The sequence below is a fragment of the Ursus americanus genome, chromosome X (assembly GCF_024610735.1).
Source record: "Ursus americanus isolate L20-20 chromosome X, mUrsAme1.1.p, whole genome shotgun sequence".
NCBI lineage: Eukaryota > Metazoa > Chordata > Mammalia > Carnivora > Ursidae > Ursus > Ursus americanus.
In genome coordinates, this window is record NC_142164.1 from 113,324,162 (window position 1) to 113,385,109 (window position 60,948).

A 60,948-nucleotide genomic window follows, 5' to 3' on the forward strand; every position below is an offset into this window, starting at 1 on the left:
AGGTGATGTTTGTTTAAGGTTTGTTGAAACACGGACACGTGACCCAAAGTCAAACTCCCAAAGCCGATAGCCGCCTCTCCGTTCTCAGAGAAAGAGCAAGAGCCTTCAGTGGTGCGGTTGCCGAGGGCCCTGCGGATTATTCCAGTTGGGTTCCACTGTCCTTTATAATGCACACATCCATCGTCTATCAGGAACCTGCGAAGGATCTGCCCCCACCGTCCCTCACACCCCTGCTGCAGCCACGCAGAACTTCCAACCAGCACTTTCTCTGCCAGATCGTGAGGAATATTTTTAGTAGATCCGAGTTAACATTAAAGACCTGATTTGAACTGAATGGAAATGACCTACACATAGGCATCTATAGCCCTTTTTAAAATCACAGCCATGTCACGTGAGAATGCTGGTTCCATAAATAAAATCTTAAAAAAAAAAAAAAGGGACAGGTGGGTGGCTCAGTCGGTGAAGTGTCTGCCCTCGGCTCAGGTCACGATCCCAGGGTCCTGGGATCGAATCCCTCATCGGGCTCCTTGCTCAGTGGGGAGCTTGCTTCGCCCCCTGTCCGCCGCTACCCCTGCTTGTGCACACTAACAAATAAATAAAATCTTTAAAAAAAAAAGAGAGAGAGAGAGAATGTTGGTCGCAGACAAGCCCCAAGCGGACTCTTACAGATGGAATGACAGCACAGGCCCGCCTGCATCAGCCTTATCTTGAAAGGGCCAGTGGAAATATTCCTTAGGACATGGCACCTCCCTAATGCTGAGACAGGTCAAGCAGAACAAGCCCACAGGCCTACATGTATGAGCTGCTTTGATTTTTCATATTGTTAGCATGGAAATTTTGAAATTGCATTCATTGGTTTATGCGTAGAAGGTAGGACACAAATAAGAGAAGTCACATTAGAAGGAATCGATAGAGTTGGAAGCTCACTTTTGCTGACATCATAGAAATCATCGATCTGGGCAAGAATCCTCAATAAATGCCAAAGCAATTTGGCGACACTTTGATGAACAACAGGAGACCTGAGTCTCAAAGTGTCTCGCCACAGGTCACTTACTAATTACAGAGGGAAAAGGGACAGTTTGATAGCGCAGAAGTCTGGTGGCAACCGTGTGGACAAGCCGTCACCATCATCATCAATACACGGGACAAGCTGACATCACATGCCTCCTCTGTTAGGCAGCGAGAAGGACACAACGTCCCTGACAGGGGGTTCCTACCCCCAACTGATCTGATCGGAGTCGTGAAAAAAACATCAGGCAAACCCAAATGGAGAGAAATTCTACAAACCAGCCGGCCTGGATCCTTCAAAAATGTGTGAAGGTCTTGAAGGACAAAGCACAGCAGGAGGGTTGGTGCAGATTACAAAGACATGGTAACAGCCATGCGTGAGCCTGATTGGATCCCTGGTGAGGAAGGAAGCTGCTGTAAAAGACATGAAATAGAACAACCAGCAAAATCTAAGTAGGACTTTGTAGCAGATAAAACCAGCATGGATGCTAAATTTCCTGAACCTGATCCTTGCCCTAGGGTTATGGAAGAGAATGTGCTGATTCTAAAAGCGACCACCTACTGAGCACCTAGCATGTGCTAGGTGCACCTGTGGCTTTCAGGCCTCCCAGCAAGCCCCTTGGGTTAGGACCATCCCCTCCCCCACTTTGCAGATGAGAAAAAGCAGAGCTCAGAAAAGTAAGGAAGTGCAGACGAGGTTGTGCAGACGAGGTTGCACAGCGAAAAGGGAGCTGACGGGAGACCAGTGAGAAGTGTATCATTTTATTTCTTGTCACTTGGGAGCCTGGATGAAGGAACGGTAAACATGGGCTCGTGGAGTGATTCGGGACTGGGGTACGAAGCAGGGCGTGGGGAGAAGAGGGCTCAGAATCGACGTGAAGTGACTGATGCGGAGTGGAAGACACACGGAGAAAGGGAAGGAAGGGAAGGAGGCCATCACAAGTCAGGAGGTCGGGGAATGGATGTCTTCGTAAGTGTGACTCTGACTCAACGCTGAAAAAACCTTTTACATCACAGGCCAGTAAACACACACACAGACACACACTCTCCCACACGGATAACTGAAACAGAGCTTTGCTCAAACGACACCTACCCTTACCCCGCAGGAGAGTCTGGTCCTTCCTGTTCCGTTTCTCCTCAGAGATTTGTTTCAGCTTGTTGGCTTTTTTTGAATTTTTGTCTTGAATGTTGACAAGCATCAACTAAATGGACTGCCTGGAACCGTAAGGGGACACAGCGTGTGGTTTGAAAACACCGCTCTGAGGTGTGGCCCAAGTGGGGCACCGCCGGGGTCGCGGAGTCGGCGGTCGGGTGTGGAGCCGTCCCCTCCGGCCGGCCTTCCTTAGCGAAGCCCCGGCCCCTCCCGGGCTTGGTTCACCTGGTCCCGTGACCTAACGCCCTAGCTGCCCTCCCCGCCTCCTGAAGCCCTCATGGGGAACACCTGTGGCGGAAAGCCTGGCAGCAGGGGGCCACGGCCAAGCCCAGCGTGCAAGAAATTCTGAACACACATGGACGCCAACATGCTCAGGCGTCAGCTTGCAGGAGAGGAGGAGGGGGAAATAAATCACGGCGGTTTCAAAGGAATACGGTCAAGAGTGTGGAGTAGCCCGTAAGGCAGATAGATGGGTCTCGAGGTCTGAGTTAGATTCGATTGACCTCACCTCTTTCTAATCTGAAGAATTCGCTCTTTGAAACGTGGGGTGAGGACCTAAAGAAATTTATTTGTGGGTATCCATCTCTCCTGTTAGGAAACCTGATGACCTATTCCAGAAAAGCAGCCCTGTTTGGATGACGGTTCCCAACATCAGCTGCCAGAGCGTCTGTTCGTGCGTGTACGCATTCGTGCCTCTCTCTTACGACACAGAGCTTTCAAGGAGAAAGTGGAATCTTAGAGGAATACCTTAGTTATCTATGTGTGGTTTCGAGAATTTCTGTTGGCATATATGAATTCACCAGTGCTATCATCATCTTAGCTCAAACTCAACAATTGCTTTTGAAATGACGAGTTTGGGGTTATACATTACAATCCTTTCTTTAAATAATCCAGTTCATATTCTTTTAACTTGGTCATTTCCTTTTTAATTTTCCGGACTGGCCTCTCCAACTACTTATAACAGTATATATACTTATTTTCCCCAATGGTATTTTTCACTCACCTTGAAGACATTTCAAATTACCGTACCAGCCCAATTGTTTTCCTCTATGACCACCCATGTTACTCATCTCTGTAATCACAGTCAAAATATAAGTGATTCCCAAACCTTTGATGCTCTTTCCATTCTATGCCCCTTTGTCTCTACTCATTCACGGCTCCTGTAAGTTTTCCATATCAGTCCTCAGAGCGTGGAGTAACTCTCTGATTAATATGAAAAACCTGCAACTATCCTCTCTCCTCCCACAAACCCAGTTGTTCAGTAAAAGGTCCCTGCCCACAGTGCAGCTCACCACTTTATCACTCCAACCATCACGGGGGCATTGCCCCGTGATGTGACCATTGTGATTGGTCACGAGTCCTAGTGGGTCAGATGGCAGCCCCTCCAGTAAGCTCTGCCCACATCAAATCCCTGCAACTTGGGAATGCGAACTTATGCGGGAAAGGAGTCTTCTTTTTTTTTTAAGATTTTATTTTCAAGCCATCTCTACACCCAACGTGGGGCCCGAACTTACAAACCCAAGATCAAGAGTCGCATGCTCCACTGACCGAGCCAGCCAGGCGCCCCATGGAAAAAAAGTCTTTGCAGATGCAGTAAACGATCTTGAGATGAGGTCATCTTAAATTACCCCGGGGGGTGGGGGTGGGGAGGTTCTAAATCCGATGACAAGTATCCTTAGAAAACACAGAAGAGGGGCGCCTGGGTGGCTCAGCCATTAAGTGTCCCCTTTGGCTCAGGTCATGATCCCAGGTTCCTGGGATCGAGCCCCACATTGGGCTCCCTGCTCGGCGGGGGGCCTCCTTCTCCCCCTCCCATTCCCCTTGCTTGTGTTCCCTCTCTCGCTGTCTCTGTCAAATAAATAAATAAAATTAAAAAAAAAAAAAACACAGAAGACAAGACACAGAGCCGGAGAAGGCCATGTGACGTCGTAGGCCGCAGCCACAAGCCAAGGACTACCCGGAGCCGCCAGAGGCTGGAAGAGGCAAGGACGTACTTTCCCCTAGAGCCTTCGGAGGGGATATGGCCTGCCCACACGGTGATGCTGGACTTCTGGCTGGTGGAACTGTGAGAGAACGAACTTCTGTTTGAAGCCACTGGGTTTGTGGTAATTGGTTACCACAGGCAGCCTCAGGAAACCAATACATAATTGAACACGAGCTTCGAATGTGCAAACCCTAGTATGAGACCCTGCACACCTCGGCCACCCCATCAAAAACATGTCATCTTAGCCACTTCAAATATACTAACCTTCTGTCCATACCAGTATGAAACTCGGTAGCAAATGAACAGGAAGAGGGCTTATAATGTGGACGTGGTCCAGCTGGTCTTATTGAAATGTAGACTAAAGAATACCAGTACAAGTATGACTTGTTACCTTCCAATACTTGGTTAATGTCCCTCTGATAATCTGCTTTTTGGATAACAAGTATGGACAGCTGCTTCTTCGCTCTTCCCTGCATATGGCTCTGTTTCTGTGCAGAAAGTCTCCATGCGGTCTCCTGTGGGCCAAGTGGTTTTACTTCTAGTATCTTCCCATTGCCCGAGGGTAATTTTCAAGCCTCTCAGGCAGGCGTAGCAGGCCTTTACCTAGTTACAGTTTCTCCCTCAGCCCACTGTATCACCTGGCCAAAAAAGCAGCTCGGCAAATAGTTGCTGGGCCAATGAACAGGTGTATGGTTCCTGCTATAGCCGTATCTGGCTCTTCACTCACCGGGGCCGGCCTCTCCCATCAGGCCTGGGTCTGATTCATCTCTGTTCTCAGCAACTAGAAAAGGGCTGGGCGCGCAGGAGGTGCTCAATAAATGTTTGTTGAGTAAACAAAGAATGATTCTTTCCACCCTTTCCGCAAGCCATTACTTTAATTTTTTTTTTTTGCAAGCCATTACTTTAGATTGAAATAACTCGATGGCCCTCGAGATTCTATATAAATATGTTTTTTAATCTTCTGAACTATTTTGGTTTCTAGATGGGGAAAATACTATCATGAAGTCTCTGTGTAGCCCAAGGGTATCAGCCACTTACAGAGCTCTGTGTGGTATTGAGGAAAGGCCTAATTTCCTGTGGTTTGACAATAATGTGACAGGAATAGCTCCAACTGCTGTGAATAGATCATGAACAGAACTTGGTCCTCTCTGTTGAAAGCCATGGAATCCTACTAAAAAAAAAAAATGTGACCCAGCTATCGGTCAGAGAAGCGCTTTACTTATGGACATCCTGATGTGGTCGTGATTTTGCTATATTCTCTGGGGAGGGGGGTGGAATTTCAAAATTCAAGGGACTGTTTCTGCCCCCAACTATCTTACAGTCGAACTGGAGAAAGAAGGCTGACAAAAGAAGGGTAAGGATTTAGCAAGAAGAAGTGTTTCTCTGGAAATTCAGCATCTAAATCATACAATCCTAGAAAAAGATTTTAAAACAATATCCATTCAGTCCATTCATGAATCTTGGGCATCCCTCATAAAGGATTATCAAAAGGTAGCAGGCAAGGGGCAGCTGGCTGCCTCAGTCCGTGGAGCGCACAACTCTTGATTTCAGGGTCATGAGTTCAAGCCCCACATTGGGTGTAAAGATTACTTTAAGAAAATGAAATAAAAAGGTAATAGTCAAGAGTTATTATGCCCAATCTCCCTGTGCTGATAAAATATTTGATTGTGGTATGAAGAATCAATTGGTTTCCATCAAATTTCACACAGCATTGAGCTTTGGGAGAGGTTTGAATGGAATCATTATAGATACATTTGGGGGAAAAAGTCCACAGTAGAGCAAAGAATAGATTTTTGAAAGGTTTGTTTCTTTGATAGGGGGAGGGGCAGAGGGAGAGGGAGAGAATCTCCGGCAGACTCCCTGATAAGCGCAGAGCCCGATGTGGGGCTCACGACCCTGACCTGAGCCAAAGTCGAATAGGAGGCTTTGCAATCTGCGCCACCCAGGTACCCCAAAGATTAGATTTCAATACATATTTGAAAACTCAAAGCCCTGGGGTGCTCTGCTGGCTCAGTCCGTGGAGCCTGCAACCCTTGATCTCAAGGACGAGTTCAAGCCCCAGGTTGGGCATAGAGCTCACTTTAAAAAACATGTTTGTTTTTTTTTAACTACAAAAACCTCAAAGCTCTTAGGTTCATCATTCACCCTAAAAATGAAAGGGAATAATTTCCTAGCATTTTCTACTCAGATTTAGATGAAAAGGACATCTTTAGCCAAGGGAACACACGAGGGTAGGGACCGCGTCTTACAACTGTATCTCTGTGCCAAATAAAATAATAATAATAATAATAATAATAAAAAATACCCGGCATGGGGGCGCATGGGTGGGTTAACCGTCCGCCTTCGGCTCAGGTCATGATCCCGGAGTCCTGGCATAGAGCCCCGCATCGGGTTCCCTGCTCAGTGGCGAGCCTGCTTCTCCCTCCACCTGCTGTTCCCCCGGCTTGTGCTTGCTCTTTCACTCTCTGTCAAATAAATAAATAAAAATCTTAAAAAAAAAAAGAAAGAAAGAAAGAAACTTAAAAAATAATAATCGGCATGTACAGGACATTCAATAAATTTTGGTGGGGTGAACAAATAAGCCAGTGCTCTGGCTTAATAGTATGTAGTTGGCTATAAGTGTTGATTCAAAATCAGCACAAGCAAGGACAGTGGCAAATTAGCAGTCCAAGCTCTTTAAATACATTTGTAAGAAAATTCTTAGGTTTCACAAGTAGAGATTCCACATTATCTGTGAATTTCTTTGCATTACATTTAGGTGGGGATTAGCGATATGTACTGAGTAAAATGTCCCTGTACAGTCTCCTTGATTAAAAAATATTTAAAAATATATATATATATATATATGAGGCTAAACAGAAGTATAATGAGGCTTAATATATGGAATAAATGCCAATGTTCTTGGCTGACCATTCTAGTCTGAGACTGTCACAGAAAAAGGAAAAACATTCCATGGAATTTGGTATGACTACTTCTAAATTATGGCTTTCTTTGGCCAATGGCCACTGACAACCATTTGTTTAATTATCGGTAGCAATGATTACTGTTACCTGTGAAATGATTAAAACACCTCTTCAAAGTAAGTTTACAAATATATATACATATATTTAAAAGTGGGCTATTTAATATGACATTCGCATATTCAAAGGTACCCCAAAACAATCACGTTACCTGAACTCTCCACCCATTATGAGGAGAAGAGTGAAGCCCTAAGATGTGCCCATTCGCAGGCGAGGCCCTGTTGGACATAGAAGGGTAGGAATGTGGGATACACGTATATCCTGCCCACAGCAGTCTCAGAAGCCAAGAGGGACGGTCCTAGCACAATTGTATGACTAGAGACTAACAGGCTAGAGTACAAGTATCCAGGGAAAAAATAAGCCAGGTAAATATAAGCCTTAGAAACATTTTCTTCTTAGCTTACTTCATTGCACATCTGTCTTAAATTTGTAATATAGCCTCTTCCCATGACACTCAACCAAAATATAGTTGAACTTCAAATTGCTGTGTTTAATTCTTTTAGATTGCACTGTAAGGCCCTCTTAAAAGTGAGAGATACAGGGCGCTGGGAGGGTTTTTTTCTTATTCTCTTGCTAGGACAGTGAAGGCTACTACGGGAAATCAAGTGCTAAGTGCTTGCAACGTTATGAAATAATATTTTCAATTTACAATCTCAAACTAAGAAAGGCTCAAATTTTGGGTGTGGGTTTTTTTTGTTTTTGAGTTTTTTTTGCCAAAATGTTGTTTCCAAGATTTCCTGTTCTAAGTAAGCACAAAATTGGCCCCATACATTTAGAAAGGGTAGAAAATTATTTTAGTTTTGCATCTTGAGCAGTTAGATGCTTCTTTAGGAAAATAAATAGATCTTCCAAACACATTTGAAGGAGACAATATCTAACTCACAAAGGTGTGGGGAGGATGCGGTGATGGTCAGGCTCGGAAGAGGCCCGGTACAGAAGAGGGGGCTCCGTGCCTCAGACTTTGCCTGCCTCCCCACCACCCCCACCCCCTCAACGCACATTCAGTGGTTGCAGATAGCCCGAAAGCTGTGTTGTGCTCCTGAAAGAATAAAGTAGCTTTAAAAGTCCATGCATTGGAAGACTGAGCAACATGGCTGCGGTGGTTGAGGAATGTGTGAGGTTTGGAAATGAATGAGGCTCTGTCCCAAGAGTCCTCTGGTGAGCCTCTTTTCACTTCCTCTATTTTTGCTTGATTCAGCCTGATCAATTCAAAATTTGCGGAAGTCCCACACAGAACTGTGTGACCCTCGGCTCTTACATAAGCAACCTTGGCCTGTTTCCTTCTGGGGGAGGGGAGACGGTCAAAGATGCAGTGGCTAGGGTCTCCTTCAGTTGGAGCAGTCCCTCGTTCCAGTGGGGATCCTCTAGTCCCCTTGGTGTCTGTGAAGAAGACTGTCCACCCCAAGCTCCTAATAGCAGTATACATTCCCATATGGATTCATAAATACCCTAGGGCCTTCTGGGAAGTTCCTCTCTTGGGAAGAAAAAAGAATGCACTCATAAAATCTAAAAAAAACAAGTCTGTGCCCCCCCCACCACCACCACCTCCGACCCCGTGCAGCATTTAAGGGCACAGGGTGATGTGTGCTGAAGATTCTGCATTTCCCCATCCCACGCACAATGCAGCCCAAACTCAATCACCAGATTTTTCATTTTACATTTTACTTTCTTTTCTTCCCGCCCTGCTGTGTTTTAGCTTTGTTCTCTCAGCACAGGAAGGTCTTCTCCCCTCATCGTTTCCTGAATCATCCCTTTCCCCTTAATGCTCATTTTTAAACTGGAGAACGCTGGGTTAATTTCTTAAAATCCGACCTCATCTCTGCATTATCTGAAAAATGTGCACAGCAAAAACCCATGTGGCCTTGGTTTATCTTTGTGCCTCGAGCCTTTTCATTTTGCCCACACCCTTCCTTGCGGGAAGGAAAAGAAAAAGCAGGGTTGGAGGGCCGGCTCCATCTTGAGAAGGCTCGCAGACCTTCGTGCTCCCTGCTCAGCTCTCCAGCGAGCAGGCTGTGGCACTTCTGTGGCACTTCGGGCTTTGCAGCGGCGGGCACACAGCCCTTCCCTCGCGATGCAGATCCACCTCTAGCTGATGGTCTGGTTGATCGTCTAAACCACAGGTAAATGGTTTCCTGTGCATTTCTCAAAATAAATGTTGAGCAAAGGAAATGAAATCAACCGGCTTAATACTGATTAACAATTTGCCCTCCACCCTCTCCTTCCAAAAGGGCCTTTTCTTCAGTCTGGGGGGCGGGGGCAGTGTTTGACCTCCTGGACATTTGCTGAGATACTGGGTGAACAGTCATTTTTAAATGCTTCCATTTAAGAAAATGGATACAATTTTTGAAAAAAAATACTTGCACCCTTTCTGACAGAACAGAGGAATCCTTCAAGGACGTTTAGGAATGACATCCCTTTTACTTTGAAAAGCTTGATATTTCGTTTCTCTACATCACGTCCCAAAAGAAGGGCTTGGCTTTTGCCCACCAGTTAAAACAAGTACTTCATAAAGTTATCAGCCTCAAGAAAGGCAAACCCTTGAGATGTACCAATTAAATCCTAGGGAATTTGAACCTTAGGGCAAATTTCATCCTTGTCTAAATGTCCTTTAAATCCTAAGATAGTTCTCATTATCCAAGTTGAGGACTCAATAATTTTAAAATTCTATTAATCGTAAGTGCACGGATTTTATAAAAGCCAACTTTGAATATTTGAACCAGCCATTAAGCTAGAAAGTCTTGACTTTATAAAGCAGCTGTTAAAAATGTTTTTCCCTTTTGACAAACTGCTTAAATCCTAATTGTGTCAACGCTGGTAATTGGCTAAATAACCAAGTTCCATTTGACACCTGAAACAAATACTGTGCTGTGAACTACCACCCCCTTCATTTTCTCGATCAGATGCAATTAAGTCTGTGTTGGCTTAGCAAACCCTGTGAAAGGCAAGAACTGCAGTATGTTTTTGTCAGTTTTCAGACTCCTACTAGGCATTCAAGCAGCCTAAAAAAAAAAAAATCACCTTCCAATCACCTAGTACACAGGAGGTATTATTTCACATACCTGGATGAAACTCATTTCTACATCCTCTCTGATTTTACCCCCAGACCACCAGATGTTATCATTCCCCAGTGAGACCACTCTTGGCCCTTTTGCAAAGGTTTCATCTACCAGTAAGCCGCTCCTTCCAGACACCAAACAGTCACACCAGCGACGTTTTAAAACTTTTTATTGCATATTAAAAAAATTGTGCATTCCAATAATTAAAATCATTTGAACAAAAAAATGGCACTCTGATTAAACTGCATTTTACAGCCTGCAGGACACCTTGGACCAGCTTGGTTTTTACTCTAGATTTCACTGTCGTCCCACCCAGCTTCTTCCTTCACCAACATGCAAGTTCTTTTCCTTCCCTGCCAGCCAGACAGACAGATGGGAGAGGCAGGCGCCTTCGTTGTCAGTAGTTCTCCATTCTTTGATGTGAAAAGGGGCAGCACAGTCATTTAAACTTGATCCAACCTCTTTGCATCTTACGAAGTTAAACAGCTAAAAGAAGTAAAATAAGAAGGCAATGCTTGTGGAATGTACAGTGCATATTGGCGGCGCACGCCTCATTACGATTCGCCTGCTTGCTTCTCCTGTTCAATCGCTGTGACAGGAAAGAGAAAAGAAAAAAGATGGAGGGAGCTCATTAGGCAGACTCAGTACAGCACGTGTAAGATTATCGTACTTCTCGTTTACGGTATCTTCCCATATCATAGAAATCCACTAAGTATCAAGTCGGCCCATCGTGAAAATATGAACACTAAAAAACATTTTAACAGAAAAGATGGTATAATATTGCATATTAATATGTATACCAAACATCCCATCATCGTTGAATTATTAAAGCCCTGTTTGTTAGCTGCAAAAACAACTTTTAATTAACCTTTCCAGGCCACATTCATCATAAAAATTGTCAGCTCCTCCCCCGCACTCCCTCGCCCCCCCCGCCCCCCCTCCCCAGTCCAGGTCCTTCTCCTAGCCCCTCCCATCCTCCCTCCCGCCCAGCCTTTTTCAAGGGCGGGGGGGGGGGGGCTTACTTTCTTTCGAAGGCAGCGGATTTTTCTCTTGCGTTTCTGTCTTCTTCAATTTCGACTTATCGAATTTCTCAATCTCAGCCATATCGGGCTTGTCAGACATGGTTGCAGAGGAAGCTGCATATACAAAGCCAAGAAGGAGGGTGAGATCGAGCGAGCGACCCACCCTTGCCTCTCCCGGCTCAGAAATGCGCTTCTGCCCTCGCATCTCCGGCCTGAAACCCCACCTCTGCCTCCTTCCGCTTTCATTCAAGGCTAAAGCTCTTCCTCTTTCTACACAAAAAAAAGAACCCCCCCTTCATTATTTCCAAATGCGGGGGGCCAAACTGGGAAAATCGCCCTCCCATTAGGGGGCGAGTCTTTCGGAATAATGAAACTGACCACCGTAAGTTATCAGTTCACAACGTTTGAAAATTAAAATCTGGCTAGAAGTAAATAGTGAAGACATTTCAAGGTGGAGGCGGGTGGTGGGATCGAGTAAAAATTCTTAAAATGAAGCGGAGGCTGCACAGTGCTAACATTTTACATGAGTCTCCCCCCAAAGATGCGGGCCCGTGCTGCTTTTCTTCTCTGCTCACAAAGGCGGCAGCTGCAGCCGGCGCCCCCGACCACCGCCCTACTGCTTCCTCACTCGCGCTCAACAATGCAGCCGGCCGCGCACAAAGCTGCCCCAAACCAGCCCTGACCTGCATTTAGGGGCAATTCGGCAACCCCCGCAAGAAGGGTTGTTGTCCCCCCCTCTCCCTAACCCCCCGCATTTCGCAGTATAGCCCAGCCACCTGAAATCTGGACAGATAGAGCCTAAGAAGCCATCAGAGGCTACAGGAATAATGTTAATTGTTGAAGCTCCGGGCTTGGGTGGGTGTGAGCTGGAACAAAGGATTTTTCTGTTCCTGATTAATCACCGCCTAATAGGCAGTGCATAATGCCGGGGGTTGGGGGGGGAGAAAAAAAATGTTCCCTCAGAGCTGCATGGCCGAACGCCCGGCTTGGGGGGTTTGTCTTTAAACCACCAAGTTCCCGACCCTGTTCCCCAGCATCTGGAAGGGTTTGGCATCCCCAGGACCCCAAGAAAGGCTTCCCGGGGAGGACCCTTTGGGCTAGGCTATAGGGATGCCTCTATAGGGAGAGGGGCGCCGAGGCGCGAGCGCGGGCGGCGGGCGGGAAGGGACCGAGGGCAGGAAGCAGGGGCCCCGGGGCTCACCGGAGCGAGGTGCGCGAGAGAGCGAAATCGGACGTGCTCAGTGACCGCCGCCGAATGCCGGGCGGGGCGCGCCGCGCGCCGTTATATGCGCGCTCATATGTAAATGAGGTGACGTCACCCGCGGGCCCGCTTAACTCCTTCGCGCCCCGTCTCCGCCCCGGCGTCCGGGGGCCTGCCTGGCGTTTGGGGGACCCCCGCCCCGCATGCACCAGTGCACCCTTACCGCAACGACGGCGGAAAATTAAAGGGAGCCAAAGCCCCCTCCCCCCGGCACTTCCTGCATCATGCGTTTCCCCTCCTTATGTCTATTTTACCATAATGGATTTTTGCAACAGCCGCGCAAACCCGCTCTTGGGGACCGGGGGACATGATAACGAAGGGTCTGGGTGGTACCTAGGGGGACAGGCATTCCTTTACTGCGAAGCTGTCTTTGTCTGGTGCGGACATCCGCGAGCGAGGGTGCGGTGGCCGCGCTGGAGGGCCTCGCCCGCTGCAGGGGTGCGATTCCTGTGACTCAGCTTTAGGGCCAGCCGAGGCCCTTCGCCCCACCCCGGCCCTCTTTGTCTCTCACCCGGCTTCTCGTGAAATTGGGTGGGAGGTAAAGCACCCTTAAGTGATTCTTTTCAAATAAGTTTCCTCACTGTAACATGCGTATTTTTTCGTCGCTATAATTTTTTGTGAGCACCCGAATCAAATAACCGGAATATTTGCTGGTTGGAGGTTACTCTATCTGGATTTTATAGCGTACAACGCCTCCCCGCTTAGAAAAATAAGTCAAGTTCAAGCTCTGCTATTGACTTGCTGCCTGACAATAAGGAAGTTTTTTTACTTTCCTGTTCCTTATTTTCCTAAATATAAAAGCGATTGCTAAGGAGGCCCGTGTCCAGTGCCAAAGACTGCAATCCCATCATCTCTAAAATCGAAAGATTAAATTTAACAATCTCACTCTGTTTTGAAGAAAGCCTTTTCAGCACAAGACGTTTTTGAAGTGCACTCTAAGTTGCATCTGGAAATATGGGAGATTTCGGTAGAGAAGAGCAGTTTTCAAAATGGCACCTTGCCCGTGAGTACCAGTGACCCCCTTGCCGCTGAAATCCCTCGCGAATACTGTGCCCTGTGCCCGCAAATGGCACGTGAAAGCAAAACGACCCGCGGATTGGGAAAGACCTACTTGAGATTATTTTGAGACGCAAAGCAGTATGCACAATACTTCTTATCCCTTTCCGCATCCTGAGGAAATGTTTCCAGAAACCCTTTGCTAATCACGTTTATGGCAGAGGCTTTGTCCCATGGGGATTAAAGTCAAGTGTTATACAGACCCTCAAAAGCCACTGCAGGAGCAGCTCGGACTTCCCCATTTCTTTATCCACTTGACTTCCTTCTTGGGGGGGGGGGGGCAGGGGCAGGTGACTGGCTCCCCAGTTCATGCTCTGGTGGGTGGCCGCCATTCTGCTTTCCAAACAGGATGTCACCTCTCTGGTTACACCTCTCCCCTGACCCTACCCTAGTTGACTGGCCTGAGAGTCCCCTTCACTGTGGAAGCTCATTAAAGATCATGCCGGATGGATATTTGGCCCGTTTCAGCTGGCAGCTGCCTGATACACCATCTCTGGAGGTTCCGTGATTCCATGTTGCCTCACCCAGCTGCTGTCAAAAATCACTTCTTTCCTCCCCCGGTGTCTCTGGATACAAAGGAAGGCCACTACCAACCCAGTGCTGCTTTTCCCTGAGGTGCTTCCCTTAAAAAGGGTTAGGCCTTGCAGAGCCATGTCTCCAGAAGAGATGGAGGAGTGGAAATTTGGAAATGCCTGGAGAATTTTTCCAGGCTGGTAGCAAGCAGCCTTCCACTGTGTTCAGATACTGACAGAAAAGAAGGGGACTTGTTAAAAGGAAGAGAGTCTTCCGTATTGGGCTTGCCTTGCCCCTGGTCAGCCGACCTAGAGAGAGCCGAAAGAGAGTGGGAGGCAGATGAAAGGGAACGCAAACTAAAGGAATATTTTTAAGGCTTGTGTGACCCTGGCCCTGTGAATTAATTGTTCTGGGCCTGAGGGTTCTCATCTGTAAAATGGGATAAATGCAATAAGCTACCTCTTTGGGAGCCCTAAAGGCTCAGGACATTGCATAGCACTTAGTAAGTGCTTTGTATTATTGTTACTTAGGATGGAACGTTGAGGGGGAAAAAAATTAACGTTTAGTGTTTGAAATTGTAAATTTTAGAGATTTTTAGATTCGTCATTTCTCTTAAAAAGTACCAGTAAAAATGAGATCTTTTGTTAATTTTATAGCAAATAAAAACTAACAATCCCTGTTGGTCGATGCCTTGTAAGAGTCGGACACAGTCATGGGTGCTTTACATTTGCTCCTGCCTTTCCCCCCTGCTGCCCCCCTAACCATGAGGAGAGGTTTACATGCGGGGAAACTGAGCTTAGAGAGCCATCCTTGTGATAACTCAGCCAGTAGCCACTGTCTATTATTTGTGCTAAGGGGTTCCTAAAAGTCTTCGCACCCCCTGCCGCCCGGACCCCCAAGTCTGCGCCTGACAGCCATCAGGAAGCATGGGAGGGGGCAGGCTCTTTGTTTCCCACAGCACCTGGGAGAGGGCCCTTGCTGAATACACAGTCATGGCCTTGCCCTGAACTGACTTGCCAGGATGAGGAAGGTCCCTTAACCCGGCTAGGCCGTACTCTGAGCCTGTGGCTGCAGCCGCCTTGCTTCCCCCCCTCCCCAATCATTCAAACCTGTCGGTATTAATGCTTCACATGTCAGGGATAATTCCCGCCCCCCTGAAGCCACCGTTACAAGAGGGTTTGTGCGCTGGGTGCGACCCCCATGGAGGTGGGAGTTTTCAAACCCGAGGGGAAAGACAGAGGCTGAGAGCAGCAACAGCTCCCAGCTCAGGGCTCTCCAGGAGAAAATGGGTGAAGCACCCACCTGCTGCTGGCCCAGCCTTCCTGAGCGCATGGGCCCTGGCACCCATGTGCCAAGGGAGCCGGCCTTGGACGGTGGCCCACCTCCAAAGCCCCTGCCTGGTGGAACCAGGAAGAGGTGTCAGGGCACATTCTGCTTTATTTTCCTTTCCAGGGTAGGCCTGGGACAGCTTTGTAGCTATTTCCAAAGCCGGAGAAACAGCCACAGAGGTCTGGGTACCTGAAAATTCGTCCTAGTATTTTTTAACCTATTAAATTCTGTGCAGAGCACTGGCCATTAGAAGAGAAGGAACAGAAGAAAGTGGCCACAGCAAGACTCCCAGCCCTTTGCTTTCTCAATCCCAGGCCCCTTTGTCTCGGTTTCAGGGCCTCCTACCATCTGCCCTACCTGCCTGTACCCCACTATGCCTGTGACCCCGCAAACTCTATCCATTCAGGTAAATCCCCTTAGAGAAACAGCCCAAGTCCCCCCCCCCCCAACGACAGGGAAGGGATATTGAGTGGGCTGTCTGTATACAATATCTAATTCAATTTTCACCCTCTGCAGTGGGCACTAATACCCACATTTTACTACTGAAAACCCTGACACTCAGAGAATCTAAGCAAGCTTGCTTGAGAACAAACACACAGTTCTGTCTCCCGAGCCTATGCGGGCCCATCGGGGCCAGCTTTCCCCGACCTGAGTGTGTCTCCAGGACTCCCACCTGCGGCAGCTCCACCTCGCGCTCAGTGGGATGGAACAGAAGGCTCCCTCGGCTAGTGTGCTAAGAATGAATGCCGGAGACGGTGAAGCAGAGAGGAGTCCACGAACGCTCTTGAGAATGTGAAACGTGTCGCTAACTTTCCTGTTCACTTTGTCGGTCTGATGGAATCTTAGAGCCAAGAGCAACTTTGAGGGGGATCTCATTCAACCCAGTTCCCTCCTGTGGCTTGAATTCTCCTCTACAACATCCCCTCCAAGTGGTTGTTCAGTCTATGCACAGCAAGGGCAAGAAAAAGCAGGCGGAGAATCTTCAAGCATATACACGGGGTGGTGAGGAGCTTAGTTTGGCTAGGGCTTGCGCAGAATGAGAGAAAGTGACAGGAAATCATGTGGAGAGGCGGGTGGGGGCCAGATTCAATAACAACAACAACAACAAGAAATAAGAAGAACAACAACAGCAGCAGTCCTGTCTGTAATGATAACATTTTTTTGAGAGCTTACCATATAGAGGGGAGCTCTCTGTGTGTAATCTCCCCAAACCCTTACACAACCCTATGACAGAGGCACTGTTGTGTTCCTCATTCTGCCGATGAGGGAGTCCTGGGGAGATTAAATAATTTACCCAAAACCACACAGAAAAAGCCAGAGGCAGGTTTCGAACTCAGATGGGCTGGTTCAGAAGCCGCCTCAATTAAATACTCCCCTTTTCTAGAATCCTAAGATAAGGCCCTTAGATTTTGTTGTATAGGCCAGCTAAGGGTAAAGTTATATCCCATCACAATAAACCATCCGACTTTTCCATCACTAAAACTTTGAAACACAGATATAGTCATGGATCATATAAATTAGAAAGTTGCCTGCTTCAATTGTCAAAGGATTTCATTACAGAAATTCAGTCTGCTCTCTGCTTCATCCTACCGAGCCCAGCGCACTTGCAATAAAGGGAATTCTTATCTTGAACATTGGCAGTTTGACACAGCTTTTCGCTACTTTAATATTTTTCCCAGCAGTCATTCGTATTACACTGGTTACAGCAAATTAGCAGGTCAAATCACATCTTGAAAGGGGAGGCATTACATATTCCTGATGGCCTTCTGTGTTAAAAGTGATAAACTTTTTATTCTGTCGTGAAGCAGAATTATCATTAGCAAGTAGTAAGTGTTCATGTATTTTAATGTGCTTCTTCTGGGGACGTCAATGCTTTTTAAAATAGAATATAGCTCCCACAGCATCAGCAGAAGGCAGCTAATGGCTTCCGTGGTAAGGAAAATGGAGCTCAGGTGGGCACTAGATTTGATCACATAGTCCAAGATCAACCTCCTTGGCTGACCCGGACCCTCTACCCTCTGCAGGGCTGGCTCCAAGGGCGTGTGACCTATGCGGTGGCACAAGGCACCCACACTCACAGAGACCCTTTGCTCAGCCTCACGCTCTGTTGCCGCCATCTTGAAATTGTTAATAATTTTGGACAAAGGGCCCCAGGCTTTCATTTTGTACCAGTCATGAAGCCAGTCCAGCCCCTCTCATTCTCATTCTCATTCTCATTCTCATTCTCATTCTCATTCTCATTCTCTGTGCACCACCAGTGCCCTAGCTTTTCCGAGGACCCAGGAATGGGCCCATCTACTCATGTGCCCCTTCCTCTGCCTGCAGTGCCCTCTCTGATCCTTCCTGCGTGTGGTGCCCCCGTGTGAAGAGGTCTGAGTGTGTGCACGGGATGGTTCAGCCTCTGCACCCTCTGCTAAGCTTCTGTCTGAGCCTAGTCGCCCTTGGAGCAGGTGATCGCCACATGTTTCTAGGGCTTATGCCAGGTACGCACACCAGTTCTCTTCCCTTCCTCTCTGCCTGGCGGTTTCATCCTGTCCAAAGGATGCCTGCAGCTCTTAGCTTCCCTGCACATCAGAATTCCCCGGCATGTCCCAAGGCCAGGGAAGGAGCAGGCCTTTGCTGCCATCTCTGCCCACTTCTCCAATTCTCTCTGATGCCTTCACTCACAGGAGGCTTCCCTGAGGAGGAATTCCACAGACACAATTTGCACCGAAGCCAGAAGAGGAGGATGTCATTTTCTCACACAAAGGCCAAACGCGGGGCAAATGAAAGCACCAGGAAAGGATGCTTGAGTTCTAGGCTTTTACTGTGCCATTTATAGCCAGGACTCAATTGTCTGAATTGGTAAAGATGATATGGACAATAGAGATTACAGACCCTACAGTTACTAAATCTCACTTTAACAAATAGATTCGGTCAGAAGCATGTGTTCAAACAAATACTTGTCTTCCTGTTCACAGTAACATCAATCCAATAGCCAAAAGGTGGAAGGAGCTAACTGCCCATCGACGGATGAACGGGTAAATGAAATGTGGTGCAGTCATCCGATGGGACAGTATTCCGCCATAAAAGGAGTGAAGTCTGTGCACACCACAACATGGGTGAACCTGGAAAGCACGCTGAGTGAAAGAAGCCAGATCCCAAAGACCACATATGGTAGGATTCCATTTACGTGAAACATCCAGAAAGGACAAATCCATAGAGAGAGAAGGAGATTAGAACTAGGCCAAGGGGGGTGCCTGGGTAGCGCAGTCGTTAAAGCGTCTGCCTTCGGCTCAGGGCGTGATCCTGGCGCACCGGGATCGAGCCCCACATCAGGCTCCTCTGCTAGGAGCCTGCTTCTTCCTCTCCCACTCCCCCTGCTGTGTTCCCTCTCTCACTGGCTGTCTCTCTGTCACATAAATAAATAAAATCTTTAAAAAAAAAAAAAAAAAGAAGTGGCCAAGGGCTGAGAGGGGCGAGCCAAGGGGAGGAACTGCTGGCTGGGTACAAGGTTTCATTTTAGGCTGATGAAAATGTCTGGGAACTAGACAGAGGAGGGGGCTGGGCAACACTGTGAATGTATGAAATGCCACTGAACTGTCCGTTCTCGAAGTGTTAATTTCATGTTATGTGAATTTTACGTCGATTAAAAAAAAAGGAGGGATGTAAAAAGAGAGAGAGAAGAAGAAGAAAGAATAGTAAATCATAGTCCCATTTCCTCACACCCCAATGTCTGGTTCAGAGGAAATGGGAGGGGAGTCAGGGAGTGGAGTGAGAGTCTGGTTCTTAACTCTTTCTGTGCCACGCCAATTTGCTGAAGCCCGGAGACCCTCTCTCAGAGTTATGTAAATGCATAAAATTTAAAAAAAATGAATGAAAATGAATGAAAGCAATTAGATTTCCATACAGTTACCAAAAGAGTTTTAAACACTGTGATGGAGTCATCTACGTGCTTCTTTGTAGTGCTGAATAACACAATCCCATAGTCGGTCTCAGATCCAGCATAAGTTCAAAATAGCGGGGAGTGTGTAGATATCTGCAAAATGTTAACAGATATAAAAATATCTGCGGTGTCTGTTGTTGACACAGTCACAGGAACTGCTAATGCTAGAGAGCTTCCTTGCCGTTAGGGCTGAACGTTTGTCTGAAGGAAGGCAGCTGTCCGTAAGCCAAGCAAGAAACAGGTTCTCATTAGGAACTAAATGTGCCTGCACCTTGATCTTGGACTTCCCAGCCTCCGGAACGGTGAGAAACGCATGGGTGTCGTTGAAGCTGCTGGGTCCCCGGTATTTTGTTAAGGCTTAGAGACTTGCCTGCAGGCGTCCTTGAAGGAAATGCTAACGCTCAGTTAGAGGTGAATGAAAGGATGTAATTTTTTCCTTTCTAAGTTCATGGACTCCCTGGATTCTCTGCAAAGCTCTCTTGGATGTCTGTGGACCCTAGTCGATCGAAGGGAGGGGGCCTCTTGAACAAGAAAAAGTCACCAACAGAATTTCTGAGACATAGTGGGGCAGCAATCAATGAACCAGATAAACCACCAAATATCAGCTTTGGAAATGTAATTTACTATTGCCTCCTTCATCTTCTCGGCCCGGCCTCAATTCCACGGTCCATACTAGCAGCTTACTCAAAAGGGCTTAGCAACAGTCAGTTGGACAACGGTTGGAGCGGGGAGGAGGGGGGGGGGAAGACCAGCTTATAGGTGTCACCTTACATCTTGGGCTCCAATAAATCCTTGTGTAATATGAGTCACATTTATCTGGTGTTTGTGAACTTTGTCAATGCACTTTTTCATCTTTTGTGTCATTTTATCCTTAAAGCAGCCTTATGCAGATAAAGGGGCTGGGTATTGGTATCAGTTTTTTGCAGAGAATGAAACCCAGCACAGAGAGGTTAGGTGACCTGCCCAAGGGCATTCAGCTGGTTAGCAGAGCCAAGGCCAGAAACCAAAACTCCTCACTTGGAGCTGTGAGCCCATAGTCCCTTAAGCATGATTTTAGGTGCAGGAGCTGAAAGTCTTCAGGAAACAGCTTATAAGCCTCGGATGAGAAGGATCCCAGGCCAGTCGTTTACGAAAGTCAGTCATCTAAGAGCAGGATGATTTATTGGTACTGGAAGTATCCCCAGTGCTAAGTAAACAGCAGCATTCCTGGTTTTGTTGTGGTCGTGGCAGGGATGGTGATGGTAGTGTGTTTGGTTAGCTAGTTTTGTCATCCAAGAATCCATTGCTCAGATTTGAACCTGCATGCTTGGCTTCCAAAGACCTAAATTTACTCATTCATGAAAATGGCTTCCCCGACGTACCCCCCCCCCCTTTTTTTTTAACTACCAGTAGTCCTTGGCACAAAGAAAAGGCACACATTTGGACTTAAATCTTTCTATCTTTCTGTCTACTTACAGACTGGGGCACAATTTTAGTTTGGGCCAGAAGGAGGTATTTTAATGTTTGAATATCGAATTTTGTACCCTACAGCGATGTTTGTACAAATGCCTTACTTTTATAGCTAGAAGGCCGGATCTGGTTTTGCGTCATAACAAAGTGGCTGGCCTTGGTCCCTGGCTCCTGGGAGGTAGTCTCTGAACCCTTCCCATTTCCCAGGTGGTAGGAGTGTCTTTGGTATTCCTGGTGAGCCCCTTGGACTGTGCCTGATTGTTTATGACAATGAGGTGGCTTCCAGAAAAGTTGCAAAAATACAATGATGAATTCTATATACCCTGCCCCCAGATTCATCAGTTGTTACTATTTTGCCCCATTTGCTTTCTCATTCTCTATGTATCTTGTAAACCCCGACAGCAAGTTACAAATCTAACAAAAAACAAGACATTCTCTGACACAGGCCCAGCACACTTATCAGGACCCGGAAACTTCCCATTGCTACAATATTGCTTTCTAACCTACAAATCTGGTTCAGATTTTGCCTCTCAGCCTAATAACGTCCTTACAGCAACTTGTTCCTCTGGTCCAGATTCCAGTCCAGGAACGTGCAGCACATTTAGTCAGATCCCTTTAGTGTCTTTTCATCTAGAACTTCCTCAGCCTCTTTGGCTCTTCCACGACACTAATATTTTTGAAGACAACAGGCCAGTTGTTCTGTGGAATCCCCTTGATTTAAGCTTGTCTGATGTTTCCTGATGATGAGATTTGGGCTTTGCCATTGTGGCAGGGATCCTATACAAGGGACGCCGTGACCTTCCCAGTCCCTCGAATCGGGAGGCGCCTCATGTTGGCCTGACCCGTTATTGGGGGTGTTCACTTTGATCACCTGATGAAGGTGTTCCCTGCCAGGCTTCTCCACCGTGAAGCTGTTTGTTCTTTGAGACGTGCTCTTTCCCGCATCTCTATTCCCTACGTGGCGTAGCTGTGTCAGCTGTCTTCACAGACAGCTCCTCGCTCAGGGTCTTCGTTCATTCCGGCTGCCACAACGAAATCCCACACACTGGGGGGCTTACAAATCACAGAGGTTTATTTCTCACAGTTCTGGAGGCTGGCAGCCCAAGATCAGGGGGCCAGCGTGGTCGGGGTGGGAGGCCTCTTCCCAGTCACGGACTTCTTGCCCTGTCCTCCGTGGCGGGGGGTGGGGGGGGTCCTATGAGGCCTCTCGATCCCACTCAGGAAGGCTCTACCCTCCATGACCTAGTCACCTCCCCGAGGCCCGCCTCCTGCTATCTAGGCCATGGGGGTTCCGAGATCAACATAGGAATTTGGGGGACATACAAATACTTAGACCATAGCCCTTGGGACTGGTGGGATTAAGTGTAGCCTCAGGGGAGGCGAATTCCTCTCCCCAACACGCACAAACCCCGTGAGAGTCTGTGGCACGGAAGGAAGCCGTGTCAGTGCCGACCCCACTTACAAGTGACTGCGGTGTCACTGGGGAGCCACACCACAGGATTCAGAGTGCACCCCGCTTCCAAAGGAGAAAAGTAAAAAAATGAAACACGGCAAGTATCTTTTCACAAAGTAGGCCCCCAAAGGTCTTATCAACCGCTAGAGAACAGGAAATGCGCACTTGTCCCTCCACCAGCTTGCTGAGCGCTGCAAAATATAATTCTGTCTCCAAGGACAGGCCAGAAAGTTGGAGGTTGACCTTCCAACCAGCGCTCCTGCTGCAGTGTTTGTGGTCCCCAAAGGGCCTTCAACCAGGCCGGTATTTAGTAGGTGTTTCGAATCATCCAGAGTCGAGAGGACTTCGCCAGTCCTGCTGGGGGACGTGGGCTGAGCAGCTGGGGGGATCCATGGCTAGGAATAACCACACGGGTCATCCAGAGTGCTTGCCAGAGCCAGGCACTGCCCTGTGCCCTTTTTAGTTCCCCGAGCGAGCAGGGTGGGTAAAGTGAACAGCCTGACAGAAAAGAAACTGGGGCTCCAAGACGTAACACGCCCCAGGTCACTTGCTAGTCAGAAGGATGGACCGTGTGATGTGATCATTTCAGTTTTCTCTTTCAGCATTTTATTTGCATTTTCCTCCCTAAAGCAGGGGCAGCAAGTAAGAAGGGGAGATCTCAGACACCGCAGAAACTGTTCCCTGGCCTCGGACTGGGCTAGTCGAAATCCGGTTTTCTGGGTTTTGTTTTGCTTAGGTGGGAAGCACACTAACATTTGTCGTGCTGGCCCCTTGTACTGCTTTGTTGGAGCCTTTCCATCACCCCATGGTCTTGGTCTTGGGATGCTTATTTTATCTTATTTTTATTTTTTATTATTATTTTTTTAGATTTTATTTACTTACTTGTCAGAGAGAGAGCGAGCAGGAGAACACAAGCAGTGGGAGCGGCAGATGGGGAGGGAGAAGCAGACTCCCCGATGAGCAAGAACCCTGATGTGGGACTCGATCCCAGGATGCTGGGATCATGACCTGAGCCGAAGGCAGACGCTTAACCAACTGAGCCGCCCAGGCATCCCAGGATGCTTATTTTAGAGATGGAAAGACTGAGGCCCTGGCCATTACCATGGGCAAGTGCCTGAACTGGGATGGCATCCAGCTCTCTCTGGTTCCAAAGGCTGGCCTCTAAGCCCCTCCTCACTGAGTCAGGATTAATGCGGGAAGATACCCTGAGATAGCAAGCTTTCAAATGCAAATCAAGCAACCAGGCCCTTTCTGCCCCTTTCTGACTTCAAAAATGAAAAGGTTGAGTACTGTCTGAGGTTGGGCAGAAGGCAGGGAAAGGAGAGTGAGAACGCTCACGGGCCCTTGCTGGAAGTGTAAACTGGTAAAAACTTTGCAGGGGTACCAGCCGCTCTCACAATCAAAACAGCATTTGCAGCTTGGTCCAGAGGTTCCTCTGTTAGAAATGTTTTCTAGGGCCACAGTCGGACAGATACGCCAACATATGTCTCTATATATTTGTACATGTACACATACCTATATATCTTTTCCCCATAGTATTGTAGGTAAGAGGAAACGCTAGAATTAATCTAAGTGTATATTAATTAGGAGATTAAATACATGACAGAACACCCAAACAATGGAAAGTTATGCAGCCCTTAGAAAATGACTGAGCAGTGCCTGGGTGGCTCAGTCGGTTGAGCATCTGACTCCTGGTTTCCGCTCAGGTCATGATCTTGGGGTCACGGGATGAAGCCCTGCATCGGGTTTCCTGCTCAGTGTGGAATCTGCTTAGGATTCTCTCTCTCCCTCTCCCTCTGCCCCTGCCCCTGCTTGGTTTCTCTCACTCTCTCTAAATAAAATCTTAAAAAAAAACAAAAAACAAGGAAAAGATTGAGGCAGCTTTATTCATGATGCCATGAAAGCATAGCGAAAGTACACTTTTTTTCCAAGAGTTTTTTTTTTTTTTTAAGAAATCTCTCTACCCAACATGGGGCTCAAACCTACGACCTTGAGATCAAGAGTTGCCTGCTCCACCAACAGAGCCAGACAAGTGCCCCTCAAGTATACTCCTAAGTAGAAAAAAGAGAGCCTTCTAAAGATTGTACGATCTATCTCTGTGTAAATAAAGAAGTGAGCTTATAGAGACAATTTCCAGAAAGGAATTTTAAGAACTATTAACAGAAGCTACCTCTGGGGAAAGGGAATGGAGAATCTTCTACCACTTACATTTTTACCGGAAGCATGTATTACTATTATATTTTCCGATATTTAAAATACCATTTTATGTTTTACTTTCATCTTTTATATATTTAAAAATATTATTTGTGTCGTTAATGGGGGAGGCTGTGCATGTGTGCGGGCAGTGGGCATATGGGAAATCTCTGTACCTTCCACTCAGTTTTGCTGTGAGCATAAAACTGCTCTAAAAACCAAAGGCTATTTAAAAATAAAAAGTAAAAAAAAAAAAAAAATACTCGTATATTTTCCTGCCCCAGAAATTTCATGAAACCAACACAAAGGCAGTTGAGTTGGCCTTTGAAAGAAATAGATGTGACCTTGGACTTGGGGTTTCTTTAGTAAGAAAAAAAACCTCTGGAAGGAAGTGAAACACACAGCCAAGATAGAATAGCGGCACTTCCTGCTTATCTGCAATTGAAGGAACTTCTGTTCTTAAAGGGGCAGGAGGACAGTTACTAAGTATCACCCTTATAATCCTAAATCGAAGGGACTGTACTGCAATATCCCTCCTTTCTAGAATGCTTTGAATCATGCAACGATGTGTGTATGTGTCTGAACATTCACGTATTGGATTTGTCTAAGTAGAAGCACCTCTAGCCAGGTCGAACCACCATAAAAATGTACATTTGTACAGACGCTTCATTTTTAAATGTTACCAGTATTTTGCATCTGCCAGCTCATTCTTGCCTCCTGGCAGCCCCGGAAGGGTGCGGCAGGGCAGCTGGCATCCCATCTACAAATGAAGAAACGGGGCACGTGGTAAGTGACTCGTCCAAGGTCTCTGGGCATGTAGTGGGGCCAGAAGTGGGTCCCAAGCCTAGCAGGTCGGCCTCTGGCCTGGTGCCCTGGCAGGGGAGGAGCTGTGGTTTCCTGGAGTTTCATCATCCGTCCGTCCGTTTATGTGCAAGTAACTTTCCACTGACTTCTCCTAGGCCGACCTAGAGAGTTCAGCGCCAGCGCAGCCGTGAGGTGAAGGATTTGAAGAGGGAGGGTGCCACGTGAGTGGCGGATGGGGTAAGCCTGGGAAAGCAGGTGAGGCGGGTGGCGCAGGAGGGGCGTTTGCCTCCCTCTGGGCTGCTCAGCCAGGCCCCCCGCCCTGCCCGGCTACCCCAGCTGGCTTCTCGAAGGGAGGGAGGAGCCACACAGCGGAGGTGGCTGTGGGGAGGAAATGGAGCACATCACAGCCCGTTCCCTTCTCCTGTCTGCCAACTGCTGCTCCCCCATATGAATTATGGGATAATCAGATAATTGCTTTCGTGGAAGTTGAGCAGAGCAGCCTCACCCCACCCTGTGATCCCCACAATTCCTGCCATTAGGGACATAGATTCCGATGCCTGGGGAAGAACCGTGAAGGCTTTGGCCCCCCTTGCTCCCCTGAGAGTGCTGTGTGCGGGCTTAGCAAAATCTGCTCTTCTCCCCTTCCCCACTGCTGCCCGCATTGCCCCAGGAGGGTTGTTAGATGTAGCCAATCAAAATGCAAAACACCCAGTTCCACTGGAATTTCAGGTGAATAACAAAGACTTTTGAGGGTAAGTTATCCCCTGCAATATTTGAGACATAGCAAAACATTATTATTTCTCTGAAATTCCAGTTTAACTGGGAGTCCCGTATTTTATCTGGCAACCTGACCTTGAGGGGGTCCCTGAGACCCTTCAGCTGTCTGTCCATCCAGATCCGCCCAAACACAGACACACAGACACACAGGCCTTGGTAAGTCTCAGGCCTCACAGTTCTGGCTTAGGGGCTCCTGCCAGCCCTGCCCCAGCTGGGTCTGCCGCCTGGGGGAGGGGGGAGGGAAGGAGGGGAAAGAGAAAGGGAGAGAGGCTCCGAAGAGAAGGGCATTGGGGAGGGGGCTGAGAGCTCGGCCCTGCAGAGTCTGCGGGCAACGCACTCCAAGGGCCGACGTGATAAATGGGCCTTCAGTGCTTGGAGCTGGTCCACCAATAGGGCCCTGCATTGAGCCCAGAAGAGCCCCCTGCCCAGACGAGTAAGCAGAAAGCCTTCCCTGAACTCGCTGAGGCCTTCAGCCAGGCTCCTCCCCCGGCCCTCGGCTCCTTGTGGCCGCACAAAGGCGGGATTCAGACCCAGGAGCAATGGGGAGCCGGCTCCCGGGGACACACAAAGCTTCAGCACGCTCAGCCCTTCAGGGTGTCATTCAGCAGAGAAGCCACCGAGTGCCAGGCAGTGTGCCGAGGCGACAACATGATGCCTGTGCGTGCGGACCCTGTGTACAATCGGCTTGATTGAGGGTTCATTTACAGAACACAAAATGCATTCAGTTTCTGGGTGCTTTCGATGGGTACTGACGGCCACAAGTGCCTGTGTAACCACCATCCCAAAGGAGATACAGAATTTTTCCAGCAGCCCAGAAAGTTCCCTGTCCGGCAGCCATTTGAGAGACTTGTGCTTAAATGCTGGCCTAAGGGGGGAAGGCTTCTTTACTCCCTGAGGTGGAACGCCGTCCTCATACTCCTGTGCCTCGGAAAGGCTTCTCTTGCGACGTTCGTTCGGCCCTGTTTTGCCGATTGTTTGTTCCCTGTCTCCTCTCCCTGGCAGGCTGGGTCTCCTCAGCGGTGCGCCTAGGTCTTTCTTCTCTCTGTATCTCCGCTGCATAACAACATGGGGCCCAAGTGGATGCCTGTTGAATGCTTGGCCAATAACCATACTGGGGCAGCAGAATTCCAATCCCGAATCATGAAAAGTAGGGAGACTATTATTACCCCGGAGAGCTCCTCTTTCAAAACACGTACTCACGTAGATCTGTCTCTCCTCTGTTCTGCGGCCTTGCTCACCTCACCTCAGGTTGCTGAATCTGCCGAAAACTGTTGTGAGCCCATGTGGGAAGAAGAGCCCACCAGCCCTTCTTTCTAGGCCTTCTTTCTAGGCAGTCACAAGGCTTGACCCAGTGTCACTCCTACAGCGTCAGTGGTGGTACCTTTGTGCCCCACTGGGGATAAATACGTATGATAATGATAGTATGACTTCAGGTAGATATTTCCGATCTTAAATGTCACTCGGGATCATTGTAGAACATCTAGAGAATATGATAAGTGACGTTTATGGCCTGCTTTCTACAAGCCAGGGACTAGTCAAGACATTTCTCAGTAACACAGGAGCATTGCGGTAAGAACTAGTATTGTTACCCCCACTTTAGAGAAGGGATCCAGGTTACCCTAACTTGACCCAAGTCCCACTGCTAGTGGGTGGGAGCTGGGATTTGAACCCAGGCAGCTGGGCCTGAGGTGCCCCACTTCTCAGGTCCCTACCAAGTTTGAGAGAAGAATATGGTAGAGATTTGGAAGATGATTTTTTTTCTTTTTCTGGTTTTGTTTTTAATTGTATGGCTTCCTCTGAAATGTACAATTATTATATGACATAATTACATGCAAATATGAGATATAGGGTACATGATTATTTCATAATCAAAGAACTGATAAATGCCTCTCAAAATTAGAAGGGAAGATTTCAGGGGAAAAAACCCAAATTGAAAAATGACTGAGTTTATCGACAGTAACAGCTGTTCTTTTTAGGAAATTGATTTTTTTTTTTTCCTTCTCAAAGAGTTTCTACTTCCTCAAGAAAAGTATCCTGTTTGCTGTGTGCTCCAAGGCGAACTTTCTGTACGTGATTAACATTGTCAGATGGGCCTGATGTCCTCAAAACAGAAGGCTAGGCCATCGGGCCTCGGGAGCTTTTTCTTTTTCCCCTTGGTCCTTGATATCCAGCTTGCAACCCCAACTTATAATTTCCACTTACCCCTAAGTTGTCTGCTTCTCCCCATTTCCCCTGCCTGTTCTCCAGGAGCCCCTCCTCATGGTGCCCTGGGAGTGTTGCTGTAAGAGCCTCGTCTAGGGGGGTGCTCTCATCACCCTGCCCCCTAGGCTAAGTCCCCTGACCTGTGTCCACATGGCCTCCAGCTTCTAAACCTTCCAGCACTCCCCACCACCAGAGCTTCAAGTGCAAGGGCCTTCAGAGTGCCACAGCTTGGAAGCAGTACTATCCGCCAGCACATTTCTCTTTCCTCCAAGTAACCACATAGGCAGCCACAAGGGCTTATCATTCTTTATGCATATCCCTCTCCTTGCATCCACTTCCGGACCATTATTCATGCTGTTCCCTCTGCCAGGAATGCATTAGTCTCACCTCCAACCTCACAACCACCTTGGGAGACGGCCATCATAGCATAGATACTACTATAGAAGGCTCTGGAGTCAGACTGCCCAGGGCCGGCTTCTTGGCTGTGCAACTTGCAGAGTCACCTTGTGCGAGCCCCAGGCTTGGTCTACTGTTCTGCTGCTGCCATCAGGAGGTTCAGTCAGGCTGGAAGAGGGTTGCTGGGCTCGCAAATTATGTAGCCGGTCCTGATTCTAACACTGATAAGCTGTATGACTGGATAATAAGGATAATGGCAAAGGGCTTGAATGGGAATGGGTGGATGAATGGGAAGTGTTCAATAAATGGGACCTATCATGACCCATCTCACCCCTGAGGAAACAGGGGCTCAGTGACTTGATCAGCAGCACACAGCTGTCACATGACAGAAAGTGACGCAATTCACTTTCACTTCCCGTGTGAATGTGAACTTTCCTACGTAGCCCTGACTCTCCTTAGCACGTGGTCACACGGGCTCCTAGGGTACTAACTATGTGATAGACTCAAGGCCTGCCCAGACCTCTTTTATTCCTTTTTTCATAAGCCTTGGAAGCAAGCAGAGCACAAAGCTGGTCTTTTTCACATTTCATAAATGAGGACAAACAAGCAACTAGCCCAAAGGCCCGAATCCAATTCAAGCTTTGCTGAGACAAAGATGGCAGCAGCAAGTCCGGGCCCGGTGAACCCATTCATCACGCCTGTCTCTCTTCAGTTGGGAGCCAGAACCCTCCTTCCTCTGCAAAAGGGGCTGACACACACTGGGCTGGGGGAAAGGCTTTTTCTGCGGGCCAATAGGGAGTCAGGAGGCCTCGCTCTTTCCAGCGGCTCCCCCATGGCACCGGAGGGCGGGGGGCAGGTAGCTCCCGATGCCACCAAGAACAGCTCTTCATTAATGCCCGCTGCACTGACAGCTCGGCGCCAGGATTTCTGGTGGGGACGAGGGGGCGGGGCTACTGCTGCGGTTGGGGGGCAAGCATTCACTCCTCTAATCCCACGTTCATGCTTGCTGGGTCTCGGGCTTAAGCTCTGCACGTGGGGAAGGAACGGTGCTGGTGGCAAGGCGGCCAAAGTGAGAGAATGCCGCCTTGGCCTCAGGGGTGAGGCTGCGGACTCGGAGCGCACGCACCGCACCTGGCGGTAGGTGCTAGGAGCCCAGCTCCGCGGAGAGAGCCCAGGCCTAGCAAGGGCGAGGAAAAGCCCCCCCCACCCCCGAGCTGAAATGTGCCCTGAGACTTGAAGGAGGAGGGGGACTAACTGCCAGCTTGGCTCTTCGGCCGCGGGAACAGTTGTCACAGGCTTAGCAACTTAAGCCACACAGACATAGGCTCTTACGCTTCCCGAGGTCAAAGTCCCAGGCAGGTCTCGCTGGGCCAAAGTCAAGTGACTTCAGGCTGGGTACTTCTCTGAAGGCTCTGGGGGTGCATCTCCTTTCTTGCCCTTTGGCCCGTGGCCTCTTGCTCCACCTGCAAAGACAGCCATGGTGCCTCTCTCCATCCTCCGCCCGCAATGCCGTTTCCCTCCGGTCTCCTGCTCCGCGCCCTCTCCGTCCACGTGCAAGGGCTCAGGACCCTTGTGACGACACCGGCCCCACCCGGCTAACTCAGACTCTCCCTCCTTTAAGGCCCGCTGGCGAGCAGCATTAAGTCTACCTGCAACCAACATACTCTCGGGTTCCAGGGATTAGGATGTGGACATCTTTGGGGGAGCCGTTATTCTGCCCACCATATCCATTTTATAGGTTCCTTACTCGGTGGCCTTCAGCAATTGGTTCCAGTCTCTCTGAGCCGCCCTGGATCAGCATAAAGGGCCCTCTCGGGAAGACGGGGCGGGGGGGATGTGATCGGTCGTGAGTCCCCCATTCCGTATTCTCTGGTGTCACCTCCGTAGCTTGCAATCAGCCGCGGGGGGAGTATTTACACGGTGGAAACTGGCGAACACTGCAAATCAGGGTGCACCCCCCCCTTAGACAACGTGGAAGTGTTTGAAGGCCGGCAAATACAAGTGCTTCATTCCAAAATGGATAAAGTAAATAATAAGCCTGTATTCTTTGGGGGCGGTTAGTGATGGCAATTCGAAAGAGAGGGAGAAGAAAAAAACACCCGACTTTGCTTTATGCTCAGTTTCAATCCGGTTCCCATCCCTCTGACCCTGTGCTAACTTTCTCTTACTAAGCCTTGGGTTTTATTTTAAATGTGCTCCAGGCATAAGGAATCTACACTCGTCCGTGGGTGTGAGGATTTCAGTAACACGGGAGCCAAGGCCGCACACCGAACAATGGCGCTCCATCTTGGCCGCATGCTGACATCACCTGCGGATCTTTCAAACTCCAGGCGCCCAGGTGGTATCCAGACCAGTTCATCAGAACCTGGGGCGGGGCCCTGGCGTCTGCGCGGGGGCATGAAACTCCCAGGTGGTTTCCAGGTACAGCCAAGGGCCGAGCGGAAACGGCGGTTTATTTTCCTCGCTCCCACTTCGCATTGCTGTTTCTTGGGTTTTCTGTTGTTTATAAAGAGCGTTTGGGAAAAGCTTCGTATCCACTTACAAGTGAAGGCCCTGGTTCGGCAGGAAGTGAAAGGGCTCACAGCTTTTTTCTTCTAGATGTTTCAGGGATTAAGAAGCAGCACACTTAGAAAACCAGTTCTCCCAGCCTCGTGTGACATCACCCAGAGCCAATTAGAAACTTCCACTTGAGTTTACCAGTTGATGTCTAAATTGATTAAGCCAAGACATTGCTGGACAAACAGTGTAGGAATAGGGCCCCCCAAAACGTGTTTTTGTTTGTTTGTTTTTAATGAGAGCGAGCCCATTCTCCGATTTGCAGTAGAACCAGCCTTTCCTGAGCTCTCTTAGTTCCAACACGTTTGCTCCCAGCTGTCGTAGCGCTGCTTGGAGGAAAATGTGAGTCCACAGGCAGGTGAGAAGCCCTGTTTGAGAGTCAACAATGAGCCTTCCACGCCCTGAACGCTCCGTGAAGCGAATCCCAAAGCTGTAGGCAGAGTGTTGCTGCCACCTATTGGCTGCAGCGAGTGATTGACGTGGACCCCCCCCCCCCCCCCGCCCCGGGAAAGAGCCGCAAGCCCCCTGGCGGCGGCGACCTCCTGCCAGCAGAGCCAGAGGCAGAAAGGGCTCGGCCCTCAGTTGTAGCTGGTGGGGGTGATGAGCGCGGGAGACGCGCTCGCCTAGTAGCGTATGGGATCCTTGGGGCCGTGTGCATGTGAGTCTTGAAAGAGCCTTCTGCAAAGGCTGATGTGCATGTCATTTATATAAGAATGATATTATTAGTGATAATTGGTGATAGTGATATTTATTGGATCATCTTCCAGAATTGTATTCTACATTTTTTTAAAAAACTGCTAGCCAAGATTCACTGTGCTTGACACTCTGGGTAATACTGTAGCTATGAGTAAATTGTGGTCCCTGCCTTCAAGGAATTTATAATCTCGTCGGGGAGGGAGAGGAGATGACTCTGTCCAAGACAGAACAAAGAAGTGCACTGATGTAGGAGCAAAGTACTATCCAATGTGGAGGTGGAAATCATTGATTTTGAGTGTGCGACTCGGGTGATGTTTATACCAGTGATTCTCAGAGTGCCGTCCCCAACCAGCAGCAGCACCTGGGAACGTGTTGGAAATGCAAATTCTCAGGCTTGCCTCAGACTTTTATTTTTATTTTATTTTTTTAAAAGATTTTTATTTATTTGGGAGAGAGAGAACCACAAGCGGGGGGTGGGGGCGCAAAGGGAGAAGGAGAAGCAGGCTCCCTGCTGAACAGGGAGCCCGACGCGGGACTCGATCCTAGGACCCCGAGATCATGACCTGAGCCGAAGGCAGATGCTCAACCGACGGAGCCACCTAGGTGCCCTCCAGACTGCTTTAATAAGCCCTCCAGCCGATGCACACGCCAACGTTTAAAAACCACTGCTTCAAAGAGAAGATGATATGTGATAAAAAGAGGACTCAAAAGACACATAGTACTTTTCCAATTAAGGGATGGCGGGAGGGCATTTATGCTACTGATCTCTTACATTGGCATTGTGCATTACACCCTATTATCTGATTTGATCTCTACAACAGCAGGACGCGAGACAGAGGGAAGTGCAAGAAGTTTAGGTTTGGAAGCAAATAAAAATTAGGTACAAATCGTCACTCTGACACAGAGCTCTGTCGGCTAGGGCAGGTCCCTTTCCCTTTTGGAACCTGCTTTGTCACCCGTAAATGGGAATGGTGATATTCACAGTGGAGGGGGTCGGTAAAGACTAGATAGGATACATTTAATACATTTAATATACCAAATGGCTATTATTTCTATTATTTTTTAAAAGATTTGTTTATTTTAAAGAGAGAAGGAGAACTCGAAGAGGGAGAGGGAGAGAGAATGTCATGCAGACTCCCTGCTGAGCGTGGAGCCCCACGTGGGGGCTCCATCCCAGCGCTACAGGATCGCAGGGGTGTTGTCTCACAGATCGAAGAATGAACCTCGCCGACACAAAAGGGTGAAGTGAAGGGAAGGTTTATTAAGTGAAGGTGAGAGCAGAAAGGAAAGAAAAGAGCTCGACAGTGACAGGGGTCCCCGAATGGGTTGCCATGGAAGGCTGTCGCTGGCGGTCGTTTATGGAGAACTGACCGGGAAGCTTGTGGCCTTGAGATTCTTGGGCCGTCTTGCTCTGAGCCAGGACTATTGGTAACACCCTTAGTGACTAATTCTTTGCGGTTTGGCCATTTTCTATGATTACACTGTAGCCTCCAAAGAAAAATACTCCCTCACACCTGGGGCCAGGGGTTCTGTTTCCTTATCTCTTGTTCACTCTGGCTTAGTGCTTCTGCCTGCCAGGAATAGTCTCAGAGCCCAGCCAGGGGACCCCTACCTCTCCCTGCCTATACCTTAACCCTTTCCTTATTCACCAGGACCTTGGGATCACAACCTGAGCCGAAACCAAGAGTCAGATGCTTAACCAACTGCGCCACCCAGGCCCCCCCTATTTTTTTTATAATCCCCTATAGGCCATGAGAAAACCCAAGGTTAATTGTGGATATGAGGCTGCCACTTGGGTTCCTGGAGACTCCCAGTCCTCAGCTGGTTTCCTTACCCCACAGTTTCACTACAGATGGGTTCTCTACACATGCCTTCTTGCTGTTCATAGATTTCTGTTCTTGCTGTTCATAGAATGCTGTTCACATTTCTGGTGTTACCCTATGTGGAACTACGGAGGGTTCCACTGGTTCGGTTTGCAAATGGCAGCCACCGAGGCCGAACTGGAACAGACGGAATCGAATATCAAGAGGGCTTTGTCACCCATAAACACTGGTGAACATTTCGCTTTCTCCTCCAAACGAGCCACTTTTGGGAAACAGATATACATAAACCCTCTCTTGTTTTTCCCAAGTTTAAGGACAAAAGCGGTCAACTTTTTATAATCTATAGCTATTGGATAGAGACTTGAAGTCTTTTAAGAATTTAGTAAATTGGGGGGTAGTGCCTGGGTTTCTCAGTCGGTGAAGTGTCTGCCTTCAGCCCAGGTCATGATCTCTGGGTCCTGGGATGGGGCCCTGCATCAGGCTCCCTGCTCAGCGGGGAGTCTGCTTCTCCCTCTCCCTCTGCTGCTGCCCCTGCTCTCTCTCTCTTTCACTCAAATAAATAAATCTTTAAAAGAAATTACATTCACTTAATACTTAATATCTACTAATCAGTCAATAATGACCATCTTTATATAGTTCTCCACATATATCTGTATGTGTACATGAAACATACATGTCCACATTTCATAGTGGTTTGCAATGCAAGCAGTATCGCTAGAGTATCCAAACTTGGATCTGGTTTGCTGATTTAACAGTGGAAATTCTTTCAAGATCAGAGACTAACCGCTGTAGTCATTCCCACTGGATTCAACATCTTCGAAGCCACAATATTCCTTAAGTCACTAGAGAGCTCGTTCAGCCACAGCCAAGGTTAGCCCAATCAGTGGAAGTATCATGTCTGTTTTCAGTTCATGCCAAGTACTAAAATTACCCTTTACATGGCTACTAATGTTTTAGAAATGAACATGAACCACTTCATCCTAAAGAAGAATCTATTTTTACTGCTTCTGCTTGTAACCTGCTTTATTGTCACTTCTCTCTTTAGAAGCAATGATGTCCCCTCTGGAGACCTAGTAGGCCTAGTTCAAGGAGCCAATCACTGGGCTATAAAAGCCTCAAGGCATGTGGCCTAAATTATTATTTCTTTCTGCTTTTATTTTATTTTTTTGAGAGAGAGCACGAGAGAGGGGGAGAAGCAGACTCCCCACTGACCAGGGAGCCCGATGCAGGGCTCAATCCTAAGACCCTGGGATCATGACCTGAGCCAAAGGCAGACGCTTAACTGACTAAGCCACCCAGGCGCCCCTTCTTTCTGCTTTTAAAACAAAACAGTCCATGTCGGAATAGTGACTATCAACATACAGCTCATCAGGTTAGCTGATCCTCTATCGGGCCTTCAAATCAGCATTTCCAAAGAGAAAGAGGGAACATTAGTTCCAGCAGATGCCTTGCAAACAACAACAAAAAGAATCCACGGTCAAACAAGTTTGCGACACAGTGTAATATCGCTCCCTCTTGGAGATCACAATGCCTATTAGAAATACTATAATAACCACGCAGTTCCCAAACTTATTTGACCTCGGAAACATTTTTGGTGGAGTGCTTACTAACATGGTATGGGATTAGCTTGGGGAAACTTTGCTCCGAATGGTGCCGCAGAACCTGCAAACCAGCCCTGCTGGTACAGTCAGGAGCCACCTTCCACGAGCCTGATTTCAGACTCACTGATATGATGTATTTGTTTATGGACCATCACATGATCTCTACATAGTTGTAGCCAACTTCCTCTGATTCATGACCTCTTCCCTTGGCTCCTTCTTTGTGCTGTACTTGCTCTGAACCACAGCCCAACATTCAGATAAGAAAGGAAATGACTCTTGGCCAGGCTCAGAGCCTCATGGAATCAGCGTCATGGCCTCCAAGATTGTTGGCACCGTGTAGTCCCCAAGAGATGACCAGCACGCTTGCTACTGGGAGTGGGGAAGGGGAAAATGAAAGGGGAAGAAGCGCTGCCCCCTGCATAGATGCCGCAGTGTGACATTTGACAGCGTGACCTCCTACTCGTACAGCATCTGTCCTAGTGTGCAGCTCGAGAAGTCTCTCTGAACCTTCATTCAATCATCTGAAAAGTATTTATGGAGAACCCTTATTATGTATCAGGCATGGTAAAGGACATTAGGGACAGAGTGATCGGCAAAAGGCAACTTCCCTCGTCTCTGAAGCCTACAGTCTAAAGGAACACCCATGTGTTAATACCACTCCACCCATTTCACTATTACCTACCCAACCACACTCGTGATAAATGCTAAGATGGTAGTATAAGGGGGCACCTAAGTGAAATTTGCAAGTTAGGGGAAAGCCTCTCTACGTGACGTTTAACCTCTTCCTCTCGGATAAGCAGGAATTAGCTAAGTGAAGTCTGGAGGAAGAGGTGACTCAGGGCAGTGGTATGTGTGTGGGCGCTGTTCTCAGCATAAACGAAAGGCTAGTGATGGGGGTGCTTAGAGCAGAGGCTGGAGGGGCAGGAAATGGGAGGTCATAGAGGGCCTTGTGCATCTTGTTCAGGAGTTAAGGTTTTAGACTTCATTCGGAAGTCACACCTTTTACAAGAATCCCTCGGCTGCTGGAATGGAATTGGAGAGGCCGAAGCCAATGGGAAATGCCGGTCGGGACAAGGGGTGTCGACGATACAGTTGGAGATGGAGGATGGGTGGGGAAGAAATTTAGGCAGTTGAATCAGGAGTGCTTGACGAGGGGCGCCTGGGTGGCACAGCGGTTAAACGTCTGCCTTTGGCTCAGGGCGTGATCCCGGCGTTCTGGGATCGAGCCCCACGTCAGGCTTCTCTGCTGAGAGCCTGCTTCTTCCTCTCCCACTCCCCCTGCTTGTGTTCCCTCTCTCCCTGGCTGTCTCTCTCTGTCAAATAAATAAATAAAATCTTTAAAAAAAAAAGAGAGTGCTTGATGAATGGTTGGGTGTGAAGTGAGATGAAGGAGTTAACAAGGAGCCTCAGGTCTCTGGCTCGGGCAGCTGTGTTTGGGGCTTTTCTCGCAAACCCAGACATTAGTCTTGATCATCTCTGCTCTGCTGGTGTTATCAGTCCTGAGATAACTGGGCAGTTATCCCTAAAACAGTCCAGATACACTGTCAAAGGAGAGGAAGACTGGGAAGATAAGACAGAGGGGTCTTTTCGTCCTACTCCTGGAAATGCATTTCTCACTAGAAAAGAAATAAAAAGGCTCAAACAGCTTCCCAATGGCAAAATTCTGCTATCATAAGTGGTGTTTTGGTTTCTGTTTTTGTTAGTATCTTATGAATTTGAAATCTAGCCTCTTTGTGCACTGGAGGGACATTTATAAAGACCATTTTCCATTTTGGGTCATTAACACAGGAAGTCCTGAGATGTCCCCTTCGGGTTCAAAGCAGTTATCCCCTGCCTCGAATCCTCCAAGACTACACGATTGCTGAGTAAGACATGGGGCTTCATCAATTCCCCCATTCCCTAAAGGCGCTCAAGGGCAGAGGGGAAGAGAACACACCTGTGTGACCTTCTTTTGTACTCATTGGAAATAATGTCCACTATTATGGCTTTAAGTTCAAGGATAATGACAGTGGAAACCTGGCCATATCACCATAATAGCTTTATTAATAGCTGAGAGGGAAACTGCCTTTATTCTTTCAATAGTCATAAATGACTTTCCCATTCACAAGGGCATTTTCAACTCTCAAGGAATTCTGAGGAACTTCACAAGAAGAAAAGCCATGCTCGTTACGGGGTGAACTGCGTCCACTGACGCCCCTCAAATTTTATGTCTAGGTCCTAACGGCTAGTATCTCAGAATGTGACCTCTTTTGAAAATAGGGCTATTGCAGATGTTCTTAGCTAAGATGAAGTCTCACTGGAGTAGGGTGGACCCTTAATCCAATAGGACTGGTGTCCATATAAGAAGAGGAGAGAGACGTGGAAGGAAGACAGCCATGTGACATTGGAGGCAGAGACTGGAGCGATGGCGTCTACAAACCAAAGAACACCAAGGATTGCCAGCAAACACCAGAAGCTAGAAGAGGCGAGGAGGGATCCTCCCATCAAGGTTTCAGAGGGAGCATGGCCCTGCAGATACCTTGATTTCAGACTTCTCGCCTCTAGAACCATGAGACAATAAAGTTGTACTGTTTTAAGCCACCTAGTTTGTGGTACTTTGCTATGGTGGCCCTCAAAAATCAATCCAGTTGTTTGGGGCGCCTGGGTGGCACAGCGGTTGAGCGTCTGCCTTCGGCTCAGGGCGTGATCCCTGCGTTATGGGATCGAGCCCCACATCGGGCTCTTCCGCTATGAGCCTGCTTCTTCCTCTCCCACTCCCCCTGCTTGTGTTCCCTCTCTCGCTGGCTGTCTCTATCTCTGTCGAATAAATAAATAAAATCTTAAAAAAAAAAAGAAATCAATCCAGTTGTAATATTTGCAAATACCTTGGAGGGGAAAACTGATTATGACCTTCATCAACTTTTGATTCTGTCAACAGAACACTGCCAGGTGTGTGAGCCTTCACTAGTGATCCGTAATTACTAATGCTACTGAACATTCTACCTTTTTCTTTTATGAAACAATCAGGAAACAAATGAATGAGCTTCTACCAGACAACAAACGAACATGGCCTCCACAGAAATGAGCTCTAACTGCCCCCCGCCATTCTTTTGAGGGTGTAGCTTCCTGGAATGATCCTGCTTTTAGATATTTGTCCCCATGCCTCAACAAACTCAAGCATAAATATCTTCCTATACATATCATGGTCACAAAACAGGGTCTGATGTGACAAAGCTAAAATTGCCCTTGGCAAACTTGTGCTGATTTCCACTTTGTCCTTATTAAATAACACCATGACATACCATTTTCTTCAGTTCTTTTTTTGGGGGTTTTTTGTTGTTGTTGTTGCTGTTGTTGTTTTTTGTTTAGAGAGAGAGAACGAGCAGAGGCAGAGGAGGGAGAGAGAGAATCTCAAGCATACTCTACGCTCAGCACGGAGCCCAACTAGGGCTCGATCCCAGGACCCTGAGGTCATGACCTGAGCCAAAATCAAGGGTTGGACGCTCAACCGACTGAGCCACTCAGACACCCCTATGTTGTTCAATTCCTTAAAAACACAAAATTAAAGATGACTCATCCTGCAAGATGAACTGAGACTGTACTTAAGGCTGGATGGTGCATTGGGGATTTTTCTTCCTTTCCTTCTGAAGGGATTTTTTAAAGCTTGGCTAATTTCCAGTTATTTTCAGGTAAATTTCCTGAGGTGCCTCTTCAAGATTCATACCTGTAGTGGAGGGAGGATGCCATAAACTGTGGCAGAAGAACCATGGGGGTAGTAGAGGTGGCAGAGAGAGCCAAAGTTGTTTCATTTGGGAGAATTGCTGAAGGGCACCAACAGGTAGGCATTCTGACTTTGTCTTCTGGGTAGGGAGTAAAGATAGAATTAATTCCTCTATTAATTACCTTAATACATGAACATCATCAAAACTTTTTGCCCTTTGTTTTTTCTTTCAAGGTTTTATTTATTTATTTGACACAAAGAGAGAGAGCACGAGCATGGGGAGCGACAGGCAGAGGGAGAGGGGGAAGCAGGCTCCCTGCTCTTGGGACTTGGGACTCACCCTGGGATCATGACCTGAGCTGAGGGCAGACACTTAGCCAACTGAGCCACCCAGGTGCCTCATGCCCTTTGGTTTTTACCAAATATATTTTTTTTAAGTATTCCCCCAAAATCCAGTGTAGATGGCAATTTCTTTACATTATAGATCTATTTCCCTACTGTATATTTATCATATGCTCATCCTATGAAATGAGGTATTCTTAATCATTCAAAATTTCCAGCAATGGCAATCGGCAGATACTTCAAATGTTTCTAATTTGGCTGCATACTTTTTAAAAAAATGGTTAAGAAATAAAAAACACCGGGGCGCCTGGGTGGCTCAGTTGTTAAGCGTCTGCTTTCGGCTCAGGGCGTGATCCCGGGGTCTTGGGATCAAGCCCCGCATCGGGCTCCCTGCTCCGCGGGAAGCTTCTTCTCCCTCTCCCACTCCCCCTGCTTGTGTTCCCTCTCTCGCTGGCTGTCTCTGTCAAATAAATAAATAAAATCTTTAAAAAAAAAAAAAGAAAAAGAAATAAAAAACACCTGAAAACATCCATCTTAGCCTTTAAATGGCATCTAAACCTTAGAGGTCAAATATTATAGCCAATATTTATGAAAGTAATTGTAAAAGGAAGACTAATGCAACCACAGCATAATATAACCATGTAGCCATGGACATACGCTAAATCTAAATAGCAAGTTAACATTAGAACCATGAGTTATAGTTACAAAAGTTTTTAGATTTGAAAAGAAGGTGTAGTAAGCCAAGTGTTAAACTGGCCCACAATAATCCCTGCCTCCTAGTATTCACGATCTCTGACCAAGATGGCAGGCCAACCGCAGCCATTTTGGTCATAGACTAGTTTCCCTGGACTGAGGTGATCACTCCCACGGAGCTGGCAGGACCTGTGATTTACTTCTAACAAACAGAATATGGCCCAAATGATGGGATATCACTTCCCTGATTAGATTATCAAAGGTGGTAACTTCCATCTTGCTAGCAACCTCTCTCTCTTGCTGGCTTTGATGAAGCAAGCTGCCGCATGGGAGAGGTCCCTGTGGCCAGAAACGGAGAGTAGCCTTTGACTGACAGCACGGGAAGAACTGAACCCTGCAAACAACCACATGAGTTTGAGCTTGGAAGCGGATCCTAAGCCCGGGAGATGCCTGTGGCCCTTACCGATGACACCTAGCCTGTAGCCTTTCAGAGACGCTGAGTAGAGGCCTCAGCCAATCCTTGCCTGCGCTCCTGACCAGGGACGGTAAGATCACAGAGTGTGTTACTGTAAGCCACTAAGTTTGGGAGTAATTTGTTACTCAGTAATAAATACCTAAGACAGAAGGGTAATTGCTTTGCATTTTTATTATGTTGGTGAACCGTGGCTTAAGATCAGTTAGTACTGTTTAATGGAATCAACATACAAATTGTTATACCGGGAATTGTTTTCAGTTAAGACCACATTTTTCAGACTCTGCCAAAATAAGCCTTCTGCCTTGGGGTTGTCAGGCCACTGGAGGATGGAGCTCTTGCAGATCCTCTGCCGCAGCCTCAAATACTGAGAATGCTGTAGCACCGGCTCCAGCAGAATGAATATAATCACATCCATATTCTCATCCATGAGCCGCTGCAGCGCCAGGTAGAACGCTGTCTTAAAGTTCCAGTTTTGGGCATATTTTTTGGTTAAGACGAATATGGTTTTCTTGCTTTGGTTTATGCTCTGCATGAGGTTATCAATGATGGCTAATCCCGGGTCCCAATCCCTCTCCTCTAAACAGAGGAGCACATTTTTGCCTTCGCTCTCCTCTAGGTGGAAGCGCAGCTCATTTATCACCCAGTCGGTAACAGAGGCATCTTTGGTGTCATAAGAAACGTAGGCATCATAGAAAGTTTGGGACGTGGAAAGAGACCTGTAGCCTTTTACCTTAGCTAAACACACATGATAGATAAACCAAACATCCCAGTAAAACCAATGGTGACCCAAGGCAGCCAACATCACAGTGATGGTGATAAAGGACGTGAAGAAACACAGCACCGCCGCGATGGTATCGGAAATACAAGTCGTTAGCTCCAGGCTCACGATGCTCTTCCCTTTTTGATCCCCAGGACTAGAACAGATGACGTCTGTCAACCGAGGGATTGTGACGTCCAGATTTTCATCCATCCATCTTCGAAAATCTCCAATGTCGCAGGTACAGTCAAAAGGGTTTCTACCTAGTTCCAAAATGGCTAAACTGGTGTTGGTCTTAGTTTGAAGCGTGGATTTGTTGATCATCTTCAGCAGGTTGGAACTCAGATCGAGGTGGATCAGACTGCTGGCTTCGGAAAGAAAGTTGGCAGGCAGGTGGGCAATCCTGTTTCGATGCAGTAGCAGTGTCCGCAGGGAAGGTGTGAATTTGGAGAGGCTGTTAGTTAAAGAGGATAGCCTGTTTCCACTCAAGTCCAGCGTCTGGAGATGTGGAAACTGTTGGAGTAACGTCCAGTTAAAGAAATTTAACACGTTATTTTTTATGTATAATTGGGTGAGACTCTGGGGCAAGTTCAGGAAAGCTTCGTTCGGGATGCGCCGAAGGTTATTCGAGGAGAGATCAAGCCGTGTCAGATTCCTGAGACTTGTAAAAATTTTCCAGTACTTGTCACCTTCAGCATTCCACAAAATGTCGAGGCGGTTTCCACTGAAAACTAATTCTTCCAGGGACATGCTTCTCAGGTCTTGCTCCGTTAAAGTATAAATGCCGTTGTGGCTCAAGTTTAAAACTTTCAGTTGTGTTAAATTTTGAATAAATCCCAGGCGGTGCGTCACCCCTGCTATTCGGAAGTAGTGTGCGTTGTAGCTGAGATCTAGAACTTCTAACTCGGGCAGCTCACTGAGAGCATTGTCATCGTCAAAGTCCAGTCTATTGTTTGTCAGATCCAAATACTTGACATGCGGCACAGCTGAAAATTCAGTTCCATGTAACACTTGACCATTGCCATTTGAAGATAGATTTAAGCAGGCAATGTCATGAAAAGCTTCAAATTGCTCTCGCCCAATGAAGAAAATACTGTTCAGGCTTAAATCTAAGGCTTTGCCATAAACTGCACATTGTGGCTTTATTAAAGGATTGGTGTTATGATAAAAATTTGAATGTGGGTCAAACTCAACATCCGCTGAGCGTGGCTTAAGGACATGACTTGGAGAAGAGGAGCCACTTACATCACTTTGCCGGATGTCATTTACCAAGGGTGATATTCTGTTTTCGGACAAGTAAATGACCGTCAGGTTGGTGAAATTTTGGAAAAGGGTAAAGTTAATTTGCTTAATAAAGTTGACGCCCAAGTTGATAGTCTTTAGATTCGAGAGACCCATCAGGGGATGGAAGTCTTCTGCTCTAAGTTCCTGGAACACGTAACCTCTTAAGTGCAATGCCTGGAGCAACTGAAGATTAGAGAAGTTTTGGGAAATAGTAATATATTTTGGATATTTTGCCTTTACATAGTTAAAAGATAAGTCAAGTATTTCCAAGGAGGGCAGTTTCGTTAAAAATTCCCCAGAGGCTATTTCGTCGACTAAATAATTGAATTCCAGATGCAGCACCTTCAGTTTATGCATATTCTCAAACCATGTTGCAGGAATCTTCCGGAGGGAAGTGCTAGAGAGGTTTAGGTAGCGAAGTTCCGTCAGGGTTTGAAAAGCAAGAGGATGGATCTGAATTGAAGAGCCTCCTTCACAAGGTGTACAGGGAAATGGGGCGTTGAAACACCTCGGACAGTTCCCGCTTAAATCTAGCACTCTTAAATTTCTCAATCCCTTGAAATCCTCCTGACTGATGATTTTAATCTTGGCGTTGCTAAGATAAAGTTCTCTTAGGGAGTCTGGCAGTTTTGGTGGCACATGGACAAGTTTATTAAAAGACAGTGACAGCACCTTCAAATTTGTAAGACCTTCAAATGTTCCGTCTTCTATGTCGAAAGTTTTATTATCACAGTTATTGCCAAAATAGCAGTTCCAGCTCAAGTAGAGCCTTTCCAGATTCGCAAGCCCGGAAGTATTCTTTTTAGTTACCCAAATTATGTTGTTTTGAATTAGACTAAGTTCCTTCAAAGACCCTGGCAAGCCAGCAGGTATTTGGTATAACTGGTTGTCTTCAAGCAGTAACTGGTTTAGGTTTTGTAGGTTGAGGAATGCCCCATCTGTGATATTCATGCCATGTTTGTTTATATCAGGATTTTCATTCAGGTGCTGTGGATTGGCATTGTGGTTTAGATTTATTTTAGTAAGATTCTGCAGCCCTTGAAATGATTCGTTTGTTATGTGTGTGATGTAATTGTCAGACAGGTCTAGTGCTGTCACATACTTGCCCACTGTTTGGGGAACTTCTCGCAGTCGACGACTGTTGCACTCTGCAATAATAGAGCCATTTTGTCTTCTTTCATCACAAGGATAGCTTCTAGAATGATTTGCTTTGGTGAAGAACTCATAGGAATCAGAGATGAGCAGGAAAAGGCAGGTCAGAAGCAAAGACGGGAGGGTCATGTTTTCCTAAGGAAAATCAAAAGTGGAGGCACAATGTTAGAGTAGCAGTGTTTACTAGGCATGTCTTGATGTGCCTGTGTTTCGAAGTGTGAATTCTCTGGGGCACCTGGGTGGCTCAGTCGTTAAGCGTCTGCCTTCGGCTCAGGGTGTGATCTCAGAGTTCTGGGATCGAGCCCCACATCAGGCTCCTCTGCTGGGAGCCTGCTTCTTCCTCTCCCACTCCCCCTGCCTGTGTTCCCTCTCTCGCTGGCTGTCTCTCTCTCTCTCTCTCTCTCTGTGTCAAATAAATAAATAAATAAATCTTAAAAAAAATGAAGTGTGAATTCTCTTACCAATTAAACAAATTGTGTTAAATTAGGTTCGGAATAATTTAAATCTTTAAAAAATTTTTTTCTTTTTGCGATTTTTATTTAAATTCTAGTTAGTTAACATATGGTCCAATATTGGTTTCAGGAGTAGAATTGAGGGATTCATCACTTACATACAACACCCGGTGCCAGGTTCAGAACAATTTTAATTTCTCACTGCATTCAGCTTGATGGTGCTCAAAGAAGTAGAAGGTGAAACTATCTGAGATCGTAATGATGAGAAAGCCTGGGAAGCTTTTGCAGAGGAATTCATCGAGATGTCCCACCACCATAACGGGTCTGATGCTGGCCTATGGCTATGGTTCATGCTAGATCTGTAGCACAGCAAGCTATAGATTCATAGCTTCCACCTATCAGCAGAACTCTTGATGACAGTTGGCCCATCCCAAGGAGAGCTCAGATCCAGCTTTCATTATGGCATCATCTGAGATCGCCAAGCCAAAGTCACCTCTTCCTTACCTACATAGCCATCTCTCACACAACCCTTTCTCTTACTGGCCTTCCCCCACAGCCTTTCTCTACCTCTCTAGTGGTACGGTGGTACATATGCCGAGCTCTTCTCTCCTCCCGTGAAGTGGACACCTTGACAATGATAACAAAGAATCAGGTAGTGTGCTAACCATAAACATTTTCTCACCCACGTTGATGCTCGGAGCAACACAACGAGATAGGTTTAAGTTATCCACATTTTGTGAGGGGAGAAACAAACTCAGACACCTCAGTGGCTTTCAGAAGGATGACACATTGTAGAGCCGGATTCCAGTCATTCTGATTCCAATAGTAGCCGTACGCGACACAACCTCACTTTGAAGTCTTTGTGGCAGAACAGTACCTTGATTGTAGACAGCACTCAAAAAAAAATCTTGTGGAATGGGTACCAGTACTCCTCTGTCCCTTATCGTATGAACATTGGCATTAATAGCTACTCTTTGGCTAACACTGTAAACTTCTGTAGGGAAGCCATGATGTTTTATATTTTCATGTAACCTCTGTAACACTTAGTAGGGCGCCTCACTTTCTACGGCTCTCTCTCAACAGAGGGCTGAATATGTTACCTTTGGTAGTTATGCAGTGCAATCAACAGATTAATGTGATTGGCGTGATGAGGGTTGTGGTCAAAAGAACTCTCAAAATCTTATTTCACTGGGTCTAGAGATGAACCTTCACGAAATCGTATTTTTCACTGGAGCCCAACTCCTATCCTTCTGGTGAGTTAAGCCAGGTAAGTGCTTCCTTTTTAAGTTCTTCTAAAGTTGAGGGTTAATGAACTAACAGTCACTGTCATACCCTTAGTATGTGAATAGTAATTATTCTGAGGCTCAATGATCACTGCCAATTCATAGCAGTCAAGGAAGAGCCAGCCCCTGCTGAGATGAAGAATCAGGTGAAACAGAACTCCCAGGCATTTCCAGTTACTTTCAGTTATTTTCAAATATAGCACCATCTCGGTGCCGTGGCTTGATGTTTCACTTTTACTAAAAGAAAGCCCTGCTTTACCCGGTTTGGTAGGCAGAATTTCCAGAGGGCCCCTGTGGCCTTCGCTCCCTGGTACTACTGCTGTCATCACGCTCTGTCATGTGGCAAAAGGGAGATTATCTAGATGGGCCGAATTGAATTGTATGTGCCTCTAAAAGCAGAGAGTTTTCTCTGGCTAGCAGCAGAAAGGAGAATCAGAGAGACTGGAAGCAGGAGAATAATTTGACTCACTCTTGCTGACTTAAAGGTGGAGGGGACTACCGAGAAGGAATGCAGGCAGCCTTTAGAAGCTGAGAGTGGTGCTCTGCTGACAGCCGGCAAGGAAATGCCCCCTCCCCCATGCTACCGCCACAAAGAACTCGACTGATGACCTGAATGAACTTGGAAACGGATCCTTACTCAGAGCCTGGAGGTAAGAGTCCAGCTTGCCCAATACATCGATTTTGGCCTTATGAGATCTAGAGCAGAGAACCCAGGCAAGCCCACCCAGATTCTGACTACAGAAATCTGAGCTACTGAATGGGTATTGTTTGAAGCTTCTAGTAATATTAATTTGACGTGTTAAATTTGAGTTTGTGGTCTTGCCGTGGAGACGTCTGGTAGGCAGTTACATATATGGCCCTTTGGCTCAGAGGAGAGTGCTCACGGAGAGATGAACTTGTGAGTTGTGGCAAGTACAGCCACAGGTATGGATCAGATCATCCAGGGTAGTGTATGTCATAAAGGATATTCCACACTGCAGCTCTATCAACGACGATTTTCTCGTCTTTTTTTTCTGGTAATTTTATGATTTCATTTTCTTACACTGAAATATCTTATCCCACTGGGATTGTTTCAGCATAAAACATGAGCTGCAGACCCACGTTATTTTTTTCTAAATGGAGACCTGCTTGTCCCAACATCATTTACATATTTATGTATTTATTTTTACTGAAATACAGTTGACACACAATGTTACATTAGCTTCAGGCGTACAACACAGTGATTCAACAAGTCCATGCGTTACGCTGTGCTCCCCACAAGGGTAGCTCCCGTCTGCCACCATACGGCGCTATTACAGTACCTCTGACGACATTCCCTCCGCTGTACCTTTCATCCCCGTGACTTATAGATTGCGTAACTGGAAACCTGTACCTCCCACTCCCCTTTGCCCATTTTGCTCATTTCCCCCCCCCCCACCTTCTCCTCTGGCAACTACTAGTTTGTTCTCCGTATTTATGGGTCTGTTTCTTTTATTTGTTCATTTGTTTTGTTTTTTTAGATTCTACATGTAAATGCAGTCGTATAGTATTTTTCTTTTGACTTATTTCATTTAGCATAATACCCTCTAGGTCCATCCATGTTGTTGCAAATGGCAAGATCCCGTTCCTTTTTATAGCTGTGGGTGTACACTCCATCTTCTTTAACCATTCGTCTAACAATGGACACTTAGGTTGCTTCCACATCTCGGCTATTGTAAATAATGCTGCAATGAACGTAGGAGCGTGTGCATTTTTTTGAATTCGTGTTTTCGTTTTCTTTGGGTTAATACCCAGTAGTGAAATTATTGCATCGTATAGTATTTCTATTTTTCATTTTTTGAGCAACCTCTATACTCTTTTTCACAGTGGTTGTACCAGCACCAATTTACATCCCCACCAACAGGGCATGAGGGTTCTCTTTTCTCCACATCCCATCAACATGGGTTTTTGTTCTGTTTGGGGTTTTTCTGGGTTTTGTTTTTGTTTCTTGGTGTGTGTTGTATTTTAGCCGTTGTGACAGGTGTGCGGTGAGATCTCATGGTGGCTTTGATTTGCGTTTCCCTGATGATGAGAGATGTGGAGCATCTTTCCATGTGTCCGTTGGCCGTGTGTATGTCTTCTTTGGAGAAATGTCTATTCAGGTCCTCTGCCCATTTTTAATCAGACTATTTTTTGGTGTTAAGTTCTTTATGGATATCAACTCTTAACCAGACATACAATTTGCATATACGTTCTCCCACTCAGTAGGCGGCTTTTTTGTTTCGTTGATGTGCAACATCATTTCTCGAATAATTTTTTGCTCACCAACTTGATGTACTCCTTTTATCATATACTAGCTTTCTTGTGTATTTGGATCTGTTTCTAGACTGTCTGCTTCATCAGTCTGTTCATCATTCATGTGCTGGCACCACATGTTTTAATAATTACAGTTGGAGGGGATGTTGGTATCTGATAGGGCAAGTCCTGCTCATTGTTCTCCTTTTGTGAATGGATTACTCCTATTTTACCTTCTAACAGGTCCCTGCTGATACACATTAAGACCACTGATTTCCACATATTAATTTTATACCAAATCACTACCCTAAATTCTCTGGTTACTTAGAATAGCTGTTTCTCCAAGTGATTTTCTTGGGTAAGCAATTAAACCATCTGCAAATAATGATTATCTTCCTAATACCCTTTATGCAGTCTAATTTATTTTTATTGTCTAATTGCATTGCCTAGTTACTCACAAAACAACATGGCAAACAATGCCAAAAGCGAAACAATAAATTTGGAGAAACTATTTGCAGTCCTTATCACAGGTAAGGGAGTAAGAGATTTGACATGTAAAGACATTTTATGCATAAGTGAGAAGACAACCCAACAGAAAAATGGACAAAGACATATTGAAAGACAGCTCACAGGAAAAGGAAGCACAAAAAGCCTTTAAACGTAAGAGGATACTCAACCTCACTCAAAAAATTACACTGAGATACTTTTTTTTTTTTTTTTTTTTACCAATTCTACTGTGTAGGTGAGGACATGGAGAAACAGGTGCTCTCATATTTTGCTGGCAGGAATCTCAGTTAATGCCACCTCTGAGACAGTAAGGAATTTGTAATATTTATCAAAAATGGAGACATAGGGCCGCCTGGGTGGCTCAGTCGGTTAAGCATCTGCCTTCAGCTCGGGTCATGATCCAGGGTCCTGGGATGGAGCCCCGCATCGGGTTCCCTGCTTGGTGGGGAATCTGCTTCTCCTTCTCCTTCCCTCTCCCTCTGACCCTCCCCCTGTTTGTGCTCTCTCTCTCTCTCTCTCTCAAATAAATAAATAAAACCTTAAAAAAAATTGGAGACCTAGACTCAGCAATTCCTAGAAGTAGATCCTAAAGATAGACCCTCACATACGCAAATGACGACACACAAGGATGTTCAACGTGAGGCTGTTGGCAATAGCAAAAGATCAGGAATCATCCACATGCCTTTGAGTACTGGTCATACCAGGGAATACTGTGCAGCCGTTCAAAAGCTCTATAGCCATTTATTCATTCATTCAAAAATATTTATTAAGCATATACTTTATTTCAGGAATTATTTTCAAGTTGGGAATATAGCAATGAACAAAATAGATTAAAATGCCTGCCCATTTGGAGCTTACCCAACAGGATAGCATGTTAGATGATGGCAATTACTATGGAGAAAAATAAATACAGGGAAGAGGATGGGTATGTAGGCAGTCCCTCAGTTGGGATCTGTCTGTTGGTTTTCTCATGGTGAAACTGGGATAATGGGTCTTGGGGAGGAAGACCACAAAAGTAAAGTGCCTTTGTAGCCCCATCACACCAAGGGCACAGAGTAGCAAGGTGACTCACTGTCGATGTGGCCCGTGATCACCTGGCCGAGGTAGTGCTTGTCAGGTTCCTGCTCTGATTTTTAAGTATCAATTAATAAAACATTCAAAATTAATGTTTAAAAACGCCCATGAGGAACAGACGGCCGGGTAAGGCCAGATCGGAGACGCTTCCCTCCGCATGATGAACAGCTCTGTTGGCAGGAGAGGCATTTTTAGGGGCCTGCTTGGGCAGGTCCAGAGGACAGAGGTGTCCTGTACGGCCTCAAGTAAAGGCCCCCTCGGCTTGCTTCAGAGCCGGGGTCTCTCGGGCAACAACGAGCAGGGGAGCGGAAAGGCCTCTAGGGGGCGCTAGAGACCAGGAGGAGAACTGGCAGCAGTGCCCCGGGTGGTTTCTTCAGGGTGAAAATGGCCTGCCAGAGTGTGGCAGGGTCTGAAGCAACTTAAAGTGAATGTCAGGCCATGGAAGGGACCAGCATGTTCTGCAGATCTGCGAGTGAGGAGCTCGAGGTCCCTAACTCCACCCTTCCAGGAGCCCCGAGGTAAGAACGGGAGGTGATGACGCTCCACACACCCTCAATCTGAAAAGCACGTGGCGGGCCGAGTGGCAAGTGCAAGCGGGCAGCGAGCCGAGGGCTCGAGGAGAAAACGCGGACCGGCAGCCTCGCCATCTGCCGACGGGCTGCAAGTGCCCCCGTCATGTCCCCCAGGGGCCGCGCTGAGGCCCACGGGCTGGGCAAGGCGGTGCGGAGCGAGCCCCTGCTCACTCGTGACCCGAGACACCCCGACACCCCTGCAGGAGCTGCGCCTCCCCAGCCCAGCCCCTCCTCTTGGCCGCCGCCACGGAGCCAGATGCCCGACAGAAGGAGAAGGGTCCCGGGGGATTATGCTCACGAATGCGTCACCAATGAGTAAAAACCGTCGAGCCCGGCAGATGAGACATGGCCACTCTGCACCCCAGCCCCCCAAATAGACAAACGGCCGCTCTGCAAATAGAGGGGGAGAGAGGCAATTGTGCGAGGAATACAGAAAGTGCAACTCTGCAAACAACCGAACCTGAGACAGAAGAAAGGGCACTTCTGCTGTCTGCCTCCCCCCCCCCCCCCGCCCCGGCAGGTCCACGCTCCCGCTAAGGCGCTAGGCAAGGACGGGACGCCCCGCGAGGTCCGAGAGGGCGTAGACAGGGACCACCTGCCCCAGACCGGGCCCGGGGCACCTGAGGAGGACGGGAGCGGGCAGACGAGCGGGAGGCGGCCGAGGCCCAGCAGAGACAAGTCAGTTCTCCGGCAGAGACCCCCCACGCCAGCACCCCCAGAAGACTGCAGCATCTCCCTGGGAAAACGGACAAGCCCGGCAGCAGGGTTGTGGGTGCCACATTTAAGGGGGCACCCCAGCACTTTGTCATCAAGATAGTGGGCAACTTGAAATCTCTGATGGGCTAAATATTCAACATGTTAAATAAAGACAGAATCCAACCCCGCCCTCAGGAGGCCCGCTTGGCTTGCCTCACCCTGAGCGCAGCTCTGGTTCCAATAAAACTTTATTCACCAAACACAGGTAACTAGCCTGCAGGCTGGAGTCGGCCGGTTTGATTTTTTTTAATAGAACATTGCAATATTGTTTATCTTGATTACTGCGCTCTTGGGCATCCTCCCTTCCTGAAATTTCACCCCCAAACGAGTGCCTCAACTCTCCTCACCCTGGCCTCAGCCCTGCACGGCGGGAAAGACCTGTGCTCAGCTGGCCCGCTCTGACCAAAAGCGACTCACAGCTGCTCATCTCAGGCAGAGACTCATCTGTTGGGAAGTTCTGGCCTTGAAACGGGAGCTTCTCATCAGTTATTTGGTGCCCCACCCTTGAGTATGAAATAGCCAGTTCCCTTCACCTGAGCAATTCAACCAGCATGAGAGAAATCGACACAAGAAAAAAGAAAAAAGAAAACCATCAGACACAGCGATGGATAGAATGAGGCCTGTGACACCCAGGACAGCGGTTTATGGTTTCTTTTCTTCATGCACGTCATGTCTTGCACAGATTCTCAGTCCCCTCTCTGCAAGTATGAAATCCTAAAAAACGTGAGCACCAGAAGACTTTGTGCTGTTTTTATAACTGATTTGGCAGCAACACCTGACCTGGACTGACCTAAGGCTACTATTATCTGTGTTTAGCTACTTAGCATGAGCATTCTTGTTTCATGGCAGAAAGAGCCATGTGCCTGACCTGGACCCACTGGAAGTGTTTTGTAATGTATCAGATATGTACCATATCATCTTGCTAAAATAGGAATTCTGAACTCCGATGCCATGCTGGCCCACAGGTTTCAGGTAAGGGATTGTGGATCAGTACTTAAATCTGCTGGGGCATCTTGGTGGCAAAGTCGGTTAAGTGTCTGACTTTGGTTTTGGCTCAGGTCATGATCTCAGGGTTGTGAGATCGAGCCCTGTATCGGGCTCTGCGCTGAGCACGGAGTCTGCTTATCCCTCGCCCTCCGCTCCTCCCCCTGCTTGCATGCATGCACACGCTCGTGCACGCTCTCTCTCTCGCTTTAAAAATAAATAAATTTTTAAAAATACTTAAATCTCCTTCACTGGGGACATGGTAGCAATTCCTGAATTTTCCTCGGCATATCTGGTAAAGCAGAAACTAGAATGTGGTTGTCAACAGGGCCAAGGTATGAATTTCATGGGCCCAAAAGCACTTTGGCCTTTGTGGGGCCCTTCATCCATTAAAAAAAATAATAATAAAAAGTAAAAATTATCTTTTACAACCGCATTGGCATAAAGACAAACACAATCTGGACTGGATTATATTATTTTCCTATTTTAAAGAAAACAAAACCTTTCCTTAAAGTGTCACGGGCCCTAGACCCTGTACCTTCTAAGAAAAGAAGAACTCTCTAAAGAGGAACCAGCCCTGGTTGCCCACGGTGTGGCCCTGGGGCTCAGATCAGGCCCGGGGCAAGGTGGGGAGGTAGCCGCAGGCAGAAAGAGAAGCCTTGGAACAGGAGCGGTGGAGGTGGAGGCCGAGGATCAGAAAAGGAGAGCGTTGCAGGTTCAGTTGTAACCCCGCCAAAGAGGTGAGCTTCTAACGTCTGTACCCATGAGTGTGACCTGATTTGGAAGGAGGGTCTTTAGCAATGGAATCCAGTCAAAGTGAGGCCATGCTGCGTGAGGGTGCACCCTAGTCTAGTGACTGATGTCCTTAGAAGAAGAGGGAAGTTTGCAAGGAACACGGAGCGCTGCCAGCCACCGCCAGGAGCCAGGAGAAGGGCCTGGAACATTTTCCTCTGAGATGCTAAGAAGGAGCCGACCCTGCAGATAACCCCTGGCTTTTGGACTTCTGGCCCCCAGAACGGTGAGAGGACACAGTTCTGTTGTTTTGAGCCACCGAGTCTGTGGTGCCTGGGAGCGGCCCGTGGAACCCACCGCCCAGACAAAGCCCAGCCGCCGGAAGAAGCCCTTGTCCAGACATGCCAGTGAGCTCCCGCCTAGAACGCTCCCCGAGGATGACTGGCTCTGCGTGGTCCGGATCTCTCACTGGGTGTTGCCTTGGAACACCCAGAAAAAGTCAGGACCCGTTCTTTAAAGAAAGCATATGAATCACACACACACACACACACACACACACACACACACACGTCTGCTTAACTTCCCCCTCCCTGCCAAATACCGCTGTGGCTAGCTACAGAGGAAGTGATGTCACGACTGTTTTCCTATTATCCATGCACACTGCGTTCTTTGGTCGGGTCCGTGGCACACAACAGACCAGTTCTCACCTTCGGGTTCTGAAGGACCCAAACAGCACAACGAGAACAACCCACCTTAGTCCTCCCTCAAATCTGCCTTCTCTGCTTCAACACCAATGGACACCGAAAACACAATTTTAAAAGACCAGTGCAGTTTGAAGAAGGGTTCAGAAAAGTCTGCCTTGGCTGAGGACACCATGAGGGGTCATCCCCAGAACGCGCCTGTGGGCTGAGGGCCGTAGGCAGGACAGAAACGGACCGTGCTGGGTGCAAAGGGAGTGCCCCCACTGGGTGATGCTAACCTCAGTCCCGCACGTTTTCCTACACAATTTCACAATCTCGGGCGAAAATCATCTGTGGGGGTTGGGGGTTGGGGTGGGGGCTGAGCCTGCCTTCCTGAAATAAAACAGCTTTTTATCTTTCCACATCTTCTTCCTAGGCTGCAAACGGCCTTTCTGCAATGATGCCTCCTTCCTTCTCCCTCTTCAAAGGCTTCCTTTGCCTCAGACCATCTCCAGAGCTGTACCCCCTTTCTCGGGATGCGTCCCGCTGATAACCCCCAACGCTAAAGGGTCAAGAGAACCTATTGATTATAAAACACGATTAATCCCCCGATTGAATTACTTAGCTGTTTGGGGATGAGGTGGCATTCAACCAGACCTGATTTTTTTTGCCAAACTGGACATATTTCTAATTTTTATGGGTTTTGATTTATTTGCAGTTGACTCTGTTGACCACGGAGACATTATGAAAGTAAATTAATAAAGAAATGGTTGACAGGATTTGTCACCTTAGATGAAACATACAATTAATCAACAGATATTTTATCCATCCCAAATCTGATGGATTCACTAATGGCGTTGGAAGAGAAAAGAAACCACTACCACATTAAAGCCACATGTCAGTGAAGACACGGATCCTGATTTCCTATACATAGAAATATGAAAAATCACGCTACTTGAATTCCTGACAATACAGTAGGGAGCACTTGGTAAGTGCTTTACGAGGAAGCAAACACTGGGACCAGTGCAAGTCACACACTGTTGTATTTAATCCCAATAAAAATCAGTGCGGAGGGTGCTACTCTAAGCCCCCATTTTACAGATGGGGAACCTGAGGCTCAGAGAAGCTAATTTACCCAAGGTCACTCAAATGGTATGTGGCAGAGCTGCAACCAAGCCCAGAATTTCCTGAGGAGTTAGCAAATTGGTCGTTCTGGAAGCAAGCAGCTGGTTGGCAATGATCTGGTTTTGACGATCAGCAGAGACCCCGTAGCCACACCTGGAACGTTCAGGATTCAAATGCCGGGGGTGGATTTTCCACCTTGCCTTTCTGCACTGATCGGTCTACCACCAGGCACTTCCAGATGTCTGTAAAGTCACAGAACAACTAGAAACCCATGACTGTAGACATAGGCACGCACCAGGAGCAATCTGTAACCCTCTGGAAAGTCAGCACGGCCCGTACTTGCTAATGCCGATCCAGAACCAATGGGCTTTGCGTTCAGATTTGCTCTGTGTTCATAGCCCAGAAGAGTCAAAAACTGGAGATAAGAGTTTAAAAAACAACAAATCCCTCAGCTCTGTTTAATAACTCGGCTGAAGTCAAGACATTCCACTGGAATGATGATCCCCTCCATGGACTCTGGAGGTGACCCTAAGATGCCCTTACAAATAATCTCCGACTGACTTTCAAAAACTAACCATGAGTAACGCCATCCTCCCCCGCGCACACGCCCTGATGTTCCCTAAGTCTGGGTTTCCCAAGAGCCTGCCTTCCGTCCCCCCCGCCCCCCACCGTCAGTGTTGAGGATCACTGTACCGCGGGATGAGATGCAGGCCCTGGAGAACCAGCCCTGGCCCTGAACCATAGCCTTGGCTTTTCCGATAAGGCACACGTGGAGCCTTTACTTTGCTTTCTGAAATCCAACCAAGGGACTAATGAGGGAGCTTCGGGTCTTCCTGGAACCTTCTCACCCCCTACAAAAGGACTGTGCTCTTTAAGCGAAGGACCGAAAGAGCCAGTGGGGTGCTGTTCTAAGGCCGTGGCTCCTAGGCTCACGTTGAGATAGCTGAACGGCCAGGCCAGCCCCCGACACTCTGATTTTATCAGTCTGGGGCTTCCCCTGTGATTCTAGTGCGTAGTCAAGGCTGACAACCTCTGCTCTGGGGCCAGGCGCCCGCGAGGTCCTTGACCTCCACCTATACCACCAATGGGAGGGAGGCAGGACACGTTTCCAAGCTTCGTTTGATTTTGTTATTATTCTCTCTTCACTTATAATAACAATGATATTGGCTGTGGCTCCCACAGCAGCTTCACCTACCAAGTGAAAATCGGGTAACTCCGATCCCAAGTCCACATGTGCCAGTGGCCGTGTTGGGCCGCTATAGTCCGTTTATAAAGCATCATAAAACTGCAGTCCAGACTTAATTTCCTTTCAAGATCTAAAATGGGCATCACATGGATTTCAAAATTAACTTCATTCAGCCAGCGAAAAGAATGAAATCTTGCCTTTTGCAGCCACGTGGACGGAGCTAGAGAGTACTATGGTAAGCGAAATAAGTCAGAGAAAGACAAACACCACATGATCTCACTCATTTGTGGAATTTAAGAAACAAAACAGATGAGCAAAGGGGGTGAGGAGAGAGAGAGAGAGGCAAACCAAGAAACAGACTCTTAACCAGAGAGCACACGGATGGTCTTTTAAGAAGTGCATCTGCGAGGGGCCCCGGGTGCTGTGTGGAAGGGTCGAATCACTGTATGTACACCTGAAACTAATATTGCACTGCGTGGTTTCGTAACCGGAAATAAAGTAAAAACTTGAAAAAAAAAGAAAAAAGAAAATCCATTTCAAAAACTTAAATATACACTAAATGGCTATAAAAATAAATAACTTCAAGAACTTTACTGAGCACTGAATGAGCATGAAAACAATATAGGGTAAATTTTAGATGAGATTCTCTTGAAATCAGACTTTTCAACTGCTCTCAAATCTCACCGACTGTTTTAGAAAACACAGCACTTCTTAAAATTGTGAAGTTTGTTTTTCAATCTGACAGTTCTTGACAGTAACAAAAACTGATCACCTGCTGTCCTACGTGTCACCATTTCTACGATTGTAGTGTGAAATGGTGACACGTTCACTTAAAAATCCCTACTAAGAAAAGCAGCAGCTAATACTGAACACTCCTAGGAGTATATTCATTTCAGGCTTTCCCTAGGCCCTAGCGAGTGACTGGAGCACGTGAGATGAGAATTTGTCCTGTTTTTGGAGAGGTAGCGAAGGACAAACACTTCCGCCACCCACTTCACTTCTAGTCCTTTGGTTCTAGAAGAGACTATGGTTTCTGGCAGGACCAGAGAGCAATGGTCAGCTCCTAACTTGGAATTTGCTCGTTCTCCTGTTCGAATTCGTAAGACCACTGCATTTGATTTTCAACATTTACTGCCTATCGCCGAGAGTTGCTTCAGTACTTAACCTTTTGATCCTTACTGGCCCCATTCATCCCTTTCCGTGGTGACACCATTCGCCACCAAACCTTATTTCAGAGTCAGTGACAAATCCCGTATTTCGTAGGAAAGCTTTGTTAAGAGAATAGAAGTGGCTTACCGGGCTCTGTCGCCGTCCTAATCTCTCGTTCGGTCACCTGCAGCGCCGGGGAGGGCAGCCTGTGTCAGTGGGCACCCTCGGAGGAAAGAAACTGGCCAACTTCCTGAACTCGGCAGCTTTATCATCAGCAGAACCTAGCACACGGATTGCAGAAGTTTATGTGGGAAGAAGGGAACTTATGATTTCTTAACTGTTGCCAAATCATTTCTTGACTGTGCTTTAAAATTTCAAAACTGAAATTCAGGGGGAGAAAGTTATTTATAAAATGATTTAAATGAATGATACAAATATAACACATGTGGGGTTGTGTGTATGTGTGCGTGTGCGTGTGTATTTGAGTGTATGTGTGTTGGGGGGGAGGGTTGGGGAGATGACTGCAAGGATCCTCACCAAAATGTGAACGTCGGTTTGTTCTGGAGAGCAGGATCAGGGGAAAAGGAGAGAGAGACACAGGACATTTTGTCTTCGACTAGGAAAACTCTGGTGCGTTTTTATAAATTTTAGCACACATTTGAATTCGGTGTAGGACTGCCCAAACTCATCTTTTGTTATATAATGCAGTGAAATAACATTTGCATTGCTTCCTCTGTGTTCCATGCGCTTCCAAGACAGCACAGAGCAAGGTGGGCGTGGGGTCCCCACCGGGCGTGGCGCAGAGAGGGCGTCTCACTCCCGGTGTCGCCACACGTCCGTAAGCACCTGGCCCGTGGTCGAAGCTCAGTAAACGTCCAGCGAAGGAGTGAGCGAGTGACTGGATGAGCACGAGCATTCATGAGGCAGGAGATGGTACTTTCATGATCTGGTCTGATGAGTGAACTGGCTTTGGGGCTCTCAGAGCGCCTCTGAAGGTCTGACTAAGCACCGGGGTCAGCACACTGCAGCATGTCGGCTAAACCCAGCCCCGGGTGGGGGGTGCGGGCGATGGGGGTGAAGACTAATTTTTACAAAGAAACGTTTGCAATCAATCTGATGATAAAGAACACTAACCTTGAACTCCAATTACACAGGATGTGATCATCCACCGAGAGAATCCCATTCTCGTCAGCATTAGACCTGTATTACAAAAAGTGCACTCGATTATTATATTTTGAATTGTATCAATTAAATAATTGTGCAATGTGTTTTTCTCTTATTATGTAAGTACCTACATCATGTCTTCGATGTGCCTCTTGGCCCACAAAGTCTAAAATATCTACTTCCCAGAAACCATTGGCTGACCCCTGGCCAAGAGAGTCATTTGGAATGGGACAGGATGTGCTTCATCTTGCCTGACACTGGGGACAGGGTGGGGTGGGGGTGACATTTTCATGTGTGCGTGTACACACACACACACACACATCGTATCATTATTATCCCCCCCCAGGGTTCCCATGACACCAGGGAACACAGCCTGTGGCTTCATGGACCCCCCAGAAGCCTCTATGATAGTGAGCTCAGATCTCATCTACCTGCCACCAGTCTCTTGGTTTCCCTTGAACCATTTGCTCCAAAATAAAGGTTTTTTAAAAAAATTTTTTTTAAAGATTTTATTTATCCATTTAACAGACACAGCAAGAGAGGGAACACCAATAGGGGCAGAAGGAGAGGGAGAAGCAGGCTTCGTGCTGGGCAGGGAGCCCAATGCAGGGCTCGATCCCAGGACACCGGGATCATGACATAAGCCAAAGGCAGAAGCTTAATGACTGAGCCACCCAGGCGCCCCCCAAAATAAAGTTTTAAAAAGTAAGTAAAGTGGTGCCTGGGTGGCTCAGTCAGTTAAGCATCTGCCTTCGGCTCAGGTCGTGATGCCAAGAACATGGGATCACTTCACTTCATTTCAGGCTCCCTGCTCAGCGGGGAGTCTGCTTCTCCCTCTCTGTCCCCCCTCCCCCACTTGCGCTCTATCAGTCACTCTCTCTCTCAAATCCATAAAATCTTAAAAAGAAAAAAAGAAGTAAAAATGACTGTCCGTAGTGGGCTGCACAAGTGGGCTGAACTTCAGGCTGGAGTGCTGGCCAGCCTTTCTAGAAAAACCAGACACACACGCCCTGGCTCCCCAGCCACAAAGTGTCAGCCAGGCAAGCTCGGGAACATGGGCCACTTACTCAAATGAAATGCAACTTCACAGGTGTTTCCACCCAACCAGTAACCATGAAAGAGGACAATGAAATGGACACTGGGGCAGGACAGTCATTGCAAACCGGAAGCTTAGCCCCATGTGGAAAGTGGCCAGAGGAGCCGGTCCTCTGCCTGAGCCCCAAACCTGGCCCTCAGTGGCCAGACCCGCTCTCCCTGCCCTGCCCTGCCCTGCCCTGCCAGGGTCCAAAGTCTTGGCCGCCCCCTTCCTTGTTCTTCCCCTTGCCCCCCATGTTGACGCAGGTCTGTATTTCAAAATGGAGATGATCTGTCATTAAGTGCTCCAGTCAGGCCACAGGCACATCCCAGATGAGCCTCTCTGACCTCAGTTTTCCCATCTCTCAAATGGGGATAAAAACACCAGCATCTTCTTCCTATGGCAGCTTTGAGGATTAAGCTGTGCCTGTGGAACCTTTAGTACAGTACCCGGCGCAGAGTAAACCCCCCAGGTAGAGCTAGTATCGTCACTGCTCCCTCGTCCTGGACCTCTCCCCCCTGGGCTGTTGCCCACAGCGGGCCAGGGGAACCACGGTCAGGGTGCTGGCCGCACCCCTCTCCCTCTGGCATCAGTGGGCACCCGAGCATGCGCAGGCCAGTGGATGGCTTCTCCGCAGACGGGCCACAGCGAAGTGCCACATAGGGAGATCCCATGGAGCCCTGGAGAAGGCTCAAGACCAGGACAGCACCAGGTACCGGGGATCAGCTGTGTGTCCAAAAAAATCAACATGAAATATAGAAAAGGCTACGGTGGAAGGAGTCACGGAAAAGAACCATTTCTTAGGCAATGGATTCGGATGAAAAAATGCACAAGAGGGTTCCTCTACGCAAAGGCCGGATCTGATAGGAGTCCATCCTGGCTTTAAATCGAGGTGCAGAGCTCCTGAGGGCACGGCTGCTGTGGGCCCATGTCCCGGAGCCCCACTGCAGCTTCCCAGGGCACCTCCGGGCAGCCCCTCCTGGGTCAACACTGACACAGGTGACGTGGGCCACAGGACTCGGCCACAGGTAGCAGCTACTGTCCATCTCATGGTCCTCTGGTACCTGTTCCCACAATTCCATAGCTTTTTCCCTACTCCCCCTTCCTCCCTCACTCCCGAGTCCCTTGACCCACCCTCCGGAGCACTCTTAGCACTCAGACTTACACCTGCCCCATTATGCCCATTCCCAACCAGTTCTTCTCCATTGTACTTTTATTTCTCATTTCAAACAAAAGCTTGAAGTGCTAGTCTATATAATACCTCAATACCCAGTAGAAAATGGCAGCCTTCTGGATGAAAAAGTTAGCTAAAGGTACTCTTCCTATGGCTTATGTAGCCCCAGATCAGGGCACAGAGCTAGGTATGAAGAGGGAGAGCTGGATTACAGCCTCACTTGGCCATATGGCCTACTACTCTTGAGCAGTGGACAACCTGTGCAACTGTACATGGTGGCTCAGCTAAACCAAATTGAAGCCTATTTCAGCATCACGAATAGGACTGTCTTCTTTCAACAGCACGTCTGACTGCACAAGCAGGGCCAAGGGAAGGTCTTGCAGTCCACTGCAAATTCCCTTCCTGAGGCAGTCCCAGGTTGCAGACCAATTATCTGAAAACCTGGGCCTTTCTATCCGTTGCAACCCATTCCTGTGGTTCCTGAAGCAAGTGTCTCAAATAATGGGCCAAGACACCACAAAAAGCCATTGCACTTGAGAGCTGGAAGGGCCACCTTACCTCAGGGATGTGAGAACTGAAGGCAAAGGTCAAGAGGGCAGCAGCGGTAGAGAGGAGTATGGGAACCCACCACCCCACTTCTGCTCTGTGTGCTTTCAACTTCCCCCTTCGCGAATGCCCTAAGTGAAAAGCCAGACAGGATCAAGCCTCCCATCCATGTTTTGAGAAGAGGATGGGGGTGAGTCTTCCGGCCCCCACCAACTCTGTGCTCCCACTCCCCACCTCTTCTGCTGACATCTCATCATCATCCTCAAACCTCTCTCCGCAGACGCACTGCGTGCCTGCTGACGTTCCTTCCGGCTGCTCCCGGTCCGCCAAAGCCAATTCAGGTGTTGACAGATGTTCCCAGGCCAAAAGGGATCAGTGAAACAGAAAGGCCTTGTAAGACATTTACCAGCGAGAGTCCCCTCCCACTGGAGATGCACAAGCCTCCCTCCCCCACCTCCCTCCGGTGGGAAGGGGGCTGAGAGGTGGTCACTGCTTCAGGGAGGGTCGGTGCCACAGGGCCCAAGAAAAGGGAGCAGTTGCAGAAGTGGCAGTCCAG

At 47.6% G+C, this 60,948-nt stretch overlaps 2 protein-coding genes and 1 long non-coding RNA gene across 3 annotated transcripts; 1 reads left to right on the top strand and 2 right to left on the bottom strand.

Moving 5' to 3' along the window:
- Nucleotides 1-10,373: 10,373 nt before the first annotated feature.
- Nucleotides 10,374-12,577, bottom strand: TMSB4X (thymosin beta 4 X-linked). Its single transcript, XM_045803828.2, has 3 exons — nt 12,445-12,577; nt 11,244-11,357; nt 10,374-10,810 (listed from the first exon to the last, which is right to left on the bottom strand). Exons 2-3 carry the CDS (start codon nt 11,341-11,343, stop codon nt 10,776-10,778), a joined length of 135 nt encoding a protein of 44 aa, XP_045659784.1. The 5' UTR covers nt 11,344-11,357; nt 12,445-12,577; the 3' UTR covers nt 10,374-10,775.
- Nucleotides 12,578-30,473: 17,896 nt separating this feature from the next.
- Nucleotides 30,474-38,113, top strand: LOC148107013 (uncharacterized). Its single transcript, XR_015723293.1, has 2 exons — nt 30,474-31,022; nt 37,066-38,113. It is a non-coding gene; the product is annotated as an uncharacterized LOC148107013 (long non-coding RNA).
- Nucleotides 38,114-40,642: 2,529 nt separating this feature from the next.
- On the bottom strand, nt 40,643-56,736 carry TLR8 (toll like receptor 8). Its single transcript, XM_087859530.1, has 2 exons — nt 56,581-56,736; nt 40,643-43,815 (listed from the first exon to the last, which is right to left on the bottom strand). Exon 2 carries the CDS (start codon nt 43,807-43,809, stop codon nt 40,690-40,692), a length of 3,120 nt encoding a protein of 1,039 aa, XP_087715656.1. The 5' UTR covers nt 43,810-43,815; nt 56,581-56,736; the 3' UTR covers nt 40,643-40,689.
- Between the last annotated feature and the right edge of the window lie 4,212 nt (nt 56,737-60,948).

Coding starts and splice junctions, on each gene's coding strand:
- TMSB4X (XM_045803828.2), bottom strand. CDS start 11,343: ATGTCTGACAAGCCCGATATGGCTGAGATTGAGAAATTCGATAAGTCG. Junction 10,811..11,243: donor TCCGCTGCCTTCGAAAGAAA/GTAAGCCCCCCC, acceptor TTCCTGTCACAG/CGATTGAACAGGAGAAGCAA.
- TLR8 (XM_087859530.1), bottom strand. CDS start 43,809: ATGACCCTCCCGTCTTTGCTTCTGACCTGCCTTTTCCTGCTCATCTCT.